Source organism: Phyllostomus hastatus, unplaced genomic scaffold (assembly GCF_019186645.2).
Source record: "Phyllostomus hastatus isolate PE091 unplaced genomic scaffold, TTU_PhHast_1.1 phas_scaffold_55, whole genome shotgun sequence".
Classification (NCBI taxonomy): domain Eukaryota; kingdom Metazoa; phylum Chordata; class Mammalia; order Chiroptera; family Phyllostomidae; genus Phyllostomus; species Phyllostomus hastatus.
The window spans coordinates 12,379,746-12,434,142 of record NW_025334035.1 but is presented as its reverse complement, the minus strand read 5'-3'; the positions used below and the strand labels follow the sequence as shown (position 1 = coordinate 12,434,142).

Sequence of the window (54,397 nt, the reverse complement as noted above, 5' to 3'; positions counted from 1 at the left end):
GGATTTCCAGTACTATGTTGAATAATAGTGGTGAAAGTAGACATTCCTATCTTGTTCCTGATCTTAAAGGAAATGCTTGTAGTTTTTGCCCATTGGATATGATGTTGGCTGTGGGTTTGACATATATGGCCTTTATTATGTTGAGGTATTATCTCTCTATTCCCACCTTGCTGAGAATTTTTTATCATAAATGGGTGCTGGATTTTATCAAATGCCTTTTCTGCATCTATTGATATGATACATGGTTTTTATCCTTCATTTCATTTATGTGGTGTATCACATTTATTGATTTGTGTATACTGTACCATGCCTGAATCTCCAGATAAATCCCACTTGATCACGGTGTATGATCTTTTTAATGTATTACTGGATCTGGTTTGGTATTATTTTGTTGAGTATTTTAGCATGTATGTTCATCAGGGATATTGACCTATAATTTCTTTTTTTATTGAAGGGTCTTTATCTGGTTTTGGAAATAGAATAATGCTGAGTAGAATAATAGAATAATGCATAAAATGAGATTGGGAGTTTTTCCTCCTCTTGAATTTTTTGGAATAGTTTGAGAAGGAGAGATATTTCTTCTTTGAATGCTTGGTAAAATTCACCTGCAAAGACATCCCTGGTCCAGAATTTTTGTTTTCTGAGTTTTTTTATTAGTGCTTCAAGTTCACTCATTGTAATTGGTCTATTCAGATTTTCTGATACTTCCTGATTCATTTTTGGAAGATTATGTTTCTAGGAACTTATTCATTTCATCCAGGTTGTCCAATTTCTTGGCATATAGTTGTTCATAGTATTCTCTTATAATGTTTTATATTTTAGTGGTGTCAGTTACTACTTCTCTTTTATTTCCAATGTTATTTATTTGGGTCCTCTCTTTTTTTCTTGATGAGTCTAATTAAAGGTTTATCGATCTTGTTTATCTTTTGTAAGAAACAGCTCATGGTTTCATTGATCTTTTGTATTACTTTTTTATTCTCTATGTTATTTATTTTGGCTGTAATCTTTATTATTTCCTTCCTTCTACTTATTCTGGGCTTTGTTTGTTTTTCTTTTTCTAGTTCTTTTAGGTGTAAAGTTAGATTATTTGAGATTTTGCTTGCTCCTTGAGGTAGGTCTGTAATGTTATGAGCTCTGTTTTAGACCTGCTTCACTGTGTCTCATGGATTTTGTGTTCTTCTCTATTCATTTTTGCTGATCTTTAGGTAACTTTTGACTTCTTCCCTGATGTCATTGTTAACCCATTCATTATTTAATAACATTTTATTTAGCTTCTACATGTTCAAATGTTTTCCAGTTTTTTATTGTAATTGATATTTAGTTTTATACAATTGTGGTCAGAGAAAATGCTTGGTATCATTTTAATCTTTTTGAACTTAATATAACTTATTTTGTGTTCTAACATGTGGTATTGGAGAATATTTCATGTGCACTTGAGAAGAATGTATTTCCTGATGCTTTGGGATGAAGTAAACATCAATTAAATCCATCCAGTCCAGTGTGGTGTTTAAGGACACTGTTCCTATGTTGATTTTTTTTGGTCTGGAAGATCTGCCCATTAATGAGAATGAGGTGTTAAAAACTCCCTACTATGAGTGTATTGATGTTGATCTCTCCCTTAATGTTCACCAAGATTTTCTTTATATATTTAGGTGCTCCTATGTTGAGTGCATATGTGTTAACAAAGATTATATCTCTTATTGGATTGCTTCCCTTAGTATTATGTAGTGACCTTTTCTGTCTCCTGTTGTGGCTTTTGTTTTGAAGTCTATTTTGTCTGATATAAGTATTTCTACCCCATCTTTTTTTGTTGTTTCCATTTGAATGGAATATTTTTTCCATTCCTTCACTTTTTGTTTGTATCTTTTGTTCTGAAGTGCTTCTCTTGTAGACAGCATATGTATGGGTCATATGGTGATGTGGACCCCAGCTCATGGGGTCCACAGCATTATGGATGAGATGAGACAAATGCACATGGGCTACCAAGTCCTGTGAAGGAAAAGGGATGGCATGGCCACTCTTTCAAGGGGAGAGCATGCTGACCCTTGCCTTGACAAGCTTTTATTGTTTTTCTGGGCACATTACATTGAGGATGGTCCTCTTTTACTATGCACAGGTTTGCTTTAGGTGGTTACCTTTTACAGAAAACAAAGGAGAGGATGCAGCTAATCACATCACAGAAGGATATTTGCAAATGAAAGGGAAAAGTGGTTGAACTGGTTACACTCGTCCTTAGAAGGCTTAGCATAGATACTAGGAAGTCACTTTAAAGATATGCAGTAAAAGTTTGCTGCCTCAATTCAGGGTGAGGGAGTTTTAGCAAAAAGCAAGTCTCAAAGTGGCCCAGGTACAATGCAGGCCTGATTCCCCATGCAAAAACCCATCCATAGGTGTGGTTCCTGTATGCTGGATTTCACTTTCCACAGGCCTTTCTGAGTGGGAGCTGGGCCCACACCACGCAGAGTGGTCTCCTATAATATGGGTCTTCTTTTCTTCTGCATTAAGCTACCCTATGTCTTTTTATTGGAGAATTTAATGCATTTACATTTATGGTTATTATTTATAGATACTTATTTATTGCCATTTGATTCTTTATGCCTGTGCTCTTCTCTCTATATATTTCTTCTTCTCCTCCTCCTTCTTAAAACAGGCCCAGTAACATTTCTTGCATTACTGGTTCATGATAATAAACTCCTGTAGCATCTTTTTGTCTGGGAAGCTCTTTATTTTGTCTTCAATTTTAAATGATAGCTTTGCAGGATAGAGTAGACTCAGTTGTAAGTCTTTGCTTTTCATCACTTTGAAAAGCCTGTGCCACTCCCTTGTAACTCGAAGTGTTTCTGTTCAGAAATCAGCTGACAGCCTTATGGGACCTTCCTTGTAGGTAACTAACTGTCTCTCTCTTGCTGCTTTTAAGAGTCTCTCTGTCTTTAACCTTTGCCTTGTTAATTATGATGTGTTTTCTTGTGAGCTTCTTTGGGTTTATCTTGATTGGGACTCCCTGTACTTCCTGAACTTGTGTGACTTTTTCCATCACCAGGGTTGGGAAATTTTCTGTCATTATTTCTTCAAACAGGTTTTCGATTCCTTTGGAAGTCTCTTCTCTTCTTTTTCTGGTTCACTCTCCTCTCCTTCTGGTACCCCTGTAATGAAGATGTTGTTATGCTTGATGCTGTCCCAGAGGTTCCTTAGACTTTCCTCATTTTTTAAAATGCTCTTCTCTTTTTGATGCTATGCTTGGGTGCTTACTGTTCTTGTCCTCTAATTCACTGATTTGATCCTGTACTTATCTAATCTGCTGTTGATTCTTTTTGTGTATTCTTCATTTCAGATATTGTATTCTTCATTTTTGACTAGTTCTTTCTTATGGTTTCTATGACCTTTTTAATGCTTACCACCTCTTAAGTTTTAAGTTGAAGTTTTCACTGAGGTCATCCATTCTTCCCCAAAACTTTTTTGAGCATCCTTATAAGCAGTGTTTTAAACTCTGCATCTAGCATCTTAGGTGCTTCCATTTTATTTCAAACTTTTTCTGGTGCTTTTTCTTGTTCTTTCATTCAGGGCATATTTGTTTGTCTCCCCATTTTATTTCTGTGTACTAGGTTGATCTGCTATGACTCCCAAACTTGTTATGAGGGCTTTATGATGTAGGTGTCTTGTTGGGCTCAGTAACACAATCTTCCTGATCATTTGAGCTCAGTGCTTTGGAATTGTTTGTGTGGGTCATATGCACCTTCCTTTTGTAGTTGAGCCTTGAATACTCTTGGCCTTTTCATGGGTGAAGTTAACTCTTCAGGATGGTTGATTTTAAGGATAAACCTTGATCACCATTTATGAGTCACTGTTCAGGGGTGCAGTTCGAGTTAGATTTGTACCCAGTAGGTTTTTGTGCTTGCTGGAATCCCCCTTTTGGTGTGCCACTTGTATGGCTAGTTGGGTGGAGTCCTGGTGTGTTCTAAAATCTACCACTGGTTGTATTCGTTCTGGGTCCACTTGGCTGGGGCTCAGATACAAGTCTATGTCAGATGTTGTGTGTACCTGGCCTTGGGTGGCTCATCTGGAGCTACCATGCTATTTACTGTTTGTGGCTGCATCTATGTGGGATGTGTGTGGGAGAGGTCAATCTGTGCACAAGGGTCAGCTTTCTCCAACTTAGAGCTGGGGACAGAGCCATAAAATGTCCAAGGCTCCCTGAGGTCCACCTCCACCTGTCAGCCACTCTGCCTCCCTCTGAGATTGCCTGGTCTTCCTCCAGAGCCTTCTCAAAAAAGGAATCTAAAGTGGGCACAGGCTGGCCAAGACTCACAGACCCATCTATAGATTGCAAGCTCGGTAGGACAGCACAACCAAGGTCATAAGAAGGGGGATAGTGTGTCCCCTATTTGGGTGCCATGTATTCAGGTACTCACTAAGGGGCAAGTGGCCCCTACTCCAGAGCCATACCACTCAGTTTCTATGATAGTCTCCAACTCTAGCTCCCCGCAGCAGGTTCAGGTTGGGTGCGGCCAGCCATCCCCTCTGCAGGAGCAAGTTCAGCAGGGAAGAGCCACTAGGGGCTTGGGAAACAGATCAAAATAGTCTCCCACTGGGAGTAGTGGAGGCCAAGTTTGTTGGAGAGGGCCAAGCACTTTGTTGTGGTCTCGAACAATAGCCTCCAAGGGAGACACTCTGAAGGTCTCAGCTCCAAGCAGTGCTCCCTTCCTCCCACGGAGCTGAACTCAGCAGGTTGTGGCCACCATTCCCAGGCAAAATCCTCTGAGGAAGACAAGCACCAAAGTTCCCAGCTTAAAGCAGTTCTCTGATCCCCCCATGGGACTAAGCCCAGCAGGGTGGGGCCCCGGCTGTCAAAAAAGCAGGTCAAATGAGTGCCCCATTGGGGGAAGAGCACAGACTGAGTTTGCAGGGGAGACAGGAGTGACCCCCTCTATGATGCCACCCAACGCCCACCCATCTGACTCCTGGGCAAAAGCCTCACTGGGAGACAGCACTCTGAAAGTCCCATCTCTGCATGGCACTCAGATCCTACCACAGGACTGAGTTCAGCAGGGTAGGGTCACAGGTAGTAGAACCATAGGCCAAGTGATTCAACAGATATGGGAAGGGAGGGGTGGGGCAGGTACTATGTGCTCAGAGTGGTGAAGAATGGTCCCCTTTCCAAAGTTACACAGTTCAATCACTGTCTGAGTCTCCACCAAGAACTTGTCCAGAAAAAGAGCACCCCAAATATCCCCAAAGGGTGCCACCAGGAGACCCCTCTGCAGGACCCAAGCACAGCAGAGCAGTGGTACCAGTAGGTGATGGTCAAGCAGTGCACTCCCCTAGCTGGTGCTGTAACAATAGGAGGGGAAGGACTCACCTGGAAAGGTGGTGTCTGGATCTCTAACAGACGCTCTTCTTTCCCAGGTGGACTGAATCCCCACTGATTTTCACCACCAGATGTTATGCAGGCTCCTCTTCCCATCTCTGTTGCTCTGGGTTTGAGATACCTGCACGGGGTTGAGACCCCCACTACTGGGGGGAGGGTGTTTTGCAGGTGAGATATCCCTTCAGCTTCTCAGCTGCCACATGTAGGTGCAGGGGCCAACCCTTTCCATCCCTCCACCCTTCTTATTAGTCGCTTATGTGACTTTTTATGTAAATCCTTTGTTATTACATTTCAGCTCAGCTAAACTTCAGTTGATTATTCAGGTTGATTTTTCTATAATTGAACAACTGTAGGGTGGGATCATAAAGTGACTTTGCTTCCTATCATCCCTTAAGAATATATTCAGTTTCCTAATTTGCCTTCTAATGGATGAAGGAGGTAAGGGAGGTAAAGAGTGTAAGGGACAATGACATGACTTTCTTGGTCACTCTGTGGTAAGAAATGCTCCTCAGGCTATGATTACATTTCTCCTGTGTCATAGTCAAGTCTCTGAAAATAAAATTGGGGCTCCTTCTCCCCTGGTCTTCCACTTCTACCTTTCCCCTCACAGCTTGCTAACTGTGCCTCTGACCCTTTCTGAGGCAGAGCAAGGGAGAGCAGGTAAACCAAAGGCAGGGGAGGGCCTATGTCTCAGGAGTGCTGCCAAGCAAGGACCCTGCTCTCTAGGAATTGGGTGGAATTTTGAAAGACTCACTGAGTGCTGGGGATCCTCTCCTAAATTTGGCTTAGCCCTGGTAGATAGTTTATTTCAACTGGTTTTCACTTAGTCAACATTTAGGATTATCTTCTAGGACATCTGATTAGCCCTTCAGGCAGCCCTGTGGATAGCATCTAAGAGGACCCCACACACACAGATCATGTCTTGACCATGGCAAGAATTCATGCATCTTTTGCCCCCAAATTTGTGCTCCAAAGGTATGCATACACCTTCTTTCAACTTAACCAGGAACAGCTGTCAGGCCACCTCTTGCCCCTTAGGTTTATTCAGCAAAACTGTACATCAGGCAACTGAGTCCTTAAACTCCAGGGGACACATATCAAGCTCCCCAGATGGCCTGTTGAAGCCTCTCTTACTGGGTTTGAACTATGGGGCAAACAACCACCTCACCCCCCCTTTCCTCTTGGAGCTCTTTCCAAAGGTTTAGAAATCCTCTTCAATCTCTGATACTCTCAATATGGGTGAAAGGCTTAACATTCACTAATAGTTTCTCAGCCGCTCCAGTTTTTTTCCCTTGGCCAATTCTGTATGGTGGCCTGCCTCACAACTCAGTTTAGGTATTTGATGCCTGTTGTCTTAGAGTCTTAGGAGAAACTTCCACTTAAACACCGTGCTGCACTTCAGCGAAAGAAGGGAAGGGCTGCAGTGGACGTGCCAGGAGTGGATTCCCCAAGGGTGCACGCCTGACAGGCCCTCCTAGTTGGCTCTGCCAGCGTCGTGCCTCGTCCATCGTCTTCCGTCGCCCGCTTTGCCCTCTGTCGGATCAGCACTCCCCGGCAGAGCTCCGGCGGAGGAGACAGCCCAGCCTCGAGCTCCCGCCCCTCGGAGGACACAGGCTTGTGGGGTGTCTCCCGCCCACACGGAGGGCGCAGTCCAGAACTCTGCTCGTGAGCGTCCAGGTTCCCTCGGCCTTTGCCCGAGGGCACAGCCTCTGCATAGTCGCCTCTGCGTCAGCCGGACTGGCCCCGCCAGGCCCCTGCAGACCCGGCCACACAGACTTAGGGGCCGCAGGGACCCTGGGCAGCTGCCTCGCACTTCCACGCATCGGGTTTTTGAACCAGGATCTTCTCAGGGGATCGGACCTTCCCAGACGAGGCCTGCGAGGCCAGCAGAGTGGGAGAGGGACCTACCCCACCCCCTGGGCCCTGTCCCGGGCGGGATGGACCCTAAGCCAACGGACGCCTTCCCTGCGGCTCAGACTTGCCCGGTGTGTCCGGAGGTGGGGCTGGGCCCGAGGCAGCCCCTCCCCCTTCCAGGGGCTAAACGCTTCCCTTAGGCCTTAAGAAAGTCCTCAAAGTCCTCACACATGATAACCCCTCCCAGCCCGAGCGACTCCCGCCAGCAGAGACAATGCACTCTTTACCCACCCCCCACCGCCCCCACCCCCGTCTTGTCACTGGGACGCACCCAGGGTCCCGCTGAAGGGCAGGACAACCGGGGTCAGGACTCTGGTCCTTGAGGACGGTGATGGCAAAGCTGCCCTGGAAGTTGGCACAGAAGCTAGGTGGCAGTGGTGCTGGGGGGCACGAGCAAGCCCGGCGCAGCTCAGGGAGCAGCGGCCAGCGCTGGAAAGGATTATGGGAAGCCTGCGGGTGGCTGCGAACAAACCTCTGACGGCTCCCTCCCCCGGCTGCCCTGGGCCGCACCGGCAGCAGCCTAGGGGCCTCAGGCCTCCTTAAGCCTTGGGAGGGATCGGCCGGAAGGCAGACGAGGTCTTGGTGGAGAAAACAGGGTTTGAGAGGGCGTCCTAGCAGAGCCTGCGACCCTGTGGCGCGCTGCCTGATTCTGCCCCTCGCAGCCAGCACCCTCTTTTCCCAGGAGACCAGCTAGCGTGGGGAGAAGGGGCTTCAGGAAGCTACACAGGAGAGGCTGATATAGCCCGGATAGGCCGGTTCAGTCTTCGCCTTCATCTGTGCGGATCATGTGCAGGACACGCGGGGCCAGCCAAACGGACAAGTCCCTTGTGGGAAAACACCTTGATATTCATCCACGGACAGATGGTTAATTTGAAACATTATTTTGTGACATCTTAACACAGACTACATTAATGATACATTTAACAAAGGTTTTTATCTATTTTTTTTGTCCCCCACCCACCCACCACCACCACCAGCTTCATTGTGTAGTCGAACCCTTGGGATTTTAATTCTCCGAGTTTTTTTGCCAGCCAGAATGAAATAATTTAATTCTTAATTAAGATATAGTTATAGGTGTTAATTAAATAGGTTTCAATTGTTTTGGTTGTCACATAGCTTATAGTCAAAGATTAAGAAAGTATTGTTAGTCATGTTTTAAAGGCTTACTTGTAAAGCAAGTTCCAGGAGAAATGTCTAAAAGTACTCTGCTCGAAAAGAAAAATAGAAAAAAAAAGAAACTAGAAAAATATAGCTACTTAAGCACAAAACAATGGTAGTTCAAACAATAGGTGTATCGTAAGATGGCTACTTTCTGCTTTAAAAATAATTCATAACACACAATTAGGTTGTGTTGCAGACACACAATTATTTTGCAGAATTTAGTTTCTTCAACCCAGCACCCCTTGTTCTCACAGTAGAATTTATGCTGCTAATGGACTGTTTCTTCATCAAATAGGAGGCGATAACTTCAGGATCACAAGAAAAATTTATAAATTTATTTTGCAAGAAAAAAAATGTCTTCAAGGTAATTATGACCAGCTGCTGACACCCAGGGGTCTGATTGGAAAAAGCATTATCTGTGACTAAAAAAACACAGCCTTCTCTCTGTTCCCAGGAGCTCCCCTCCCCTTACTCCTTAGCTGCACAAAAATTCCCTACTTTTGTTTGGGAGAGGGGGTTGAGAGATTTTGCTTTCCTGTCCTCTTGTTTTAGCCCAATCCAATAAATATTTCTCTACCTCCAAGCATTGGTGTCTTAATGTCTTGACCTACTAGCACATCAGGTACATGAACCTGAATTTTGGGAGGTAATTCTGCAACAATTATGGTACAATTGAAAAATCACTTAGTGGCACAGGGGCAGCTGGCACACCAGGCAGTCCCATATTTAAATGTGGGTAAACCTGGAGGAGCAACTGGGGACTAAGACATACCACGCAACCCAGGATTACACTGTGGAAAAATAAAGCCTCAAAACCTCTGGCTGTAAAAATCTATGGAGGTTGCAGCAGCAAGAGAAATTCCTAGCCTCATAAGAGAGTTGGTTGGAGATCCATTGGGTCCTAGAACATACACAAAGCCACCCACATGGGAATTGGCACCAGAAGGGGCCAATTTGCTTATAAGTAGCAGGGGAAGTGACTGAGAGCCACCAAGAGCCAAGCAAACAGCATTGTTCCCTCTTGGACCCCTCCCCACATACAGGATCACAACAGCAAAGTGGGTTGCCCTGCTCTGGAAATACCTAAGGCTCCACCCTTTACAATGTAACAGGCACAACAAGACAAAAAAAATATGGCCCAAATGAAAGAACAGATCAAAGTTCCAAAAATAAAACAAAGTGATAAAGAGAAAGCCAACCAGTCAGATGCAGAGTTCAAAACACTGGTAATCAGGATGCTCACAGAAATGGTTGAGTATGGTTGCAAAATAGAGGAAGATGTGAAAGCTATGCAAAGTGAAATAAAGGAAAATGTACAGGGAACCAACAGTGAAGAGAAGGAAACTGGGACTGAAATCAACAATTTGGAACAGAAGGAAGAAATAAACATTCAAACAGAACAGAATGAAGAAACAAAAATTCAGAAAAATGAGGAGAGGTTTAGGAACCTCTGGGACAACTTTAAACATTCCAACATCCTAATCATTGGGGTGCCAGAAGGAGAGGAGGAAGAGCAAGAAATTGAAACCTTATTTGAACAAATAATGAAGGGGAACTTGCCCAATCTGGCAAAGGAAATAGACTTCCAGGAAGTCCAGGAAGCTCAGAGAGCCTCAGAAAAGTTGGACCCAAAGAGGAACACACCAAGGCACATCATAATTGCATTAGCCAAGGTTAAAGATAAGGAGAGAATCTCGAGAGCAGCAAGATAAAAGGAGAAAGTTATCTACAAAGGAGTTCCCATCAGACTGTCAGCTGATTTCTCAAAAGAGACCTTGCAGGCAAGGGGGGGCTGGAAAGAAGTATTCAAAGTCATGAAAGGCAAGGACCTACATCCAAGATTACCCTATCCAGCACAGCTATCATTCAAAGCTTTAGAATGGAGGGGCAGAAAAAGTGCTTCCCAGATAAGGTCAAGTTAAAAGAGTTCATCATCACCAAGCCCTTATTATATGAAGTGTTAAAGCAGCTTATCTAAGAAAAAGAAGATGACCAAAACTATAAATAGTAAAATGACAACAAACTCACAACTACTGACAACTGAACCTAAAAAAAAAAAAAAAAACTAGAACAGGAACAGAACCACAGACATGGAATAACATAGAGGGTTATCAGTGTGGAGGGGCACAAGGGAGAATAGAGGAAAAGATACAGGGAATAAGAAACATAAATGCTAGGTACAAAAAAATAGACAGGGGGGGAGGTTAAGAATAGTATAGGAAATGGAGAAGCCAAGGAATTTATATGTATGACCCATGGACATGAACTAAGGAGGAGGAGTGTATGCTGGCAGGAGGGGGTATGCAGGGCAGAGGGGAATAAAGGGGAGAAAAAATGGGACAACTGTAATAGCATAATCAATAAAATATATTTTTTAAAAAGAAAAATCAATTAGCAAAGTTTTAACAGCAATTTTGTTTGGCCAGTGTGGTCAAGTGCCATAATAAGAAGCAGGATTAACTCAGTCAACCCTTTGAACCTCAGATACAAAACAGGAGAAAAACTCTTAAAAATATTTTATTTATTTAGACCATATTCATGAAGGTTGTATATACATTTGCTCATCTAGTCCTCAAAGTAAACCTGCTGCATAGGGATTAGCCACCCACCCACTTACAAATGAAAACTATGATTCAGAGAGGATTCACAGTATAATAGAATTCTATGGCTGAACTAAAACATGGCTAGAATTAGAACCTCACTCTGTTTTCTTTTGAAGTTCAAATTCCTAAACATATTTGTCTTTGGGGATACACATCAGACTAAATTATAGTACCTGGATTATTGCCTCTCAAATCAATTATCTTGGATCCCACCCTCTTATTATAACCTCCTTCCAGCTTATTCACACAATCACTCTCCATCTCTGGTTCTCTTAGCACATGGGAACTCAGAGTACTGAATCCACTTCTCTTGTATGAGACCTCAGGTGAATTCCCAGTTCCTAGTTTTAATATACAGTCATTCCCCTTTTTCTGCAGGGAATACATACCAACACCACCAAAGGATGCCTGAAACCTAGGATAGTATCAAACCCTATTTATACCATATTTTCCCTATACATCATAACTATGATAAAGTTTAATTTATATATTAAGTACAGTAAGAAATTAACATCTTATAATAAAATAGATGAGTTATAATAATGTACTGTAATTAAATTTATGTGAATGTGGTCTCTCTCAAAATATCTTGCTGTACTTTAGTCACCTTTTCTTTTTTTTTTAAAGCACTTTACAGCTTCTCTTTGGCAGATCTGAATTGCCAGTATCACTATTCTTGCCAGTATCACTGCCAGTATCTGCCAGTATCAGACTGTCATCTGATAACAGAGATGGTTACTAAGCGACCATGGGCAGGTATCATATACAGATAGCATGGGTGGGCTGGACAAAGGGATGGGTGATTCACATCCCCATGGGACAGTGAGACATTCATCACGTTACCCAGAGCAGTGGACAATTTAAATTTTGTGAATTGTTTATTCCTGGAATTTTCCATTATATAGTTTCAGACTGCCATTGATTGTAGGTAACTGAAACTGTGGAAAGTGAAACCTCAGGTGGGGAGACTACTGTGCACACCAAGACCAACAATTCTCATGTCCCTCCCACTTTTCACCCCATCTGCTGATCACAACCCAATCCCAGTGATCCCAACTGCCTGCCTGTTTCGTCGTTGCCTCTGACACACTCACAGCTGGGCTCATCACCCTGCTCTACACAGTGAGTCACAAATCTCTGTGTCTTTCGAGCACACCAGGTGAGCTCCACTGAGCTCCACCAATGGGCTCCATGAATATCTCCAACATGCTCTGAGCATTTTCAGTTTCATGTACTCTCATCTCCCCCCCCCACTCAACTTTTTCACTACACAGATGAAATAATTTGACAAAATATCTCAGTTTTTGCCATAAAATATACAGATTTTCCTACAATATAGCTGTTTGTTAATTTTCTCATTAAAACTGAAGTTATGTCAGCTCCTAGCTCAGTTCAATTTTTCAAATTTATGCCTGAATTCCTAAAAACTTCATGTCATTGGTTATAAAATAAATCTGTTATCAGCAACCTCTCCATCACTGCCCCACTTGCTTTCCCGTCTTAAACTCACTAAGTATCTTTGATCTTGAAAGAAAAAATTCCTCTGCACGTCTTTCTACAGCTCTCTTTCTTCCCTTTCATAAGGAAACTGAATGTTCAGTTCCTTTCCTCACATCTCCAGCCTCTGACTTTCTAGTATCACTGACCATCTCCTTATATGCAAATCTTTCCGTGATAACCTCAATCATTCCATGAATATATCCTGTGAGTGCTTGTCTTCATTTACTTGCACATTGGCCCTTTAAGAGGCGCTCTCTCTCCCTGGTGGGCAGAAACTCTGCTACTTTTCACAGCAGTGTTACTTGGGTTCCTTTCCCAGTTCTGGTGCTGTAGGCTGGGGAGTCCAGCTTGGGGTTTAGAACCCACACTTTTCAGGGGGAACACCCCCACCACCAGCAGCCACTAAAATATCCCTCCAGAACTTCAGCGGCCGGCCACCCGTGGGAGCCCAGTCAGCCCTCATGCCTCCTCTGCGCTCCCTACCAGTCATGTTGTGGTGATCTGGATTCTTCTGTCTGTTCAGTTGGCTATTCAAGATGATTTTTCTATAATTTAGTTGTAATTCCACTTTGGTCCCAAGAGAAGGTTAATGCAGCTTCCACATACTCATTGTCTTGGGTCTCATTGGTCTTCATTTACTTGGGGACAAAGGCTAATTGGACCATGACCTCCTTTTGAGACTATTTTTCCCAGGGTCTTCTGACATCTCAGGCTCCTGACTGTCTTCAAACTACTATACATACTTTTTGCCAGTGTCCTTTGCAAGGTTCTCAAAAGCACTAGATGAAATATCCCATGGCTCAGTTCTAGCCCCTGTGCTCTCCTTTGACTATACACTATCTTGGAAATCTGATGCATTTCTTCAATTGCTTCAGTTTTTTTCATTGTTATCTCTGTGGTGAAAATGCCTGAAGACTCATGTCTACTTATTGTGATGACCACTTCATAAGAGATATAAAGGTTGAATCACTATGTTGTACACCTGAAACTAATGTTGAATCTCAACTATAATTTTTTTAATAAATAGAAATTAAAATTTATTCTATTTGCAAGTGCTACAGGAAGTTAAAACAAAATACAGGGTCTCGCACAAATAATACCACTTTTTATTACAAAATATTTTGTAACAAAATCATAAGCATGTAATTCTGTAACATAACAATATCACACTCAAGCACACCATATGACATTTAGGTGAAATGTTCTAATTAAAACCATAAATTATTACATCCATATTACCCTAGTAACCACACTCAAGCAGGTGTAACCTCTGCCAGAATTTGTATATCTCAAATTGAAGCCCAGAACTTCCTCCTCAAATAAAAATTACTTTTCTTCTCATCTCCAATCTTAAACAATAGCTCTACTAGATATCCAGTAATTAATCTTTAACCAATCTCTCACACTACACAAATACAGTCAAGCATTGCTGTTATTTCTATTATAAACCATTAATTTCCACACCAACACCCACAAAATACTCCCACCCCATAGTTTCAATGTTCAGTCTCAGTTTAAACCTCAGTTCCTTCGATAGTACAATCATTGGTATTGCAATTTAAAAGATAATGTTTCAGTCTCCAAACACTGATTAAAAATTTTGCTGAGCTCTTTTCCACATAAAGAAGCAGACTTGGTATGTAATTTTTCACACCACCAGTTACAAATGGAGACCTGCAAGAGAGAAAACTGAATTAATGAACAATTATTTAAGATTGTCACTGGGTCATGAGAAATTATATAACATGTCACTTGTCTCAAGCGAAATGAAATAATTATATTTTTAAAATATTATTGATAAGTTTGCTACCATTAAAGCCAAGAGAGTAAATGTACAATATAATACATTTTTTGTTATACATTAAATTTTTTAAAAAAGATTTTTAGGCCCTGCTGGATAGCTAAGTTGGTTAGAGCATCCTTTGGATACTACAAGGTTGTGGGTTTGGTCCCCAGTCAGGTCACATACGAGAATCAACCAATGAATGTGTAATGGGTGGAACAACAAATCTGTTTCCCTCCCGCTCTCTAAAATAGTAATAATAATAGCCCAGTTCTAAAAAGAAAGAATTTTTAACACTCCTACTTTGCAATTTTTCAGTCTGTTTTCAACTACTTTGAAGTTACAGGGAAAACGAAACCTTAAAATATTTAATGAAAACATACTCTGGTAGCACTCCTTTCCCCTTTCACTTCAGGCTGATAACAGATGGGAAGGAACCCGTATTTTGTCCATTCGTCTCACCACTGCCTGTGTTTCTTCTTTCTCTGAATTTTGCAAAATAGTTCCTCACATTATGAACACTATGTTCAAATGCCTCAATGAATAGCTATTGTAAAATAAGTCTTGATAAAATATTACATGAGAAGGTAAAAAAGAAAACACACGAACATTTCAGAAAATGGAAGCAGCTGTTGCTGCAGAGTTAGCTGTTTAAGAAAAACATCTCTAAAGAAGCTGGGGACAAATCTCACTCAGCCCATGGGCCTCAGATATGAGTGTTTTTTTCCCCAGGGAACCTGCCCAACCCAAATCTGCTGGCCTTCTAACATGCTCTACCCAAATCAGAAAGAGTGATTCAAGCTTCCTTTTGTAACCCACTGGAGCAGTGCAGAGAGTTTTGTGCTCATTCTGGTGGCTTTATGCCCCCTGCTGGCTACCTGTTGAATCATTGGAAAAGAATTTTCCATTTCCTCTAGATATATTCACAGTATTCTTTTTTCTTAATGAAACATTTCATAGTCCTATTTATTGTTCACAAGAAGAAAACTGTTCATTTTGAAAGCAAAAATGTCTGCTGCAAACAAATTTTTTACCATCCAGGTGAAGGTTCAGAAGTTAATAAAACAGTCCCCCATAAATAATCTCAGTTTGGGGGCTTCTCATGGCACAAATCCCTATTTCACCCCATACCTGTCTTACAACAGGATGACAGGAGAGGTTAAATGTGATTCAATAATCATTTTAGTATTGGAATCTAAGCGAAAGCAGAGCATTTCACCCCAAAGCATCAAAATATACATTCTTATCAAGTGCACATGGAACGTTTTCTAGAGTAGGCCACATGTTAGGACACAAAACAAGTCTCAATGAATTTAAGATGAAATCCTATCAAGCATCATCTCTAACCATAATACTATGAAATTAGAAATCAATCACAAAAAGAAAACTGAAAAACACAAGTTAAATAACATGTTTCTAAATAGTGAATGGGTTAACACTGAGATCAAGGAAGACATCAAAAGATGCTTTGAAACAAATGAAAATGAGAATACAACCCAAAATCTTTGGGACACTGGGAATGCAGTCCTAAACAAGAAATTCATAGCATTAGAGGCCTATCTCAAGAAACAAGAAAAAGCTAATATACACAATCTAACTTACACTTAAAGGAACTTGAAAAAGAAAAACAAACAAAGCCCAAAGTGAGTAGAAGGAAGGAAATAATAAATATCAGAGTATATATAAATGAAATAGAAAAAATAATACAAAAGATCAGTGAATCCAAGAGCTGGTTCATTGAACAATAAACAATAATGATAACCTGTAATTAAACTCATCAAGAAAAGAGAACCCAAATAAATAAAATCAGAAATGAAAAGGGAGAAGTAACAACTGACACCAAAGAAATACAAAGGACTGTAAGAAAATCTTATGAACTATATGCCAACAAACTGGACAATCCGGGGGGGGGGGGGTGGATAAATCTGTAGAAACATACAATCTTCCAGAACTCAGTCAAGAAGAATCAGGTAATCTGAATAGACAGATCAGAACTAGTGAAATTGAAGCAGTAACAAAAAGAAAACCTACCAACAACAAGCAAAAGCCCTGGACCAGATGTCTTCACAGGTGAATTTAGTAAGCATTCAGAGACCTAACACCTCTCCTTCCTAAGCCATTCTAAGAAATTCAGCAGGACTTCTGGCCAACAAGGAGGCATAGGTAGACACACTGTGCCTCCTCACACACCCAAAAGAAGGACAACAAATTTAAAAACAAAAAACAACCAGAACTGACAGAAAATCAAACTGTATGAAAGTCTGACAACCAAGGAGTTAAAGAAGACACATTCATCCTGACCAGTAGGAGGTGCAGAGACGGGCAGCTGGACAGAGAGGACTCATGGCAAGGCGGCAGCTGATGAACCAGGGTGGGTGAGGGGGTGGCTGGCAGAGCAGGTGGTCCCACATTCGTGTGCGGATTAACTGGGAGGAGCAAGTGGGGAGTGAGATAGACTGCGCAAACCAGGGTTACAGTGCAGGCAAATAAAGCTTCAAAGCCTCTGACTGAAAACACCAGTGGGGCTCGAGGCGGCAGCAGGAGAAGCTCCCAGACTCACAGAAGAGTTTGTTGGAGAGACCCACAGGGCCCTAGAACATATACAAATCCACCCACTTAGGAACCAGCACCAGAAGCACCCAATTTGATTGTGGGTAGCCAGGGAAGTGACTGAAAACCCACAGAGAGCAGAGCAAGAGGCATTGTTCCCTCTCTTACCCCTCCCCCATATACAGAGTTACATAGCGTTGTGGGTTGCCCTGCCCTGGTGAACACCTAAGACTCCTCTCTTTACTATGTAACAGGTACACTGAGGGGAAAAAAAAGAAAAGAAATGGTCCAAATGAAAGAACAGATCAAAGCTCCAGAAAAAAAATACACCTAAGTGATGAAGAGATAGCCAACCTATCAGATGCACAGTTCAAAACACTGGTAATCTGGATGCTCACAGAATTGGTTGAATGTAGCCACAAAATAGAAGAAAAAGTGATGGCTATCAAAAGTGAAATAAAGGAAAATGTACAGGGAACCAACAGTGAAGAGAAGGAAAGCCGGGACTCAAATCAATGGTTTGGAGCAGAAGGAAGAAAGAAACATTCAACCAGAACAGAATGAAGAAACAAAAATTCAAAAAAGTGAGGAGAGGCTTAGGAACCTCCAGGACATCTTCAAACATTCCAACATCCTAATCATTGGGGTGCCAGAAGGAGAGGAGGAAGAGCAAGAAATTGAAACCTTATTTGAACAAATAATGAAGGGGAACTTGCCCAATCTGGCAAAGGAAATAGACTTCCAGGAAGTCCAGGAAGCTCAGAGAGTCCCAAAGAAATTGGACCCAAAGAGGAACACACCAAGGCACATCATAATTGCATTAGCCAAGATTAAAGGTAAGGAGAGAATCTCGAGAGCAGCAAGATAAAAGGAGAGAGTTATCTACAAAGGAGTTCCCATCAGACTGTCAGCTGATTTCTCAAAAGAGACCTTGCAGGCAAGGAGGGGCTGGAAAGAAGTATTCAAAGTCATGAAAGGCAAGGACCTACATCCAAGATTACCCTATCCAGCAAAGTTTTCATTTAGAATGGAAGGGCAGAAAAAGTGTTTCCCAGATAAGGTCAAGTTAAAAGAGCTCATCATCACCAAGCCCTTATTATATGAAGTGTTAAAGCAGCTTATCTAAGAAAAAGATGATCAAAACTATAAACAGTAAAATGACAACAAACTCACAGTTATTAGCAACCACACCTAAAACAAACAAACAAACAAAAAACAAACTAAGCAAACAACTAGAACAGGAACAGAACCACAGAAATGAAGATTACATGAAGGGTTATCAGTGGTGTGGAGCAGGGCAGGCAAGTGGGGGAAAAGGTACAGGGAATAAGAAGCATAATAGGTAGGTACAAAATAGACAGGGGGATGTTAAATATAGTGTGGGAAATGGAGAAGCCAAATAACTTATATGTATGACCCATGGACGTGAACTAAGGTGGGGGAATGCTGGTGGCAGAGGGTATAGGGCAGAGGGGAATAAAGTGGAAAAAAATGGAACAGTTGTAATAGCATAATCAATAAAATACATTAAAAAATAAACAAAGAAACCATAAAAATTATAGAAGAAAACATATGCAGTAAAATCTTGGACATTTCTCATAGCAACATTTTTTTCTGATATATCTCCTTGGACAAGGGAAATGAAAGAAATAATAAACAAATGGGAATATATCAAACTAAAAATTTTTGCACAGCAAAGGAACCTACAACATATTGAAAACACAATCCACTGAATGGGAGAACATATTTGCTGATACATCTCATAAGAGTTTAATATCCAAAACTTATAAAGAACTTTTCAAACTCAACACCAAAATAAAAATCCAATGAAAAATTGGACGAAGGACACTTCTCCAAAGAGGTTATACAGATGGCAGATAAACATATGAAAAAAATGCTCAACATCACTAATAATCAAGGAGATGCAAATTAAAACCACAATGAGACCAACTCACACCTGTCAAAATGGCTACCATTAATAAACCGCAAACAACCGCTGCTAGTGAGTATGTGAAGAAAAGGCAATCCTAGTGCAGTTGATGGGAATGCAGACTGGTGCAGCCACTGTGGAAAATAGTATGGAGTCACCTCAAAAAATAAAAAATGGAAATGCCTTTTGACCCTGCCATCCCACTTCTGGGACTATATCCTAACAATATCAAAACACCAATTCAAAATAATATATAAGCCCTCAGGTTCACTGCAGCATTGTTTACAATAGCCAATATCTGGAAACAGCCCAAGTACCCATCAACAGGTGAATAATAAAAAAGCTGTGGCACATTTACACAATGGAATACTACACAGCAGTAAAAAAAAAAAGGAGAAAATATTATCATTTGCAACAACATGGATGGACCTGGAGAGTATTATGCTAAGTGAAAGAAGCCAGTCAGAGAAAGACTAATGCCATATGATCTCACTTATATGTGGAATCTAATGAACAAAATAAATGTACACACCAAATAGAAACAGAGGTATGGACACATAGAACAGACTGACAACTGTCGGGGGGTGGGGGAGCAAGAAACTGGATGAAGGAAGGTGAAGGTATCAGCCAAAGAACATATATGCATAACCCATAGACACAGACAACAATGTGGTGATGGCCAGAAGGAAGGGGACTGGGTGGAGGCCAGACAAGGGGTTGGGGAATGGGAACATCTGTAATAGCTTCAACAATAAAAATAAAGAAAAAAATTGGGACTTCCATTCAAGATGGAGGCATAGGTAAACACGCTTCTCCTCACACAACTACAGAAAAAGTTACTAGACCTCAAAATAAATAACACCCACCTGTCAGAAAATCAAGCTGTTTGGAAGTCCAACAACCAAGGATTTAAAGAAGCTACATTTATCCAGAAGAGTAGGAGGGGCAGAGACGTAGAGATGGGTAGGAAGGTGAGAAGATGCAGTGTGGCAAAGAAAGGTAGTGGAACGGGTGGTCCCACAGTCATGTGTGGTGGATAAAAATTGGGAGAGATACCTCAGGAGCAAGGGATCCCAGACTCAGGCCAGACCACATAGCCCAGTTCTCCAGCACCAGGAAGATAAATACCTACAACTTCTTCTGTAAAAACCAGTGGGGGGTGGGGAAGTAGAAGAAACTGCCAGACTTTCAGGAGACTCCTCTTAAAGGGCCCACACAGACTTAGAACTTATGCAGACCCACCCCCTCTGAGATTCACCACCAGAACAATAGGTGGAAGGGCACCAGTTGTGTATGGGGAGAAAGTGAAGTGACTAGAAACAGGACAAGTGCCATGCAAACCTCCAGAAGCCAGGAAGCAGCATTGTCACCTCTCCAAGCCCTCCCACACACACAGCCACAAAGCAATGGTGCAGGGTGCCCAGCCCTGGCAATTACCTAAGGCTCTGCCCCATACAATTTACAGGTACATTTTCTACAATAGGCACACTATTATGACAGGGTGTCAAAGCAGCTCTACCTAATACACAGAAACAGACACAAGGAGGCTGTCAAATTGAGGAGCCAAAGAAATAAGGCCAAAATGAAATAACACAACAAAACTCCGGAAACAGAACTAAACAAAATGGAGATAACCAACCTATCAGATGCAGAGTTCAAAACTGGTTATCAGGATGCTCAAAGAACTCACTGAGTATAACAACAGCATAAAAAAAAAGACACAGACAGAAATGAAGGTTACATTAACTAAAATAAAGAAAAATCTACAGAGAACCAACAGTGGAGGGGATGAAGCTGAGATTCAGATCAACAATTTGGAACATAAGGAAGAAATAAACATTCAACCAGAACAGTAAGAAGAAAAAATGTTTTAAAAACGAGGATAGTATAAGGAGCCTCTGGGACATCTCCAAGCATATTAACATCTGAATCATAGGGATGCCAGAAGGAGAAGAGGAAGAGGTAGGAATTGAACTTATTTGAAAAAAATAATGAAAGAAAACTTTTCTAATTTGGAGAAGGAAATAGATATACAAGTCCAGGAAGCAAAAAGGGTCCCAAAGAAGTTGGACCCAAAGAGGACCACACAAGACACATCATAATTAAAGTGCCATAATTAAAATGCCAAACATTAAAGATAAAGAGAGAATCTTAAAAGCAGCCAGGGAAAAGTGGAGAATTACATACAAAGGAGTTCTCATAAGATTGTCAGCTGATTTCTCAAAATAAACCTTGCAGGCTAGAAGAGACTGGCAAGAAGTATTCAAAGTCATGAAAAGCAAGGACCTACAACCTAGATTACTCTATCCAGAAAAGCTATCATTTATAATCTAAGGGCAGATAAAGCACTTACCAGACAAGGTAAAGTTAAAGGAGCTCATCATCACCAAGTCACTATTACACAAAATGTTAAAGGGAATTATTTAAGAAAAAGAAGATCAAAACTATGGACATTAAAATGGCAATAAATTCACAGCTATCAAAAGCTGAATCTAAAAAGCAAACTAAGCAAACAACCAGAATAAGAACAGAATCATAGATAGGGAGATCATTTGGAGGGTCATCAGCTGGGAGGGAGAAGAGGGAGAATGTGGGAAAAGGTGCTGAGATTAACAAGAATAAATTGGTAGGTACAAAATAGACAGGAGGATGTTAAGAATAGCATAGGAAATGGAGAAGCCAAAGATTCTATGCATGACCCATGGACATGAACTAAGAGGGGGGAATTGCTGGTGGTAATGGGGTACTGTGTAGAAGGAGGCAAAGGGGGAAAAACTGGGACAACCATAATAGTATAATCAATAAAATATACTTAAAAGTAAAATGGGTATATTTAGGGGGAAATTTTTACCCTATACATTTACTCTCCATTATTTAGATTATCCTTTGGTTCAGACACCGGACCCCAGTGTCCACATCATTATGGATGAAATGAGACATTCACACAGACTACTGAGCCTGGAGGAAGAAAAGGGACAGCATGGCTTTTCTCTCAAGGGGAGCAAAAGCCTTGGCCCTTGCTGTGACCAGCCTTTATTGGATTTCTCGGCACATTATACGATAGTCCTCATTTACTATGCACAGGTTTGCTTTAGGCAGTTCCCTTTTATAGAAAACAAAGGAGCCAATGCTGCTAATCACATCACAGAAGAGGGATATTTGCAAATGAAAAAGCAAAAGTTGTTGAACCACTTACACTCATACTTGGAAGGTTTAGCATGGATTTTAGGAAGTTACTTTGCAATAAATGTCCTCAATTCAGGGTGAAGGAGTTTTTTAGGAAGAGCAAGATTCAAAGAGGCCTAGGCCCATTGCAGGCCTGATTTCCCACAGGATAACTTAGCCATGGGCGTGGGTCCTGTGCATCTCCAAGTGGGAGCTAGACCCACGCCATGCACAACGGTCTCCTACAATCCTTAATATTTCTCAAAAATGTTTTCTCACTTTCTCTACAAAGTGTTTGCATATACAGTATTGATGCAGACTCTGGACAGTGGGGTCCACAGTGTTGGGGATGCGATAAACAAATTCACATGGACTGCAGAAGTCCTGTGGAGAAAAAGGGACAGCATGGCCACTCTCTGAGAAAGAGAACACCTTGACCCTTGCCTGGACAGGCTTTTATTGCTTTCCAGTAGCATTACATCAAAGAAGGTTCTCGTTCATTATACTTAGGTTTACTTTAAGTGATTACTTCTTACAGATAACAAAGAAAAAAATGTTGCAAATGCAAGGGAATGATAACAATGATCGATCTGGTTACATTCTGTCCTTGGCATGGCTTAGCACAAACTTTAAGGAGTGCTTCAGAGATATACATTAAATAGCTGCAGTCTTAACTCAGCATGAGGGAGTTTTAGCAAAAGCAAACCTTAAAGCAGCCTAAGTACAATGCCAGCCTGGTTCCCCATGGGAAAGCCGGTCTGCACGCTTGGGTCCTGTGTGCCACCTCACACTAGATCAGTTTTCCAGTTCGGTGCTGGGCTACATTTGCCACTGCCATGCTGATCAGTTCCCTATACAGCACCTTATTCATGTGCTTCTAGATTCCTATTTTTGTTTTCATTCTATAACATTTTCTTCAGATTGAAATTTCATTCCCAGGAAAAGGTAAAGAATCAAAAGAATATTGAAGCATCCAGAAATGCATTAACAAGATATTATGCAATGAAAAGTTTGCAAAAATAAGGATAGTACAAAGAATACTCATATAATCTTTACCCAGATTCACCTATTTTTTACATTTTTCTCCATTTTCTTTATTATCTGTGCCTGCTTAACTTCTCATTTCTCCAAATGCAGATGCATACAAACACACATTTATAAACAGATAATATTTTTTTCTGAATTGTGTGAGGTTAGGTTACATGTGTTATGACCATTTACTCTTAAATACTTCCAAAGATTTTTCTTAAGAATGAAGATACTCTCTCACACAACCACAGTACTGGTATCAACTTCTGCAACTTTAAAGTTAATATAATACTTTAATCTAGTCTACTGTCCCTTGTGTAACTTTTCAAATGACTCAAATGTCCTTTCTGCCCTTCAATTATAGGATGTAGTCTACAGTCAGTTAGCCATTTAATTGCAAAGCATGTTTACCTTCCTTCAATCTGGAATGTTTTCATGATTTCTCTTTGTGATTTATTATACTGATATTTTCTAGTATAGAGATTCCAATCAGTATCCATCTCTGACCCTTCCAGATTGGAAAGCACCCTATGTAATTAGCTTGCAACCAAGTGGTTTGGTGGGCTCCTCATAGGATGGTGCTATGGCAGGTGTTCAACACTGTTATCTCTTGCTGGTAGACTGAATGTTTGAAGCAGCATTAATGTAATCATCCTTGGTTAATGGGAGCTTATGGAGATATACTCATGCATAGCCTCCATTCCTCTTTCCATGGGTACTCTGTTCATGAGTGCATTGTGACAGCACTGGGGTGGCTAACGAAAAAGATTTGCTGATCACAGCTGGACAAATCTTTCTGTCTACTTGGTGACTTAGTGCTTCTTCTATAGTGGATTCTTTCTGGTGAACATTAACATGTGGTACAAAGGTTATCACATTACATAACCCTTCTTATGGTTTGATCTGCTTGCCTCTCCCCATCCCCACACCTCCTCATCTCCAATCTTCCAATCTTCTAGCTCTTGAGTAACCATCCAAGCCAGTCATCATTGCCCATGAGTCCATGTATATCCTTACCTCTGTCCCCTTCTCTCTCCACATAAAATGGAGGACAAGGTGTGCCATCAGAAGCTCTGCCCACTGGAGCAGTGTCTTTTCATCAGTGTCCTTCAAGGCCACCCCTATTCACAGCATAATGCAGGAACAGTCTATGTTCAGTTAGCACCCACACATCTCAAGCCAACTCTTCCATGAACCCAGTTGGGCTTTTTCTTCCTTCGCTACCTGGTAATAAATGCACCACCACAGCATGGATCATAGACATGCACTGAGAGAGGGTGTTGGTGCATCATTGTTGGACAACATGAAGGTCTGGGTCACCTGTCTGCCCAGCTTACTTGTATCCTTTGGTAGTATTCATGCCCTGTATCAACCATGTCTTTCATTTTCTGTATTCTGTTGCTTTGACTTCTGGGACCTTTCTGACTCTAGAGAGACTGTCATTCTCAGAATTAGCCAATTCCTAGAGATAGTAAACAATTCCTAGAAATAGTAAACAATATGCTTTTCAAAAGAAAACCAGCCAGTCCAGAGCCCATGCCCCCAACCTCCTTCTTTATCTCTCCACGCCATTATCCACCTGTCCTAACCACCCTGGGCCAGGCACCAGACAACTAGGTACAGCTTCTATTCCAGACAGTGTGCCTAAATTATTGAAAGTAGCCATTCCTAAACCCACTTGCCCTGCCTCTCCTGTTACTTCTCATAGAAACCACAATCAAGGCTCTTGCAGTTTCCCCCTCTCTTTCTACCTCCTGACCAACACTGGTACTTATTTATGCAGCCCCAGTGCCATGACCTGACCCCCATTTTCTTTGGATCTGTGAGTATTACCTATGTTAAAGCATTGCCAAACTCAGATATACCACTTCCACCCTTTTTATGGATTACTCCTAAGCCCACCAAAACTTATGACTTGGAGGGTCTGACAGATCATAGCTCATAATGAACATTTCATATGATATCCTATGATCAGACCCAGTGTCATGCCGGTAGATGATTTTTGAATGACGTATCATTCTCTACTGAAGATGTCAAGGCCTTGCTCCACAGCACCAGGGAGCCAGGGAGCTGTGCTGTGATTCTCACAGTGAGGTTTGTCATCATGGCCACGTGGTCTCTTTTCCAGACCAGATACTGGGTCATATAGTCCAAGAGATGGCTGCTTGTACTGCAGCCTGGACTGGCTACCAAACCTTTTCCTGCTCCACTCAGAGCTGACAGCCTCCATGTAGTAGATGAGTTGAATCAGCTTGCCAAGTTGAAATATTCCACTTTCAGAACCCACAGAGCCCTACCAGGTATCATCCTTCTTTTTTAAGAAGTAGGAGTGTAAGATACAATAACTCACCTTTTACACTGGAGGGAATTCCAGACATGCATCATACCACTGGACCCCTAAAATTTTACTACTGTGGCAGCTCCTGAAACTCTGTAGAATTTACCTCCATCATCTGTAGTTTTAACCAAGTTTTACCAAGACTTCCAACATGCCTGGCAATTCTTACTTATCAGGGAGATGAACACATTTGCCAGATCAATGGATAAGTGCCATATATTTGTGCTGTCTAAATCTGCTCTAGCAAAGCAATTGGAGTGACTTTTATGATTTTTATAGCAATCCACTGTCATCCTCCAAGATTCATCTGTTTTTTGGAGGTGCTTGACTGTTGAATAAATATTGTAATGCTGAGGACCACCACCCTGCACCCTTTAGGTCATTAAGAGAGGAATGAATCTCTACTATTCCCTCTGGGATATGATGCTGTTTTGTTTTTCCTTTTTTTTTTATTTGAATCTTAACTAGGAATGGGGTATGGAGGCAGTTTCAGAGCATTCCACTTGGCCTTCCACATTTTGATTGCTCTTACCTTATAGGCTGAGGAGCCATTTGACCTGCCAATTACAAGTATACTTATTCCAATTGTATATTCAAGGTCTTGGGAAACTACCACCAAATAAGACAGTGAGCCCTGTTGACCTGCCATGAAACAGAACTCTACTTATTACCTGGCTCCCGTATTCCTCCATTCTAGCACAGAGGTCATCATGGTGCTTCAGGTACTTAAATACAGCCTTGAAACTTGTGGGTATCCCCCTTTCCCAGTGTAGCCATAAGTTCCTTTGGGGGAAGGACTGGGAAATCATTGCCACATGCACTCAATGCAGTGTTACAGGGACCTTCCCTCCAATAATTTGGCTTCTTCAGTCAACAGGTTATGGGTCTAAAAGATGACTAGGGTTTGTAAATTGGGCAAAAGATTGTGACGCTTTATTAACCACAACCTCTTGATCATCCATCCTTTATTTCACTTGATTGTATAGATTGCACACCACCCAAGCTGTCTTCCCACATGTTGTGTCTGTAGAGACATCTTGTTCTGTTAATTGTCTCCATGGCTCTCTGAAGGTAACGTACTCCCTCCACTCTCCTACCACCACTTTCCACTTTGATCTTACTGCACATGTCACTCAACTGACTTGCTTGTTTCTGAAAGTTAAGTGCCACCCCCAGGGAGCCCATTTCCATAACAAATCCCCTACTGTCAGCCTCAGCCTGTGGAGGACAGCCACCACTGAACTTCTCACCAACACATTGTGTACCTCAGCAGAAGGTCTTCCAAGCCTTCCAATGAAACATAGCTGATTTGTTTTCCAGCCTTACATACTCTGCCTGTTCTTGGGTGCTCACTTCCCTAAGTTTTTAACCCCTTCTTTCACTATCTGCCAGGAGTTTCTAGCATTACTGCTCAGTGTAGGGCCATCTATTTCTTCAAGCCTCCAAAAGCCCTAGCAATATGTTAGCACCATCTCCTGGCATTCTTGCCAGAGTTATTAAATCCTTATGAGTACACTACTTCTTAATTAACTTTCCAGTACTCAGCTGTATGCCCTGCCCTCCTTGATCCAGCATCTTCAGGATCCAGATCCATGTATTCTCCTGGTTCCTGCAGATACAGATTCTCTAGGGTCTGCAGCAACTTCAAAAGATAGTTATTTTCCTCCCTTTTTCCTAAGATTTATTTTATTTTACTTTTTTTTTTTTGAGAAAGGGGAAGGGAGAGAAAACTATAGGGAGAGAAACATCAATGTGAGAGAGATACATTGATCAGTTGCCTCTTGCACACAACTCAACTGGGGACCAAACCCGCAATCCAGGCATGTGCCCTGACTGGGAGTCGAATTTGCAAGCTTTTACTTTGTGGAGATAACACCCAATCAACTGAGCCACATCAGTCAGGGCTTCTTTTCCTCCCTGATAAGGCCCAGCATTTCCCCTGTTGCATTCTGTGGTGACTTGACCCAAGTTATTGGCAGTGACCAGGAGGGAAGGAAAGAATAGATTATGAGAGGGGCACAGTTTTTATTGCAAAGTAGAGGCCTCTATCTACATCATCTTCAAACAAGACCAGGAGGTGTGGGCCACTTTTGCAGGCCCAGGGAATTTAGGGGGGTTAGTGTTTTGAGATGTTTGCCTACATTAATCCAAGTGTTCCCATCCTGAGTCTCAGGGTTCTATTCTTTTCCAAACAGGTCCTGACCTTGGCATAGCAAAGTTTCTGGGGTTGAGAATTCAACCTTATCTGAAGTTATGCTGCTGTTATATTTTCCATCAGCCTTCAAGAAACCCTCTGATTTTCACACTTTTCCTCAAATTGGAGATTAACCACCCTCTCAGCCTTTCCTTTTCAATCACTCTCAGTAATAGCCATTCAATTTCATAGTCCTTAAAATTGCTAACTCCCCAGTTTCACAAAGCCTTGAGATACAGCATCCACAAGTGCATTCCCTTCCATCAGTATCCCATCCCAGTTCAACACCAGTGACAGTTTTAATAATTATGTTGCTACAGCCTGACATGCACTGTCAATATTCCACCAATCACAAATAGGAGTGTCCTCATTACCAGCAAGCTAACAGGTGACTGGGAGCCAAAATCTCTGTTTAGAGTCAAATTTCCTAGGACCATTGCTAGAACAGACTGTTATAGGGCAGATACCCTGGAAACAGATTCTGGATGGACTAGATGGTGGAGGATTACCTGCAGAGGTGTTATTGGATAGTGTTCTCTAGAAAAATACCTTTAAATAAATGATACCTGTAAGGAAAATTAGGCAGATAGAAATGTTAAAAATGCTGTACAATTCAGGCAGAGGTCTCACTTGACTACAGAGAACTCATGCTAGGATGGCCCTTTAGAGATGTTACCAGTTAAGGCAAAGGGACAAGGTCTTTGAAGCACTGTAGTGAGCATCATTGGATGTGGACTGCCCCTGGGGGTGAGACATAACCTTCAAGGCCACTCTCTTCAGCCAGGACAATTCCCAGGGAGGTTTTTAGTTGTGAGCTGTCAGCAGGCAAGCACACTGGCAGCTTGGGGAATGAGTACCCCACCCTATGGGCCCATCACATTGTACTCTATAGAGTATATTAAAGTTTCCAGCCTCAGTTGTTTTATGTTTTGCTCCCTGCAGTTCTGTCAGTTATTGTTTGATATCCTTTGAGGCCTATTGTTAGAGACATGTTCATATATTTTTGTTGGGTATATCTTTGCTGTCAAGTTTTCCTTTTACAAGTGGGTAACATGCTTATTTTCCTCTTATAGTCTTTTAAAATTTTTTCCACTTTATAAAATATTTGGACTTTTGCCTGCATCAATCAGGGTTCAGCCAGAGAAGCAGACCAGTAGGACATAGTACATACTAAAAGATTTTTTCTTTTTCTTTTTTTTTTGGTGAGGAATTGGCTTATTCAATTCTGGAGGCCAATTAGGCAAGTTCAAAGCCCATAGGGCTGTCTGTCAGAAAGGGCCTGCTAAAAGCTTTTCCACAGTTTCTTCATCAAGGAAGCCTCAATTGTACTTTTAAAGCCTTTCAACTGATTGGATCAGGCCCCCTCAAGTTATGTAAAGTAATCTCCTTTGCTTAATTCAACTGAATTTATGAACTTTAACCACATCTACAAAATACCTTTACAGTCCTGATCAGTTTGGCTCAGTTGGTTGGACATTGTCCTGCAAAGTGCAAGGTCACCAGTTGGATCCCCAGTCAGGGCATATGCCTGGGTCATGGGTTTGGGGAGCATACTACAAGCACAATTGATGTTTCTCTCCTTTTTTTTTCTCTTTCCCTTTCCCTCTCTCTAAAAATAAATAAATAAAATCTTTTTTTAATACCTTTACAAAGCCTGGATTAGTATTTGAATAGTGGGAGATTGTAGCCTACCCAAGTTGATACATTTGCCTAGTGCGGTCATGCTAAGGCTCTCTGACACTCCTGCCTTCAAGAGATGGGGTGTCCATCTGCCTCTGCTTGATTCTGCAGACTTCTGACTGGTTTGACCAAGAGTATGATGGAAGTGATGCCAGGAGACTTCCAAGGTTATATCATAATCAGCCATGTTCACTAGAACACAGTTCTTAAAGCCCGGTCCCACTAGCTAAAAAGTACCACCACCCTAGTACTCTATGCTGAAAAGGCCACATGAGAGCATTCTGGTCAACTCCAAGCTGAGCTCATCCTTAGGCCATGTCAGCCCATGCACAAGACATCGTGGGTGAGCAAGCGAATATAATAAATAGTTTTTTTATATTTATTTAGTTAGTTAGTTAGTTAACTAGTTATTTTTAGAGAGAGAAGGGAGGGAAACATTGACAAGTTGCCTCTAGCACGCCCCCAGTGGGCGGGGCCTGGCTGGCAACCCAGGTTTGTGCCCTGACCAGGGATAGAACCAGCGACCTTTCCGTTTTCAGGACCTGTCAGGGCTAAATGGTTTTTCTTAAAAACCATTAAGTTTGGGGGTAGTTTGCCAAAACATCAATAGACAACAGGAACCCCTAGAATATGTTTTTCTAGCATTTGTATGTCTTTATTGTCAAGCATTTTGTGTTTTGAGTCTCAACTTGTTTTTGGATGTTGTTGTTTCTAATCTGAGAGTCTCGGAATCAATTTCCTGAGGAGTAAGTCAGAGGCTTTAGCAGTGAATGTTTATTTACAGTAAAGCCCGAACCAGCATTTCGAGTCTTTTTGTCTTTAGACCCGCAACCCCTCTGCTCATCCTTCCTCTGGGAACTCTGGCACCAGATTTACCGTCATTAACTTGCGCGGGACTCCAACCCTCCCCATCCGTATCCTCCCTCCATCCCCGCAAAATGCTGGCAGCATCTCAGTCTCTAAGTCATCAAGCAGATCTGACTCTGACCAGCGAAACTTGAAGGTTCCACTCACAGCCGAGAAGGCGAAAGAGCAAGTCGCAGTGATTGGGCGGAGGAGGTTGCCAAGGCGACAAGTCAAAAGAAAGAAGCGTTGGAGGCCTAGGGCGCAGCTTCCGATTGGCTTAGCGTACGCGCTGCGTTAGCCTCCCGCACATGCGCAGTGGCGCCGAGGAGAGGTCCAGGCGAAGCTGAGGACCCTGGGTTCCGGGCCGGGCTTCTCAAGACTGGGCTGGAAGGCGCTGTTTCTGGCCGACCTACGTTGTGCTTTCCGGGGAAAGGCAGTGGAGGAGCTAGAGGCCCCTCTGCAGCGCCGGACTGAGCCCGCCACGCAGGCGCCCGCGAACGCGCCCCCGCCGCCATTGTTGCCTGGGGCCTCCCGGCCGCTCTGGCTGCGAATCCGCCGGGTCCCAGCGGCAGGTAATGATGTCTCGACGCTGGGGCCGAGTGTCCGCGCGGTCAGAGCCCGAGCCGTAGCCGATTCAGGCACGAGCGCCCGTGCTCGCGGCCTACGAGGAGGTGAACGTAGGGTGAAGGCTGCTGTGGGGTGTCCAGCCCCAATACAGCGGCGTGTTGCCTTGCTCCGACTCCCGCTGACTGCGACTCTCCCTCCAAGTGAAGAGGAGTTAGGGAGACCCGCTGTAAAAGGGAGGCGACGGAGGCGAGGCCTGCGCACCTGCTGTGCAGGACCTTGTAAACTGTTGGCCTTGGTGACAAGACTGATTGAGTAGGGCTCAGAGCTGGAACCCGTGGACAGGTGTTACGGGTTCTTCTCCAGGTCAGGCCTGTTGGAGGTTTTCTTCGGGAATCCTGGCTTCAAATTTATTCATACAGAATTGTCTCCGTTAGAAACACATAAAGGGCTTCAAATCATACCAGCCTTTTCTACTTCTTTCCAACCCTGCCTGCTTGTCTCCTCCACCCTCAGATAGTGAAAAGCTAGGATTGAGTGACACTAATATGCAAAACAGGTAAATGATTAGCCCTTTTATGCGTCTAAAGATATGAGGGAAGGAGACCAAGGTAAATTCTGTATGTCAGGGGTGTCAAACTCATTTTCACCAGGGGCCACATCAGCCTCGAGGTTGCCTCCAAAGGATCGAATGTAATTTTAACTCCTTAACTGTTAAGGAGTAGTTAGTTACATTTATACAGTCCTAAAATTCGGCCCTTTGAAGGCAACCTCGAGGCTGATGTGGCCCCTGGTGAAAATGAGTGTGACATCCCTGCATATGTGTTTGTGCACACTGGCTAGTCTCTGTGCATGTGTATACCAGAGAGCACCAGAAATTCTTGATTTTGTGGTCTGTTCTTGTGTTTCAGGGTTTCCTAACCATCCCTACAAGTTCTAGGCTCAGAATTTGTAACTAAAGCTGATGACTCTACCTTGAGTCTCTTGTGCCCTTGTCTTTGTGGCTGTAAGATGAGACTCAAGCAGTTGGCTCACTACTAGAGAAATAAAGGATATTGCCAGATTGACTCAGCTGCGATGTCAGCCTCAAGTAAGAGGATGACCAGTTCTTCACGCTCCCAAATCTTTCTAATGTGGAAGCCAGACAAGGCTCAGAGTGGACCGCACAGTACTGAAAAGGAAACCCTTGCTTCAAGACTCTTGCGTGACAGTGAGACTTGTCGACAGAATTTTAGGAATTTTCCATACCCAGACCTGGCTGGTCCTCGAAAAGCATTGAATCAACTCCGAGAGCTCTGCCTTAAGTGGTTAAGGCCTGAGATTCACTCAAAGGAACAAATCCTGGAACTGCTGGTGCTGGAGCAATTCCTGACCATCCTGCCTGGGGAGGTTAGGACCTGGGTGAAGTCTCAGTACCCAGGAAGCAGTGAGGAAGTGGTGACTCTGGTGGAGGATTTGACTCAGATTCTAGAAGATGAAGGTGAGAATTATAGGGCAGAGAGGGGAGGAATCCTGGATGCTTAGAGAAGACGACAAACATATCTTTATGAGAGCAGCCTGTTAGAGCAGTAGGGAAAAGGAAGGGCAGTGAGTGAGTGAGAACAGCCTTTATTTAACATGAGCCCCATCCTGTGTGGTATTCCTCTTCAGATTTCTTGGAACCAAATACACGTTATCTAAACCCAGAGGAAATGTGTCATAAAACAATGACCAGACACAACTAAATTACCCCCGGTGAGTCCTCACGGGGGTTACCTGCAGAGGTTTGGACCATTCTGCCAACAAATCATTTGCTTTGTGAATTGGAGTCTATAGTAACATACTTCCAAATTGGTAGAAAAGGGTCCAGTCCAGAGAGCATTTCCTTATTTAGTGAACACATAACTCAAAATTTATATCACATGAGGGATTAGTAGAAAATTATGAATTTGATACAAGAGTCTCAGAGCACTCTTTATTTTTGAAGCCTGCAACGGATGTTTTAGGACAAGTTATTGCCTCTTTCCACTGATTTTTTTTTTTTAAGAGAGGGGGAGGGAGAAAGAGGGAGAGAAGCATCAATGTCAGAGAGAAACATTGATCAGTTGCCTCTTGCACATGCCTTAACCTGGGACCAAACCTGCAACCCAGTCATGTGCCCTGATTGGGAATCAAACTGGCAACCTTTCACCCTTCAGGATGACGCTTGTTAACTGAGCCACACCAGTTAGGGCTCCGCTCATTTTTTGGAGCAGAGGTCCTGTGTTTGGTTTCCTTCTGACTTCTCGTGTTAAGTAAGTGTAGGCATCTATTTGGTGATAAGTTCCCTGGGCAATTTAAACAAGACTGATCTCCATCATGGTCTCTTTCTCTTCCATAGCTGCTCCTCAGAACTCTGCCCTTTCCCGAGAGACCCAAGAGGAAGACCCCAAAGGAAGACATGCTTTCCAGGCAGGGTGGCTAAATAATCTGGTGACCAAAGTGAGTTTTAGTATCCTGTGTGATTTTAAAATGCCTTCACCATGTGTGGTGACATTTTTTATCCTGGCCCTTTAACTTCACTGACCCCAAAAGTTCCATCAAAGACCTAACCCTCAGTTTTTCTCCTTAAGTCACCTTGGCCTGTTAGGGTAGGTGAATGCCCTGTATAGGAAATGGCATTGCTTTCTCTCATGTTCTGACCTTAATGCAGCATTATTGCATTGAGGTAAAGGGATTGACCTGCACAGCCAAATGGATATAGGTTTGGTTCCTGGTTCTGCCATTGAACCTATAATTTGGGGCAAGACACTTAACCACTCAGCCTGGGTTATGTGACTCTAATAAATTATGAGGATTAAATTTTATGAGACTTGTTACCCTCAATAACAGTAAGTGATTAGTAAGATCACAGTAGGATAAACAATAGTTACTAACATCATTTTTCCTCATTAACAAGTAATTAAAAGCCATGTATTACATATAGTATTACTTTTTATCATGAGTCTGTCATTTTAAGGGAGAGCAACTCGGGCCACCATAAGAGAAAGGTTTACTGTACAAATATATCTGAAATTGGTAACCAGTGTAAAATTATTTATGGGTAATATGAATGTTTTACCTGAGGAAACTAAGAAAATAAAGGAAAAAACTGTTAGAAACAGTAATAAAAATTTGAAATGACTTCTATAAAAATGGCATACAAAAATTAATCACTTTAACTATATATAAAAACCAGACAGATGATAGAATGAAATTAAAGATTCATTCACAGTATTACCCCCCCTCAAATTTAAAATAGCTAGGACTAAACATAGTATAAATTTTGCAGTAACTTCATGTTTTGTATAATTCTGTTGGATATGAAAGAAGTCTTGAATGTTGTAAAACCATCAGTTATCCCTAACTTACAAACTTAATGAGATTTCAAAGTCTTGATACAATTTTTTAAAGAAACTTAAAGTTTATTTGAAAAGCATGTAAGTGTAATCAAGAAATTTTTTTAACAAAAGGAAGAAGAACAAGAGGGATGCAAAATGTACCTAAAAAGTACACTAGTTCAACAATGATGGAAAAGAGGAAGGCCTCTGCCCTTCATCACAGAGCACACAAAATAGCTTAAAATTTCCACTTAGAACACAGCAAATTTATTCTTTTTTGTTGTTGTTGCAGATAACAGTGGATCTCTATTTTTATTTTTTAATTTATTTTGTTGTTGTTCTATTAAAGTTGTCCCAATTTGCCCCCATTGCTCTCCCCTGCCCCGCTCCCCCTCTGCAGCAAAACCATTCAACTCTGTGTCATCTATGTTTAAAACCCTTTCTTCTTTAAGATAGAACCACCAATGTATGCACTAGTGGCAGCTGAAAACAATAAATTCTACTTTATATTCAATTTTTCTTTTAAGACCGTTAAGGTATGCTCATCTACATGCTGGGTAAAAGTTTTGACTAGACACCTTTAGGATCCCACTAAAGATCAAGTTTCTATGATTCTCCCCACCACACACACACCTAGTGTTAACACTATCCCCTTCCTATTAGTTCTTGAATGAAGCTATATTTGCTGTTTTAGGAATCAATGACATTCAGAGATGTGGCTGTGGATATTACCCAGGAAGACTGGGAGCTAATGCGTCCTGTACAGAAGGAATTGTACAAGACTGTGACGTTACAGAACTATTGGAACATGGTTTCTCTAGGTAAGCATCATCTTTACCCACACCTCCCAGGATATCCACCAGAGTATCTTTTTTTTCTCTTTCTGTTGTTAAAGATGGGTTGGGTCTCTGAAGTACTTTGCCAAAAATGGGGCCTAGAGATCAGCTGTGCTTATCCCACTTGGGCACAGAAGTGCCTATGTTCTACTCCCTTTTTCCCAAGTGAAAGGTTTCTAAATAGAAGATCATTGAAAACTGATGTGTAATTTCACAGGGCTGTTACCAGTGCTGTACCTTGCTCATTCCCCACTGCCCTGCGATTTCCGTCCCACATAATCTCTGTGCACATATCCTCCAGGGTGCCAGGAAATTTCTGTCCTAGCTCTGAAAAGGACAAGGACATAATTTATTCGGTCATAGCCATGAACTCTTGTTTTCCTGTAAAGGTCTATCCACGTGGATAAAAAGCCAAGTAATAAAATTTGAACAAATGTTTATATTCAGGGTAAAACTCATTATATATCTTCTGAACAGGACTGACAGTGTACAGACCAACTGTGATTCCCATATTGGAAGAACCATGGATGGTGATAAAAGAAATCTTAGAAGGCCCTAGTCCAGGTGAGAGAAGAACTGGCAGATGAGAGGCTTTGTGCTTAGCCTATATTGCCCTGAGTGTGGTTAGATATGTTTTTAAATATAGCCAAATCATTTTCCAGAAGGACATCCCAGTCTGTCAAGAGCACTGAGCTATTTGGCATCACTTCCTCAGAGAGGCCATCCTCGGGAAAAGATTTCCCAAACATCATTTTTATACCTTTTCCCTGTATCTTGTATCTTTCCCCATGACCCCTGAGTCCCACACCCTAGCACTCTGAGGCTTTGATTGTGCCACCATTCTATCCAAGTATGCATGAATGTCATCTAAAATCTTAATTTCAAACCTTCTTTTTGAGTTTCTTTTATTTACTGACAAAACCCCATAGCCCTCTTCCTCCACTTCCCTAACTCATTTCTTTCTTTTTTATTTTCTAATTATTTAAAAAGACAATTTATTCACAAAACAGAAATGTTCGTATATAAAATATGTTTTTAAATTTTATATAAAGCCAAACAAAAGTCTTTCATATGTGTACCACATTCACCCAGTTCCTACATCTGCCCAACACACAATCACTGTTGTTTGGTTCTAGTTTATTCCTACAAGTGTTTGTTTTATTTGGTTTGCATAGAAAGTCAATGTGAAAATATTTGTCTATATGTAGACAAACACAGTTTTGTACTTTGTTTTCATTACTTAAAAACATACCTTGAGCCCTGGCTGGCATAACTCAGTGGATTGAGCACAGGCTGCAAACCAAAGTGTCGCAGGTTCGATTCTCAGTCAGGATACATGCCTGGGTTGCAGGCCATGACCCCCAGCAACTGCACATTGATGTTTCTCTCTCTCTCTCTCTATCTCCCTCCCTTCCCTCTCTAAAAAAAATAATAATAATAAATAAATAATAAAAAAGTCTATCTTGATAAGTGTTCCAAATGAGTATGTAAAGAGCTTAAACATCTGCATCAGATTTTATTGTGTGTCTCATATTTTACTGAACCTGTTCCCTAGTGATGGACTTTTTGGTGGTTCCCATTCCTTTCTTCCTTCACAACTTTATTTTGAAAGATTTCAAGCCTGCAGAAAAGTTGACAGGAACAGTACATTGAACACCTATATATTTTTTACCTGGAATCACCATTTATCCTCATTCAGCCACTTTTGCCTTATCTTTTTATAAGTACACACACATACTTTGTTTTTGCACTAAACCATTTGAAAATTAGTTGTAGGCATCATAAAATCTCACCCCTAAATATTTCTATATATGTCTTCTAAGAACATGAACATTCCCCTAACATAAGTACAACACCATTCTCTCCAAATATGTAACATTTATACAAAAATGCTATTAATGTATAGTCAAATACTTATATTTCTCCAACTCTCCCAAAATATCCTTTTTAGATGTTTTTCTCCCCAATCCAGGATCTAGTCAGGAATCACATGCTCCACTTGGTTATCCTTTGTCTTGGTCCTTTTTAATCCAGAACTCTTCCCCAGCCTTTTTTTCTCTTTAATCTTTCATGATATTGACATTGTTTGAAGGATCCAGGCCAGGTTTTTAAAAAAATAATCCACATTTATCTGATTGTTTCCTCATGGTTAGATTCAGATTAAACATTTTTGCTAAGAGGCCCCAGCTGTTGTGGCTTAGTGGATTGAGTGCCAGCCTGCGAACCACAGGGTCCCTGGTTCCATTCCCAGTCAGGGCACATGCCTGGGTTGCAGGCCAGGTCCCCAGTAGTGGGCATGCGAGAGGCAACCACACATTGATATTTCTCCCTCTCTTTCTCCCTCCCTTCCCCTCTCTCTAAAAATAAATAAAATCTTTTTAAAAAATTTTTTTGCCAAGAGTACTTTATAGGAATGTACTTTCCATTGCATTTCCTCAGGAGACACGTAATGTCATTTGTCTCATTTGGTGATACTCAGTTTGTGCCGTGTACCAGATCTCTCTGTTTTAGGTGCTTCACTTAGGTGCTAAGTTAAAGGTGCATTTTTTTTCTTTCTAATTAGTAGGAAATCTGTGGATTGATACTTAGACACCACATGACTGTTCTATTCCCTGATAACCTTTTATTTAAGGTTCTTATCCACTGATGATCCTTGCTTTATTACATAGCTGGTTACAAAATGTGATTTTCTAATTCAGCCATCTCTTCTAAATGATTAATAGCACTCTTTTGTAGAAAATGACTGTCCCTTTTCCCACTCCATTTTTATGTGTCTGTAGCACTATAGACTAGTGGAATTTTTTAAAATTTAATGTGTTATTAGCTCATTCCAGTTTGAGAGGGTTCCGTTTTTGATGCTCGATTGTCTCAAATTTGGGCGGTACAAGACTTTTTTTAAATTGAGGTATAATTGACATAAAACACTGTATTAGTTTCAGGTGTACCATGTAATGATTTGATATTTGTATACATTACAAAATTAGCACCACAATAAGTCTAATTATCATCTTATACATAGTTATAAATTTGCATAGTTACCATCTGTATACATAGTTACAAATTTTTGTATGTGATGAAAAATTTTAAGATTTCATCTCTTAGAAACGTTCAAATATTCAGAAACTTTCAAATACGCATTATATATAGTCTTATTAACTGTAGTCACCATACTGTACATTACATCCTCAGGACTTACATATTTTATAATTGAAAGTTTGTACCTTTTGACCTCCTTCACCCACTTCTCCCACCACCACCCCCACCTACCCCTTCTTCCCCCCAGCAACCAATAATCTGCTCTTCAATCTAGAAGTTTGGTGTTTTGGTTTTTGTTTTTCTTTGATTTGTTGTTGTTGTTTTAGATCCCACATATAAGTGAAATCATACAGTATTTGTCTTCCTCTGTCTTCCGTATTTTACTTTGTATAATGCCCTCAAAACCCAAATAACAAGGTTACTTCTTTATGGTTGAGTAGTATTCTGTTTTATCTGTAGACCACATCTTCTTTATACATTCATCCATTGATGAACACTCATGTTGTTTCCATGTTTTGGCTATTGTAAATAATGCTGTCACACACATGGGAGTACATTATATCTTCTTTAATTAGTGGTTTCATTTTCTTCAGATATATATCCAGAAATGGAATTGGGTCATATAATAATTCCATTTTTGTTTCAGGACCCTCCATACTGTTTCCCATAGGGGCTACACCAATTTAAATTCCCACCAACAGTCCACTTCCTTGCCAACACTTGTTATATCTTGTGTTTTTTGATGATAGGCATTATAACATTTGAGGTGATATCATTGTGGTTTTGAGTTGATTAGTGATGCTGAGTTTTTTTTCATGTACGCATTGACCATCTGCATGTTGTTTGGAAAAATATCTATTCAGGTCTTCTGCCTATTTTTTAATCGATTGGTTTCTTTTGTTTGTTTTTTTTCCTGTTAAATTGTATGACTTTTTTATATATTTATCAGATACATAATTTGCAAATGTTTTCTCCCATTCTCTCTAAAAAAAGTAGGTTGCTTTATCATTTTGTTGATGATTTTCTTTGCTGTTCAGAAACTTTTTAGTGTGATATAGTCCTACTTGTTTAGTTTTGCTTCTGTTTCCTTTGCTTTTGAAGTCAGATCCAAAAAAGTCATTGCCAAGACTAAACTCAGGGAGCTTATCACCTGTGTTTCCTTATAGGAGTTTATATTGCTTCTGGTCTTACATTCAAGTCTTCAATCCATTTTGATTTAATTTTTATGTGTGATTTAAGATAGTGGTCTGGTTTCATTCTTTTGCATATGGTTATCCAGTTTTCCCAGCAGTGCTTATTGAAGAGACTGTCCTTTCCCCATTGTGTATTCTTGCCTCCTCTCTCATAGATTAATTGACTATATATGCATGGGTTTATTTCTGGGCTCTCTGTTCTGTTCTGTTCTGTTAATTTGTGTCTGTTTTTATGCCAGTACCATACTGTTTTGATTGCCTATAGCTTTTTAATATAGGTTGAAATCAGGGAGTGTGATGCTTCTAGTATTGTTCTTTCTCATTTTGCTTTGGTTATTTGAGGTCTTCTGTGGTTATACAAACTTTAGGATTGTTTTTTCTATTTCTGTAAGAAATGCCATTGGAATTTTGCTAGGGATTGCATTGAATCTATGGATTGCTTTGGTGGTATGGACATTTTAGCAGTATTAATTCTTTCAGTCTGGGAGCATGGAATATCTTTCCATTTATTTGTGTTGTCTTCAATTTCTTTCAGCAGTGTCTTAAAAGTTTTTAATGCACAGGTCTTTTACCTCCTTGGCTAAATTTATTCTTAGATATTTTATTCTTTTTGATGCAGTTATAATTGGAACTGTTTTCTTAATTTATATTTCTGATAGTTTGTTGTTAGTATATAGAAACAACAGTTTTTTGTATACTGATTTTGTATTCTGCAATTTGACTGAATTGACAGTTTTGGTGGAGTCATTAGAGTTTTCTGTGTATAAAATTATGTTGTCTACAAATAGGAACAGTTTTATTTCTTCCTTTTAAATTTGGGTGCTTTGTATTTCTTTTTATTGCCTTATTGCTCTGGCTAGGACTTTCAACACTATGTTGAATAACCGTGGCAGAGTGTGCATTCTGATTGTGTTCCTGACCTTAGCGGAAAAGCTGTCAGCTTTTCACTATTGAGTGTGATGTCAGCTGATGGCTTGTCTTATATGGCCATGTTAAAGTATGTTCCTTCTATACCCACATACTTGAGAGTTTTAATCATAAAAGGATGCTGAGTTTTGTCAAATAGTTTTTCTGCATCTTTTGAGATGATCATATGATTTTTATACTTAATTTTGTTAATGTAGTGTATCACAGTTGATTCTCAGATGTTGAGTCATTCTTGAATCCGTGGAATAAATATCAATTGATTGTGGTAAATGATCCCTTAAATATATTGTTTAATTGGGTTTGCTAATTTTTTGTTGAGGACTTTTGCATCTGTGTTCATCAGGGATGTGGCTTATATTTTTCCTTTCTTGTGGTGTGTTGTTTGGTTTTGGTATGAGGGTAATGCTGTCCTCATAAATGTGTTTGAAAGCATTTCTTCCTCTTTTATTTTTTGGAAATCATCAGTGAAACCATCTGGACTTTGGTTTGTTGGGAGGTTTTGATTACTCATTTAGTCCCCTTATTAATTTGTCTATTCAGATTTTCTGCTTTATGATATAGTCTTGAAATGTTCCATGTTTCTAGGAATGTATTCATTTATTCTAGATTGTTCAGTTTCTTGGTGCATAATTGCTCATAGTAGTCTCTTATGATCCTTTGTATTTCTGTGGTATTAGCTGTAATATCTCATCTTTTATTTCTGATTTTTATTTATTTGAGCCCTCTTTTTTTCTTGGTGAGTCTAACTAGATGTTCGTCTTTTTTTATTTATCTTTTCAGAGTACCAGCTTTTACTTTCATTGATCTTTTCTGTTATCTTCTCAGTCTCTATTTCATTTCTTTTTATTCTGATCTTTATTTCCTTCCTTCTACTAATGTTGGGCTTTATTTCCTCTTTTCCTAATTTTTTGAAGTGTAAAGTTAGATTGTCTTTTTCTTTCTTTTTATTCTTTTTTTCCTCTTTTTTCTTTTTTTAATTTTCTTTTCTCTTAAATGTTAATTTGATCTGTTAATTTTTAATTTATTTTTTATTGTTGTTCAGGTACAGTTTTTAAAGTTAAATTGTTTATTTGAGATTTTTCCTAAGTTTTTTTTTCCCTGGTAAGTATGTATCCCTGTGAACTTCCCTCTTAGAACTGCTTTTGCTGCCTCCCAAGAATTTTAGTATGTTTTTTGTATGAAGGTGGTTTTGATTTCTTCTTTGATTTCTTTGTTAACCCACTGGTTGTTCACTAGCATGTTGTTTAATCCATGCCTAGTTGTGATTTTTTTCAGTTTTCTTCTTGTAATTGATTTCTAATTTTATACAATTGTTGTTGAAAAAGATGCTTGATATAATTTTAATTTTTTTAATTTATTAAGATTTGTTCCGTGGCCTAACATGATCTATCCTGGAGAATGTTTCTTGTGCTCTTGAGAAGAATGTGTGTTCTGCTGCTTCTGGATGGAATGTATTGTACATTTCAAGTCCATCTGCTCCAATGTGCCCTTTAAAGCCGATGTTTTCTCATTCATTTTCTGGATGATCTATCCATTGATCTAAGTAAGGTATTAATGTCATCTACTATTTTTATATTGCTATCTATCTCTCCCTTTAGGTCTGTTAATATTTGTGTTATGTAATTAGGTGCTTTTTGATGCATAACTACTTATAAATGTTATATCTTGTTGGATCAACCCCTTTAGCATTATGTAATGTGCTTCTTTGTCATAGTCTTTATTTTAAAGTATGTTTTATCTAATACTAGTATAGCTTCCCCAGCCTTCTTTTGGTTTTCATTTGTATGGAACATCTTTTCTATCCACTTTCAGTCTGTATGGGTCCTTATATCTAAAATGAGTCTCTTATAGACAGCATATAGTAGGTCTTGGGGTTTTTTATCCATTTAACCACACTATGTTTTTTGATTGGAAAATTTAGTCCATTTACATTTAAAATGATTACTGATAGATATGTATTTATTGCCATTTTGTTCATTGTTTTCTGGTTGTTTTATAGTTCTCTCTGTTCCTTTCTTCTTCTCTTGTGCTCTTTGTGGTTGTGATGTGGTTTGATGTGGTTCATTAGTGTTATGTTTAGATTCCTTTCTCATTATCTTTGTTTTTATCTGTTACAGGTTTTTTTCTTTGTGGTTACCATGGGACTTACATATAACAACCTATATTTATAACAGTCTATTTTATGTTGATAAGTTAAATTTGAACACATTCCAAACTTTAAATTTTTATTCCCTTTGATGTTTGTTTTTGACATAAATAAGATTTACATCTTATTATTTTGTGTGTCCTTTAACTAATTATAGTAATTATAGTTATTTTTACTATTTTGTCTTTTAATCTTCATACTAGATTTCTGTGTGATTAATTCACTACCTTTACCATATATTTAACTTTACCAGTGAAATTTATACTTTTATATGTTTTCTTATTAGTAATTAGTGCCGTGCCATTTCAACTTAAAGAAATCCCTTTAACATTTCTTGTAAGGCTGGTTTAGTGGTGAATTCTTTAGTTTGAGTTATCTGGAAAATACTGGGTAGAGTATTCTTGTTTGGAAGTTTTTTCCTTTTAGCATGTTGGATGTAGAATGCAAGTATATCAGGCCCTTCTTACCTGCAGAGTTTCTGCTGAAAACTCTGATGGTAGTTTTGTGGGGGTCCCCTTGTAAGTAACAAGTTGTTTTTTTCTTGCTACTTTTAAGATTCTCTATTTTTAACTTTTGACATTTTAATTATAATGTGTCTTGGTGTGGATCTCATTGGGCTGATCTTATTTGTAATTCTCTTGATTTCCTGGATCTAGATATGTTTCCTTCCCTAGGTTAGGGAAGTTGTCAGCCATTATTTCTTCAAATAAGTTTTCTGCACCTTTCTCTTTTGGGACTCCTACAATGTGAGTGTTATTCTATTTATGTTGTCACGTAAGTCCCTTAAGTTATCTTTACTTTAAATATTTTTCCCTTTTTGATGGGGTCTCTGTTTGGGTGAGTTCCACTGCCCTGTTTTGAGATCACTATAGAGTATTTTTCAGTTCAGTTACTATATTCTTCAGCTCTATAACTTCTGTTTGGAATTTTCTTGTATTTTATATCTTTGTTGAAGTTCTCACTATGTTCACCCATTCTTCTCTCAAGTTCAGTGAGCATCTTTATGACCAGTACTTTGAACTGTATATGGTAAATTACTTATCTCCATTTCATTAAGGTTTTTTTCAGAGGGTTTTTTAAGTCTTATTCTTTCATTTGGAACATATTTCTTTGTTTCCACATTTTTTTCATGTTTTTCTATGTTGCTTCTATGTATTAGGCACAACAATAGCCTCTTCCTGTCTTAAAGGAGTGGCCTCGTGTATTAGATGAATCTTATTGTTCCATCTTACCCTAGTTCTTGGTTGTCTCTTGAACTTTTGTGATTGTCTAAGCAACCTGGCTTGTTTTATTTTTTTCTTTATTTTTATTTATAGATTTTTGTGTGAGAGAGAGAGATAGAGACACAAAGAAAGAAACATCATTTTGTTGTTGTACTTATTTATGTCTTTATTGGTTGATTCTTGTATGTGCCCTGACCAGGAATCAAACCCGCATCCTTGGTATATCAGGAAAATGCTCTGACCAACTGAGCTAACTAGCCAGGACCCAGCCTGATTTATTTTTTTTTATTATTTTATCATTATTCAATTACAGTTCTCTGATTTATTTTTAATAGCTCCAGTTTTGGGGACTATGCCAAGACCTGTCAGTGTTCCAGAGGGAGGGATTTCAGTCAGCTCCTAGTTACATGATGATTTGAAGCCAGATCCTCAGGCAGCAGCTTTTAAAGTATACAAATGTGTACAGTCCTTTGGGACCACAATTGCAGGTGATCTGGAGATGTCCCCATGCAGCAGTTGCAAAAATCAGGGCTCAAGATGAGTGTAGAAGATCCTTTCTGGGAGGAACTGGCAAGCTGTGACAGACAGCAGAAGAGCACAAAGATGGCCCCCCTGGAACATAGTTCCCTGGGAACACATCTGTAGCCTCAATGTGTGGCACACCTGCAACCAACCTGTCCTTCAGGCTGAAGCTTCAGGACAGTAAATAGGTGTCTTTCACAGGAAGACTGGGATCATGTTTCAGTTTGCTGTCTGTGCAGTGCCCTGGGGGTGGTAGCCTGCCAGGAATTGTCCCTCTGATTGTTACAATCCCATGGGACCCAGGAACGCAAGTGCCCTTTCCCTCCAGAACCACATACTCAAGGGATGTCCCCTGTGTTGCCACTGTAAAAACTGGGGTACCAAATAGAATAAAACCTGGGTATCAAACATGTATAAAATCTCCCCTCCTAGAGATCCTGGCACTGTGAGCATGGCAGAGGGAGAGGGCAGAATGGCACCCACCAGTGCCTCTGTCCCCGAAGAGAATTCCTACAGGCCCCTGTTCCTGTAGCAGATGCTCTAAGATTAGCAAATTAATCTCCTTCACGTATAGTCTGAGTGCTTCTCAAGTTACTGCCTCTGCGCTGGGCCTTAGGACAAGTGAGTTTGTGCAGAAGCCCTTCAAGATCAGTCTCTCAGGTTGCTACGGTCCCCCAGGCCTTGTGGATGCGAACTTCATTGGTTTTAAAGCCAGATTATTTAAAGCCTCTTAGGGGACTGGTCCTAAGAGTTAGGGTGCCTGAGGTGGGTACAAACTCTTTGCTCTTCAGGGAGAAGCTCCAGATTTGTAATATCCTTCCCAATTATGTGTCACCATGCCGTGGATGGGGTTTTTGGTGAGACCGCATCTCAACCTCTCCTTCCCACCGCAATGTGATCCTTTTCTTCTTTGAAGTGAAGCAGCTGTTCAGCTATTTCAGGTCTTTTTCAGAAGGAATGTTACATTTCTGTGTATAGATTTAGTGTGTCCATGGAAACAAATGGGTTCTGTATCTTCTAACATCACCTTGGACTACCTCAGTGGGAGCTTTTGAAACCAGGTCTGGTGTTCTTTCAAGATGTCCCTGTTAGTCTTTGAGTTGAGCATGTCCTTGCTTTCTGGCACAAGGTATTCTTTAGGCTCACCTTGGGCGTTCCTTGGACCTGGAATTTGCCTAAGGAACCGAGGTTCATTTTAATGGAGAAATAGTACTTAGAAACTAGGATCTGGGCACTAAGTGTGCTCAGTACAATGGGGTAGCATTGCTTCTAAATCTGTTCAGTAGATAGAGCTGGGAAATACAGGCATGGGCAAAAGAAGGTTACAGTTATTCAAATGGAAAAAGGCATGCCAAAGTGTACTTGAGTAGAGCAAGTAGACTATAAGAAGGTATAAAAATGAAGGCTGGCTATTTGAACACTCACGAGATTATACCTAAGTGTATTATGCCCTTGTGACATTCTTTTTGAGTTGATAAAGCTATTGTAATAATCATAACCTGCTTGTCTTTTTCCATATGAACAACTGTAAATCTACTTTGCCAATCCACATATATGTACATATGTATTATGTATGTAGTTTCAGGACTCATGAATTCATACTGCTAACTTTTCCCATACTCCATTTTATCTTTCCTTTCCCACATAATAACCTGGTTCCCAACAACGTCAGTATATTGATCCATTTGCTGTATCATATAATACACACAGAAATAGTTTGAGAATTATATCAATATCGGTACCAATAATAAACTAGCTAGGTTCAAAGTTCCTTCAAATTCCCTTCTTTGTTCTATTCCATTAAGGCTATCCAGAATACTGGGTTCAAAAGTTAGTTGAGTTCTTTTTTTCTGGTTATCTTAACATATATTGTTAAGTTTGTTTGATTCTGTTTGTGCCCAGTTTTAGTCTTTTCCACGTTTGTGATTCTTTTTTATTAAACTTCACATTTTTGAGTATATAAAAACATTCATATGGTTCAAAAGTCAAAACTATTTAGAAAGGTATTCACTCTCATCTCTTCTGTTCTATTTCCATTCACTCCATGTAGTTAACCATGTTCATTTGTTACTGATTTTCTTTTCTGTGTTTCTCTTTGCAGAAATCACAAATACAGTCATACCTCCTTTTGTATACAAAAGAAGTGTACTGTATTCTTTTGCATTTTGCTTTCCTACTTTTGAAGACACTGACTTTTAGTATGTCTGCCAATATTGATGCTAGAATACAGCATTAACAGTAAAAGAAACAATAGTGACAGACTATAACATTCAAGTGACTACCTTAAAATGACTTGCTTCACTTTTTTAAATTATCTGATTTAAATTTTATCCCTTTTTTAACTTTATCTGGTCATGGAGTATTTTAAGGGTCACACTAATTAAAAAGCTTGTTCTCATAATTTATGGCTTTATTTGCCTTGGTCAGCAGAATGACACAAAAATATACCTGTAACACACTAAGTTCTTTGGGGAATGTTTTCAGCACCCCCTAAACAATGAGAAAACGTGCATGGCGTAATAGAAATATGCCTGGACTAGAATCAGGATAGACTTCTGAGCAGTGCTGCCAGTCTGAAAGCATTTCAGGTTGACTTCTCAGCATGAGGAGTCCTTTAGATTATTCAGATAGCATGAATTAGGGCTATAAATCTACCAGAGGGAGCAGTTTATGGTCACCGTATTTTGAGAGTGAATTTTTCTCCTGCCAAAGAGCACCAACACTGAAAAAGGCACATTTCTTTTTTTCACTGTAGAGGTGAGGTTTTTTTCAGTTTTGTTTGTTTTCTAGCCTGTCCTTATACAGAGTATATAATAGACTCCTGTCAGCCTTCCCTCGTTGGTTGGACCCTGGGCTTTTTCTTCTGGTTCCTGAGCCCCTTGTGCCTTCAAAGTGAAAGCTTAAGGTTATCAGCAGGATTGAGGAGCTGTCACAAGCAGCCAACTTGAGCTCTAGCTGATTTCCTGTCTTCTTGATTTTATTTGATTTTTGACCTCTGAAGATTTTGCTTTCTTACCATCTCAGCAGTACCTAGTAAGTTGAACCTCTGGTTAGGATACATCAGTCATATTTCAGGAAATGGAAACTGGTAATTCACTAATAGAGTAGGAATATTGATTGGTCTTCTATGGCCATTCCTGTCTCAGAAGTTTGACCTTTAAGGTTCAACTCTGATCATACCTCCCGCCATCCTCAAAGCCGTCCTTCATTACCTGATTCAATACTCACCTTGTTTTATCAGAACTATATACCCTTGTTTGGCCCTATTGACCAATAAATACTTACTGCTTCTAACCAGTCCTTTCTGGTTAGTTATATATACATATTTAAGGCCTACTTAATTATGTCAATTTCTGAATTTCCCATAAACTGATTGATTTAAAAATGTATGTTTTATAGTAGCAGTTTCTTCATGGTCATTATTCAGACTTGTTACTTTAAGCTTGTTAATTATAACTTTTTCAGGTATATGAAATTCTGTCATAAACTAATTCTGATTACATAGAAATTAAACTCAGCTTCTGATATTATCTTACTGTATGTGTGAGTGTATCTCTCACACACACACATTTACCTACACAGTCAATTAACATCCTCATTTTCTTTTTTTGTTGGGGGGGTGGGTAGTAACAAATCTGGTTAAAAAAAGTTTTTATTTTTTTTCTGTAAAAGTAATATAACTACATTCCTAGTGTTAAACAGCCATAAAAGTCATAGCCAATTTATTGAATATTAGAAAATATTTTTAAACCTATAATCTCATTGTTAGCATTTTGAGATTTGTGTAGTTCTAATGAGTTTTCACGCTAGTTGTGATATTGCTTATTTCATTTAACATTGTTCCTAAGCATTTTCTAGTGTTACTCTGATTTTTTTATTTAAATCAAATAAGCCAAAGGAAATGTGTCTCCCTCCCCATACCCACACTAGGACCTTCTCCCCTTAGGTTATCACTACAGTGTGTAATATGTGTATGTGCATCTAACATGTGTTTGTGTGTATCTGTAAGACATTTAGCAGATCTTTACACAGACAGGTTCTTGTTCTACATACTGTTACATACCTCTTTTTTTCACTTACTAATATGTCCTGTACACCTTTTCATATCAATGTATAGCTCTAGCTATAATTTTTATCAGTTATCAGTATTCCTTTATTCTCTATCCTAGCTACTCCTTTATTGATGGATGATTCTATTGAATGATTATATTTGTGATTATTATACTTTGATCTGCATCTTAGAAAGTTGCTGTATCATTTTTGCTATATTATAAACTTCATATTTAATTACATTTCCTTAAATAATTCTTAATATTTGCAAGTTATATGTTTCCCACCTACTGTCAAAGGAGAAAGGTACTCTAACTTAAATTTAAACTATCATAATGGAAACATAATAAGCATCAACAAATACAGGCATTCCTCACTTTTGTGCTTCACTTTATTGAACTTCGCAGACACTGCGTTATCACAAATTGAAGGTACCTTCCACCAGCAAAATGATTACAACTTGCTGAAGACTCAGATGATGGTTAGCATTTTTTTTAGCAATAAAGTGTTTTTTAGGTAAAATACGTACATTTTTTAGATATCATATATTACACACTTAATAGGCTATAGTATAATATAAATATAACTTTTATATGCACTGAGAAACCAAAAAATTCATGTGACTCACTTCATTGTGATAGTCATTTTATTGCGGTGGTCTGGAACTGAACCCACAGTATCTCCAAGGTATGCCTGTATATATTTGACTGCCCTGCAGGCAGGTTTGGGGTCAGGGTTTTTTGTTTGTTTGATGTGTGTTTATGTATGTGTTTGCTTTCATTTGAGTCCATCTTTTTACAACAAGTTACTGTCTTATTTTACCAATTCAGTTGAGTGGCCACCATATCTAGTCTTGGGCCACTTTCTGAAGGAAATGTAAAAGAAGCATAAGTTAGTTCCAGAGTTTGCACCTAGGTTAGAAATATAAGAAACACACAAAATTGTGAAATAATTATGTAAGGCCAACTTCTGTCATGGCCCCATCATTTATTAGGTTGAACCATATGAAACTGCCGACATTCCACCATGTTGACTTACAAAAAACACAATTTTATATGATTCAACCCAATATGTACTTAGGGTTCTAAGAAGGAAAGAATATGAGCATTTTTAATAGATGGGGAAGGTAGCATAAGAGAAGGCCTCGAGTTCTGAATTAGCGTGGCACCTGTAGAAGATTATGAGGAAGTAATTTTAAGTTATGTGAACACCTTTGAACTTTAAGTTAAACAGGATACAAAGCGTGCTAGAAGACACAAAATAGAAAAGGCCTGAAGCCCTGGCTGGCGTAGCTCAGTGGATTGAGTGCAGGCTGTGAACCAAAGTGTCGCAGGTTCGATTCCCAGTCAGGGTACATGCCTGGGTTGCAGGCCATGACCCCCAGCAAACACACATTGATGTTTCTCTCTCTCTTTCTCCCTCCCTTCCCTCTCTAAAAATAAATAAATCAAATATTTTTTTAAAAAAAGAAAAGGCTTGATTATTTTGGGGATGAAATGCCAAGTTGGAGATATTTTGAACTTTTTTTGCTCTCTTTAACTTTTATCCTTCATGCCACTGATCTTCAAATTTAGTGTACATCAAAATACCCTGGAGGGCTTGCTAAAAAACAGATTGCTTGGCCTCATTTCCAGAGTTTCTGAGTCAGTATGTCTGGGTGAAGTGCAATAATTTAACATGCTCCCAGGTGATAGTGATACTTACACCAGTAGTCTGGGGGCTGCACTTTTGAAATGCACTGTTTCAGGCTATAGGAGACTTACTAGACATATTTAGGCATGAAGAGCACTCCATGAAATTACTTTTGTAGCATTAGGTAGGATTGTGCAGAGTAGATTGGAAGGGGTGATGATAGCATGCCTACTTTGAACATGTCATTTAAATGTTATATAATTGTAAATAATTGCACAATTGAAGTCATCCCAAGTTATCCTATACAGTGTTAGCTGTCACCTGACTAACCTATTTTATTTAGTCTGTACCTATGTGGGATAGTGAGAAGCCTCTCCTTTTTTCAATTTAGTCTTCTGTTTTTCTTCCTTTTTATTCTCCTTTTCTAAGCTTTAAGGACCTTGTTATGAGGTTGTCAGAACCATAGCTTTTTAAGCATTTTATTCATTTTCATTATTTTGTTTCTATTTTGGCAATTTCCTTTCTCCAAATACAGAAAACTTTTTATATTATTTTTATTTCAGGACAGGAAACAGAAGCTCAAGATTGTAATCCAGTTAAAAACATTCCTAAATTCACAACAGATGGAACCCAGACCGTCAAATTGGAAGAACCATATGATGATGGTGACAGATTGGAGAGGCAAGCACCAGATACCTTCAGGAAAATTCCCACTGAAGAAAGTAATTTCAGTTTGAAGTCAGTTTTTTCACAAGAAGATGATCCTACAGAAGAGTATCTTAGTAAATATGGTATATATGGGAATCATTTTGAAAGGCATTCAAACCTAATAATACAGTTTGATACTGAGTCAGATGATAAAACTTCTATATATAGTGAAGGCAGGGCAACCTTCAGTCATGTCTCATATGGTATTGTACATAGGAAAATTTATCCTGGAGAGAAGCCTTATAAATGTAATGTGTGTGGGAAAAAGTTTAGGAAATACCCATCCCTCATGAAACACCAAAGTACCCATACCAAAGAGAAGTCTTATGAATGTGAAGAGTGTGGAAAAGAGTTTAGGCACCTCTCATCCCTTATTGCACATCAGAGAATGCATACTGGAGAAAAACCATATGAATGCCACCAGTGTGGTAAAGCCTTCAGCCAGCGAGCACACCTTACTATACATCAGAGAATTCATACAGGAGAGAAACCATATAAGTGTGATGACTGCGGGAAAGACTTTAGTCAGCGTGCACACCTTACTATACATCAAAGGACACATACTGGAGAGAAACCATATAAATGCTTGGAATGTGGTAAAACCTTCAGCCACAGTTCATCACTGATCAATCACCAGAGAGTTCATACTGGAGAAAAACCTTATATATGCAACGAGTGTGGGAAAACTTTCAGTCAGAGTACACACCTTCTTCAACATCAAAAAATACATACTGGAAAGAAACCATATAAATGCAATGAGTGTTGGAAGGTATTTAGTCAGAGTACGTACCTTATTCGACATCAGAGAATTCATTCTGGAGAGAAGTGTTACAAATGTAATGAATGTGGAAAAGCCTTTGCTCATTCTTCAACTCTTATTCAGCATCAAACTACTCACACTGGAGAGAAATCCTACATATGTAAAATATGTGGGAAAGCCTTTAGCCAGAGTGCAAATCTTACTCAACATCATAGAACACATACTGGTGAGAAACCATATAAATGCAGTGTGTGTGGAAAAGCATTCAGCCAGAGTGTACACCTTACTCAACATCAGAGGATTCATAATGGAGAAAAACCCTTTAAATGCAATGTATGTGGGAAGGCATATAGACAGGGTGCAAATCTTACTCAACATCAAAGAATTCATACTGGAGAGAAACCCTATAAATGTAATGAATGTGGGAAAGCTTTTATTTATTCCTCATCACTTAATCAGCATCAGAGAACTCATACTGGAGAAAGACCTTATAAATGTAATGAATGTGATAAAGATTTTAGCCAGAGAACATGCCTTATTCAACACCAGAGAATTCACACAGGAGAGAAGCCCTATGCATGCCGTATCTGTGGTAAAACTTTCACTCAGAGTACAAACCTTATTCAGCATCAGCGTGTTCATACAGGTGCCAAACATCGTAATTAATGGATGCACAAGACTATTAGGTGTTACAACTTAATCATTTAAATTTTATTCTGTACTCTGAGTGTTAACACATTATCAGAAGAAGTGCAATATGCTTGTATGTCAGATACCACTGAACAGAAGTAGCCAAATTCATAATGTGGATATAATTTATTTAAATTTAATGTGAAATTTGAGAACATTCACTGTTTAACCCTTATTTGGTTTATTCCAGAAAGAAACCCTGTGAAAAGAGTACTCAGAAACCTGTAACTCACCAACTCTTACTGTATTTCAAGTACTCTGTGAGGCCTTATGAATGTAACTTGTGAAAGCTTCCATCAAGTAAAAAGTAATCCTGGGGAGATAGAAAAGCTACTTTTGGGCTTTTACTTCTTCCCAGCTTCAAAGCCTTAAATATGTAAAGGGTTCCTCCCACTTTTCACCTCCCTTTTCATATGCCATAACTGCTATGTGGCGCTAGTAGGTTTGAGAAAAATTGAAAGTATCTTAAAGGTTTCTATGTGGCCACTGTTTAATTATACTTTGTTTTAAATACTGAAATGTTCAAGGAGGAAAACCTTAATGAAAGATGATGTTTGGATAGACAAACTAATGTGTACATAACCCTTAGACATGTACAAATTTAGTGAAATGGGCAAAAATTAAACACCCACGCTTAAATTAATTTTTAGAACAGTCTTAGTTTCATTAGTTTTTTCCTATTATTTATTTATTTATTTTTATTATATTTTTATTACTTTTTATTACATTAGTTTCACTAGGTTTTGATATCTGTCATCCTGTAGGAAAAAATAATAATACAGTTTTCATTTTTTTCACCTGACACTGAGATGTATAACTTAAGGTTCCCGATACTGTTTTACTGTAGAAAGTCCATTTCTTCCATTGAAACACATATTTCTTGAGTGCCTACTGTGCTCAGGGCCCAAACTTCCTAATTGATCCTTCCCAGGCTTCCTGTAGTGCTATAAAAGCTTTCTACATTAATGAAAAATTAGGACATAATGAAAGTAAGGACATGAGCTTAACTATAACAAGTGTGTTGTGAATGAATGAGTATAGAAAACCTAAAATGGGTTGCCAAATTTGACCCTGTAGATCCTAAGGAGTAATAAAAATATTTAAATAGTGTGAGAAAAAAGTAATGAAAAATAGATATGATTTCAGTGCAGAAAGTGGGTCAGGGAAGAAAATCAAGGTGAAGAGAGGAAAGAATACATAGGTAACTTATAACATGAAATGTTATTGGACTTGGTTTACCTAAAAATAAATGAGTAACTGATGGGATACAAAGCATAATTCATCCTGTTTCTGTAAGAAGAAACCAATTTTTTTCACCAGAAAAAAAATTCATTGGAAAAAGCATGGATACAGAAACTGTCATTGGTGTGGTAATCATTAAACAGTAATAACTGAGTTTGTCATAATCCTAAACAGCATAAAAGGAAAACTGGCAGAAATGCAAGTAGAAATAAGTAAAAATACTATTGCATTTAATATCCACAGCATCCCACTTTCAGAATATAAGACCATATTCCAAGAGTTGAGGTTTCATATCACTCCGGTTTCTTCAGTGCCTTGCATATATAGCAGGTGGTCAATATATGTTGAATTAATGAATAAATAAGTTGAGTGATAAGGTAGAATTAACTGAAATGGAGTGAAATTGGTAGAATATTTTGTACATACCTGCAAAGAAATATTTACCAAATACTGGTCATTGATTAGTTCATTGGAACTACTTAATGAAAAACCAGAATCCCCAGATATTAACAGTGGGGATATTCCTAAGAAATCGTGGGACTTCTTTTTACAGGAAATTTTCTTGAACTAGAAGAGGAAAAGTCTATATAAATTCTGCCACCAAAAATACCAATTTAAACATGTGTTGACCATGTGGCTTCATGTGGATGTGACTTTATATAAACATTCTACAAAGAGTTGCTGAAGGAAAGACATCTTGAAAGCTTTCTTGTTGAGTGTTTTCTTCAAGAAGTTGTTGCTTTCCCTTGTCCTCACCTTCATTAACCTTGATGTCATGGGATCACTGTTCACAAAGTACAGATTGTCCTAGGTTGCATTATACTCAAATTATGCTTATGCCATAGTTATTAGGTTAAAAAATAACCATTGTACTTAAGATGGAACTTCATACCTTACATTACACTTTTTCCTCTTGGAATGAATGTGCGGAGTATTATAGTCTGTATTGTCTTCCTTTGCATTAATTTGTATTTCCTGCTTTTTTGTGTTTTATGTAAATAATGCATTTATAAGGTCTTCCACTGATACACTGAAGCAATTGATGCTCTTATAAAATAATACAATAATAATAGTGAAGAATCCTAGACCTTTGTGTACTTTTTCCACTTTTACAGATGCCTGGCCCAAGTATAGTTCAAGTTTTTTATTTCCCACAACTTTTTATTATGAAGATGTTCAAATATAAAGAAAGGTAAAGAATAATAAACTATATTTGCCACTTGGATTTGAAAATTCACATTTTGCCATATTTTTCTGAACAGTTGGAAAGCAAAGACATGATATTTCACCCTTAAGCATGCATCTCATAAAAAATAGAGTCTTTTTACATAACCACAATACCTTTACATACCTCAAAAAATGAATAGTAATTCCCTAATATCTAATGCTTAGCCCATATTTAAATGTTTCCTGTTAATCCAGCCAAATTCCACACTTTACTTGATTGTTATGTCTGTTTCATCTATCTAAAA

At 39.6% G+C, this 54,397-nt stretch overlaps 1 protein-coding gene across 1 annotated transcript; it reads left to right on the top strand.

Moving 5' to 3' along the window:
• The first annotated feature begins 30,384 nt into the window (after positions 1-30,384).
• Positions 30,385-54,150, top strand: ZNF287 (zinc finger protein 287). Its single transcript, XM_045824592.1, has 6 exons — positions 30,385-30,630; positions 31,534-32,102; positions 32,982-33,082; positions 34,655-34,781; positions 35,274-35,360; positions 50,089-54,150. Exons 2-6 carry the CDS (start codon positions 31,700-31,702, stop codon positions 51,657-51,659), a joined length of 2,289 nt encoding a protein of 762 aa, XP_045680548.1. The 5' UTR covers positions 30,385-30,630; positions 31,534-31,699; the 3' UTR covers positions 51,660-54,150.
• The last annotated feature ends 247 nt before the right edge of the window (positions 54,151-54,397 follow it).

Coding starts and splice junctions, on each gene's coding strand:
- ZNF287 (XM_045824592.1), top strand. CDS start 31,700: ATGTCAGCCTCAAGTAAGAGGATGACCAGTTCTTCACGCTCCCAAATC. Junction 32,103..32,981: donor TCAGATTCTAGAAGATGAAG/GTGAGAATTATA, acceptor TCTCTTCCATAG/CTGCTCCTCAGAACTCTGCC. Junction 33,083..34,654: donor TAAATAATCTGGTGACCAAA/GTGAGTTTTAGT, acceptor TTGCTGTTTTAG/GAATCAATGACATTCAGAGA.